Source organism: Oncorhynchus nerka, linkage group LG11, assembly GCF_034236695.1.
Source record: "Oncorhynchus nerka isolate Pitt River linkage group LG11, Oner_Uvic_2.0, whole genome shotgun sequence".
NCBI lineage: Eukaryota > Metazoa > Chordata > Actinopteri > Salmoniformes > Salmonidae > Oncorhynchus > Oncorhynchus nerka.
Window position 1 is genome coordinate 62,436,627 of NC_088406.1, and position 72,089 is coordinate 62,508,715.

The 72,089-nt window shown below is 43.7% G+C and overlaps 3 protein-coding genes and 1 non-coding gene across 6 annotated transcripts; 1 reads left to right on the forward strand and 3 right to left on the reverse strand.

Moving 5' to 3' along the window:
• The first annotated feature begins 257 nt into the window (after positions 1–257).
• LOC115137293 (ankyrin repeat domain-containing protein 49) lies at positions 258–11,300 on the forward strand. Its single transcript, XM_029673534.2, is given in 4 exon segments — positions 258–313; positions 8,418–8,526; positions 8,529–8,671; positions 10,023–11,300. Coding segments are annotated over 3 exon segments (675 nt in total). The 5' UTR covers positions 258–313; positions 8,418–8,462; the 3' UTR covers positions 10,491–11,300.
• A 19,892-nt stretch (positions 11,301–31,192) lies between these two features.
• LOC115137295 (uncharacterized) lies at positions 31,193–46,056 on the reverse strand. Of its 3 annotated transcripts, none has more exons than XM_029673537.2 (9): positions 45,921–46,056; positions 39,542–39,645; positions 39,122–39,200; positions 38,138–38,339; positions 37,489–37,560; positions 35,944–36,992; positions 34,719–35,545; positions 33,966–34,190; positions 31,193–33,884 (listed from the first exon to the last, which is right to left on the reverse strand). In XM_029673537.2, exons 1-9 carry the CDS (start codon positions 46,013–46,015, stop codon positions 33,631–33,633), a joined length of 2,907 nt encoding a protein of 968 aa, XP_029529397.1. In that variant the 5' UTR covers positions 46,016–46,056; the 3' UTR covers positions 31,193–33,630. The 3 variants fall into 3 exon arrangements, with proteins under 3 accessions (XP_029529397.1, XP_029529398.1, XP_029529396.1); XM_029673538.2 differs by having other exon boundaries at positions 33,981–34,190; positions 38,138–38,342; XM_029673536.2 differs by having other exon boundaries at positions 38,138–38,342.
• trnaa-ugc (transfer RNA alanine (anticodon UGC)) lies at positions 41,740–41,812 on the reverse strand. The gene has a single exon. It is a non-coding gene; the product is annotated as a tRNA-Ala (tRNA).
• Positions 46,057–55,380: 9,324 nt separating the features above from the next.
• LOC115137297 (uncharacterized) lies at positions 55,381–70,692 on the reverse strand. Its single transcript, XM_029673540.2, has 3 exons — positions 70,269–70,692; positions 63,644–63,958; positions 55,381–58,336 (listed from the first exon to the last, which is right to left on the reverse strand). The coding sequence occupies exons 1-3, from the start codon at positions 70,380–70,382 to the stop codon at positions 58,154–58,156; spliced, it is 612 nt and encodes a 203-aa protein (XP_029529400.1). The 5' UTR covers positions 70,383–70,692; the 3' UTR covers positions 55,381–58,153.
• Positions 70,693–72,089: the final 1,397 nt, after the last annotated feature.

Sequence of the window (72,089 nt, forward strand, 5' to 3'; positions counted from 1 at the left end):
GTGATGAATGAAAAAGCACATATCTAAAAAAATATTATATATTATAATATGAATGTCATTGTTGGGGCTTCTGTCTGGCTTTAAAACTTGCGCAGCGCAAATACTCGATAGACGACATGGAACATCACCACAGTTGTGTTTCTACTTCCTACCACGTGCTACGAAGTGGTTATGGGAAATGTAGTTTTATATGTTAAAAATCGCTCTGCACAGCCACGCTAGATGCAACAAATACTGACGACATATCCCAGAGAAACCCGGAAAAGGGGTAAAGTGCTGTTCGAGGAGGGTTTTGTTGAAAGCTACTACCACAGTAAGTCAAGTCGTATTTGTAAGGTATTAAGCTTTTTTTTTTGGTATAGCAACTTTCGAATATCAGAGTAGTCATCTACAAGCTATCACTGTCCATTCGAGGCTCTAAATGTTGTAGCTCATGCTTTCTTCTCGACTACTAACGTTAACGGTCTTGCTCTCTTGTTAAACTAACAAGGAACGATACTTACTGCTATTATTACGACCATGCTTTGAATTAAAATCATTGGGTGATAAGTAAATTCACTCTGGAGTGCGCTTTGACCGTTCGTAAATTTAGAGCTTTATGAGATTGTCCGTGTCGGAGCGGACACTGGCCGAGGAGTAGAGTTGATCCGAGCATTCTGACCTCACAACCGCACTCAAGCTAACGTTCGCTAGCTTGTTAGCTATAGTACTTCCAGACACAAACAAGAGAACAACTCACTCTGACCATTTTACTCGCTCAAGCAGAACTGGTTAGGCAGTGTTCATGTTATCTAGAGCGTTGGTGGCTGTAACTGTGCTGCTGGCAATCACTGAGTTTTTTTTCATGCCGCATTTGTAAATTCATTAGTTATTTTGCGCTCTGGCATACTCCGATGCACGGTTGTCAGGTGTAACTGATATTTGTAGTGCAATGACTACTCAAAACCCGCCCAAAAGACAAAATGTCGCAAACAGACTTGGCAGCTCTGCTTCTTGCTCCTATGCAACTTTGTAGTATTTAGTTTACATTATTAGCCCAGAAGGTTTTTTGTGTTCTTACATACAGCTGGAAGTACCTTTTGGAAATCAGTGCGGCGGTAACTCAACAGCATTATGACCAGGAATACAACTTTCCCAAATTGGATCCTTTGTTCGTACCCCCCAGGAAAATTGAACTTATCCCAGAGGCTACCCCAAGACGCTGCAAGTGGAGAAGAGGTATTTGGAGTGGACTTGAAGCCTGACTCAGGAGGCATGCACACAGTCCACTGATTCTGAGTATATTACTGTCTAATGTTCAGTCTCTGGATAATAAAGTAGACAAGCTCAGGGCGAGGATCTCCTTCCAGAGAGGCATCAGGGACTGTAATATACTTTGTTTCACGGAATCATGGCTCTCACTGGATATACTGTCCCATCCATACATCCAGCTGGGTTCTCAGTACAGTACGCAGACAGGAATAAAGAACTATCAGAGAGGAAGGGCGGGAGTGTATATTTCATGAATAACTACCCATGGTGTGATAACATACAGAAACCCAAGTCCTTTTGTTCACCCGACCTAGAATACATCACAATCAAATGGCGACCATATACCTCCCAAGAGAATTCTCTTTGATTATAGTCACAGCTGTGTATATTCCCCCTCAAGCCGATACCACAACGGCCCTCAAGGAACTACACTGGACATTATGCAAACTGGAAGCCATGTATCCTGAGGCTGCATTCATTGTAACTGGGGATCTTAACAAACTAAATTTGAGGGAAATGCTACCGAAGTTCTATCAACACATTGACTGTAGTACTCGCTCTGGTAAAACACTCGATCACCGTGGACGCCGACGCCTTGCTCCTGGACAAGTTAAACACCTTCCACACCGCTTTGAGAATAACCGTGCCACCGACACGGCCTGCTCTCGTTCTTACGAGGTACGACATTTAAGCATGTTAACCCTCCCAAGGCTGCTGGCCAGGACGGCAACCCCAGCCATGTTCTCAGAGCATGCTCACACCAGCTGGCTGGAGTATTAAGGGACATATTCAATCTCTCCCTATCTTAGGTGCTGTCCCCACTTGCTTCAAGATGTCCACCATTGTTCCTATCTTTCCCATCTGGTCAAGAGGAATACCTATGTAAGAATGCTGTTCATTGAATAAAGCTCAGCCTTCAACACCATAGTACCCTCCAAGCTCATTATTAACCTCGGGGGGCCTGGGTTTGAACCCTGCCCTGTGCAACTGGGTCCTGGAGTTCCTGATAGGCCGCCCCCAGGTGGTGAAGGTAGGAAACAACATCTTCACTTCGCTTATCCTCAACACAGTGACCCCACAAGGGTGTGTGCTCAGATCCCTCCTGTACTCCCTGTTCAACCATGACTGCGTGGCCACGCACGCCTCCAACTCAAGTATCAAATTTACAGATGACACACGGTAGTAAGCCTGGTTACCAACGATGACGAGACAGCCTACAAGGAGGTTAGGGCCCTGGCGGAGTGGTGACAGGAAAATAACCACAATGTCAACAAAACGAAGGAGCTGATCGTGGACTTGAGGAAACAGCAGAGGGAGCACACCCCTATCCACATCGACAGGACCACAGTGAAGAAGGTGGAAAGCTTTAAGTTCCTCATCGTACAGATCACTGACAATCTGAAATGGTCCACTCACGCAGACAGTGTGGTGACAAAGGCGCAACAGCACCTGTTCAACTTCAGCAGGCTGAAGAACTTTGGCTTGGCCCCTAAGACCATCAAACTTTTACAGATGCACAATTGAGAGCATCCTGTCTGGCTGTGTCACCGCCTGGTACGGAAACTGCACCGCCTGCAACCACAGGGCTCTCCAGAGGATGGTGCAGTCTGCCCAATGCATCACCGGGGGCACACTGCCTTCCCTCCAGGACACCTACAGCACCCGATGTCACAGGAAGGCCAAAATGATAATCAAGGACATAAACCACCCCAGCCAAGGCCTGTTCACCCTGCTAGAAGGCAAGGTCAGTACAGGTGCATCAAAGATTGGACTGAGAGACTGAAAAACAGCTTCTATCTCAAGGCCATTAGACTGTTAAATAGCCATCACTAGCCGGCTACCACCCGGCTACTCAACCCTGCACCTTAGAGGCTGCTACCCCATATATTATAGACATGGAATCAATGGCCACTTTAATAACGGAACAATAGTCACTATAATAATGTTTACATACTGCTTTACTCATCTCATATGTATATACTGTGTTCTATTCTACTGTATTTGTCAATGCCACTCCGACATTGCTCTTCCTAATATTTATATATTTCTTAATTCCATTCTTTTACTTCTAGATTTGTTTGTATTTTTGTGAATTGTTAGATATTACTGAACTGTTGGAGCTAGGAACTTAAGTATTTCTCTATACCCGCTATAACATCTGCAAAAAATGTGTACGTGACCAATAAAATTTGATTTGAAAGGCATGAAAAATAGCTTTTTTTTTGTGCTCCCAAAGTTTTTATCCAGTGCTTTGTCGCCATTTTTTATGCGTATCAGTTCTAGCGTGTTAATGTTTTATGTGAAAAAAATAGGTGTCTCCATAATGACAATCTAAATGGCATACCGACAACTGGTAAGAAGTTGTCACGACGTGCGCGCTTGCTGCTCTGTCTCCTTTCACTCAAGTGACTCAGCCAATAGTGGGCTCAGCTGCCTGCTGCAGTGCTCTCACGCACAGCCCTCCCCACCACTCACTCACTCAGCAACTCACTGCCTGATAGCAGCAGGTCTCAGTGAAATATCTATATATTTTAAGAGAAATGCCATTTCGGCCGCGCTGCACCTTAGAAGTAGCCCCAAAACCCGCGTCCAATACATTTTCACCCGCGACATAGTTTTCAAAGTTGCCCAAATATGGGAAAACTGCTGACGTGGCAAGCCTGCTCGAACGAGAGTGCTCTGATATCCGAGTAGACACGTCTAATCCTTCTGGCTAGCTTCACATGGGGATTCATGATTTAGACCCTAAAACAACATAATCCGATAGGCCAGGCTTTTTGACATAATATGCTTTCATTTCCATTTAACTTAATTTGGGAAAAACTCGACTAGACTACCCTGAATATGTTATTGGTACATTTCCATGATAACATCATATAGGGACAAATTACCCAAACATGGCCTAGGCTATATATTTAGTGTCTGTCTCGCTCTCACTCAGTAATCATGTTGTTAATGCTGAATGACTATCTTTTCTTCCCATCTCTCAATGCAACATTTCCATGACTATAATGGTCTATCCCTAACATCAAAAGGGGACGAATGACTTTGAATGAATTGGGTGATTTCGCACCAGCATAGTGTGAAAATATTTTTTTGTATCTCAGTGTTCTGGCAATTCTCACGTAGTAACTTCTTAGGAGGAAGGATGTTTGACATGCTTTTTAAACTGGTATCACATTTTGGGAAATCATGATAAAACTGTCCATTTTAGGCCCTTTTTTAATCCTATGCCTCCTGTAGTAAGACCCCCCATGACAGCGTTTCTCAAACTCTGGGCCTCAAGGGGTGCACGTTTGGGTGTTTGCCCTAACACTACACAGCTGATTCAAATGATCAAAGCTTGATGATTAGTTTATTTAATTTAAATGTTATTATTATTATAGTTTATTATTATTAATCAGCTGTGCTAGGGCCAAAAACAAAACGTGCAACCCCTTGCTCTATGATCTGTGAAACCGTTGATGAGACGGACAGCATTTTGGTGTCATCATACCCCTTAGTGTTCTCTCAAATATGGATTATGTCTAGATTCTGAAATACAAATATTCAGAAATGGGTTCAACATTATAAATATGAATATCTAAAAACGACCCTACTTTGGCCTATTTTTCGACAATGTTAGATTCTAAATATCAGAGTACGAACTTGACGGACACTATGAAAGCTTAAACCAAGTTTATTCAGCCCAAAGGATCTAACAGTTGAACAGACAAAAACATGGCTCCACCAGTGGTGATGTATATACACTGCTCAAAAAAATGAAGGGAACACTTAAACAACACAATGTAACTCCACGTCAATCACACTTCTGTGAAATCAAACTGTCCACTTAGGAAGCAACACTGATTGACAATACCTTTCACATGCTGTTGTGCAAATGGAGTAGACAACAGGTGGAAATTATAGGCAATTAGCAAGACACCCCCAATAAAGGAGTGCTTCTGCAGGTGGTGACCACAGACCACTTCTCAGTTCCTATGCTTCCTGGCTGATGTTTTGGTCACTTTTGAATGCTGGCGGTGCTTTCACTCTAGTGGTAGCATGAGACGGAGTCTACAACCCACACAAGTGGCTCAGGTAGTGCAGCTCACCCAGGATGGCACATCAATGCGAGCTGTGGCAAGAAGGTTTGCTGTGTCTGTCAGCGTAGTGTCCAAAGCATGGAGGTGCTACCAGGAGACAGGCCAGTACATCAGGAGACGTGGAGGAGGCCGTAGGAGGGCAACAACCCAGCAGCAGGACCGCTACCTCCGCCTTTGTGCAAGGAGGAGCACTGCCAGAGCCCTGCAAAATGACCTCCAGCAGGCCACAAATGTGCATGTGTCTGTTTCTGACCGTTTGAGCAGACTCCATGAGGGTGGTATGAGGGCCCGACGTCCACAGGTTGGGGTTGTGCTTACAGCCCAACACCGTGCAGGACGTTTGGCATTTGCCAGAGAACACCAAGATTGGTAAATTCGCCACTGGCGCCCTGTGCTCTTCACAGATGAAAGCAGGTTCACACTGAGCACATGTGACAGACGTCACAGTCTGGAGACGCCGTGGAGAACTTTCTGCTGCCTGCAACATCCTCCAGCATGACCAGTTTGGCGGTGGGTCAGTCATGGTGTGGGGTGTCATTTCTTTGGGGGGCAGCACAGCCCTCCATGTGCTCGCCAGAGGTAGCCTGACTGCCATTAGGTGCCGAGATGAGATCCTCAAACCCCTTGTGAGACCATATACTGGTGCGGTTGGCCCTGGGTTCCTCCTAATGCAAGACAATGCTAGACCTCATGTGGCTGCAGTGTGTCAGCAGTTCCTGCAAGAGGAAGGCATTGATGCTATGGACTGGCCCGCCCGTTCCCCAGACCTGAATCCAATTGAGCACATCTGGGACATCATGTCTCGCTCCATCCACCAACGCCACGTTGCACCACAGACTGTCCAGGAGTTGGCGGATGCTTTAGTCCAGGTCTGGGAGGAGATCCCTCAGGAGACCATCCGCCTCCTCATCAGGAGCATGCCCAGGCGTTGTAGGGAGGTCATACAGGCATGTGGAGGCCACACACACTACTGAGCCTCATTTTGACTTGTTTTAAGGACATTACATCAAAGTTGGATCAGCCTGTAGTGTGGTTTTCCACTTTAATTTTGAGTGTGACTCCAAATCCAGACCTCCATGGGTTGATAAATTTGATTTCCAAAGTATTTAATAAGAGTATTCATTCATTCAGATCTAGGATGTGTTAGTGTTCCCTTTATTTTTTGAGCAGTGTATATATATTGGGGTGGAATCTCCTCTCTAAACATTACATCTCTGTTGCTAGGCAGGAAAATAACTGTCAATAAACTGTTCCTTCTCCCATAACGTGACCTGACCTTGACCCTAGTGTGTGGTGGTTGCTCATAAATTGATCATACCTTCAGTTTTAGCAGAGAGCCCACTCTGGAAATGTGATGTACTTGTAGAGTATATTGTTCCAAACAATGTCTTCAAATTTAACAAAATCAAACGGGTAGTTTTGAAATATTACTATTAATATTTTTAATGTTGTAAACATTAATTTAATTTCAGAATAAAGACATACTCCATATTTTAGAGCATACTATACGGAATATCATGACGTCAAAATGTTGTCTGTATCATGTACAGTTGACAGATCATAGGTCTTTACAGGAGCCAAGTTTAGGTCTAAAAAGGGCTACTTTCATCATGATAAAAAAAAGTTTGATACAAATTGCCAGGGACCTATTATCACGATACTTATGTGCCGACACTATATATTACGATTCTCACAATTCTATACACTATATATTGCGATTCAATACTGTGATTTCTATTGCAATTAGATGTTCCAAACATATTGCTCACCATATGTCAGCTCCCGAGGGACAAGAGAAAATTAGAAAATTAGTTTTGATCAGTCAAATTGGCTCCCTTATTAAAAAGATGGAGAATAAGTTACGAAGGTACAGCTAACTAGCTCAAAAATAATATTGTGATATTGTAAAAACAATATAATACGATATCGTCAAAAATAATATCCCTCAATGAAACTCGATTTTTATATATATTTATTTTCTTCCCGAAAATTGTCAGACCTCCTTCCTTCCCAATGAAGTTTCTATGTGAGAATTGCCGGGAACAACCGGAGATATCAAAAATATTTTAGGCTACGCTGGCATGAAATTTCCCACGAGGACCATATCTTCTTTTGTTGTAGCTGTTGGTCTTTCTCACAGTACCATAATTAAGTTGTTGATTTGTTTTTAGTATATTGATGTATTGTCTCCTCTCTCTCATTCTCTCTCACACACACACACACACACACACCTTCAGTAATCTTGGTCTAAAATCATAATTATGTCAAGCGCAGAATTCTCTCTCTAAGTTGTTGTATCTCCTCTCTTTCCTCTCTTGATCTTTTTCTCTCTCACACTACTTCAGTAATCAGTTGTTAATGCTTAATGCTTAATGACTGTACAATCTTCTCTCTCCACTTCCCATCTCTCAATGCAACATTTCCATGATTACAGGGGCCTATCCCTAACATCGAAAGGGGACAAATTACTTGAATATGGTGATTCCACACCAGGGTAGTCTCTAAAAAATATTTTTGGCAACTCCGATTGTTCTGGTAATTCTCACATAGTAACTTAATTGGAAGTAACTTAATTTGAAGTTTTGTTTCACAAACTATTTTGGGGGGAAATCATGATGAAAGTGGCCATTTTAGGCCCTTTTTAGACATGTACATGCCTCCTGTAATACTCTATGATCTGTGAACCGTACATAATACAGACATCTTGGAGTCATTATCCTCCTTATCGTGTCATTATCCTCCTTATCGTGTCGTTATCCTCCTTATCGTGTCATTATCCTCCTTATCATGTCAAATATCGAGTATGTCCACATTCTGAAATACCATTTTTTTTCACATTCATTTATCTTTTATTTCCGCTCGTGAAACAGGGGACCAACACTTTACATGTTACGGTTTTATATTTTTGTTCAGTATATAGTGTTGGTCAGTCAAATCGCATCCCTTAATAAAAAGTAGCTGTCGGTCTTTCTCGCAGTAGCCTACGTTTAAATATTGATGTATTGTTCTCTCTCTCTCTCCTAAGTGAATTAAGTTGTTGATAATTAATATCAATTACCCAATATCTCCTCTCTATGTCAGCAGATTCTGAGTAGACTGTGAGTGTGCATGGGTAGTTAGTACAGTATGGAGGAGTTCCCAGAGAGCTTTAACCAGCTGGAACTGCTGAAGACCCACGACCACCTGATCCCCGCGGAGCATGCAGCCTCTGGCCGGGAGACGAAGGAGAGGAAGAGGAGGAGGGGGAAAGGAGTGAAGAGTGGTATCAGCAGAAGGAGGAGAAGCTGAAAGACCGACCGGAGGAGCTAATGCTGTGGGCGGCAGAGAATAACAGAGTGAGTGTGACATGCAAACTACACACACCTTCTCACTAGGGCTGGGAATTGCCAGGGAACTTACGATACAATGTTGTCATGATACTTAGGTGCCGATTTATATGTATTGCGATGTGAAGAAGTGGTCGGGGGGGGGGGGTCGATACAGTTAAATATCGGTATATTATTTTGGCGATATAAGGTTTTGGCAATATCGCAGTATAATTTTTGCGCTAGTTGGCTGTACCGACACCAAAACTCTAGTATTTTTCCTTCATAGCTTCTTCTCCATCTTCTTTTTAAATAGGGAAACAGTCTGTTTTCCTGATCAAAACTTGTTTTCTCACGCCTCTCTCTTGTCCCTCTGCTGCAGACACTATGGCACACTGAAGCGAAACGTTTTGCAAAGGAAAACCTTTTTTTTAATAACTAAAGCAAGTTCAGGTAGTCCCTCCCAGTTTTTGTCAAAACATTATTTATTTTTTTATGTGTTGTGAATACGACACAGCACTTACTTTCGCTCCCATGTCCTGGACTAACTTCCTGGCTCTTTGGTCTTGTCAAGGGATGTGTCCAAGATCAAGGGAAGGGACATGTAGACGTAAAGTCACTATAATGTAGGGTAGTTGAGTATGGATGAATTTGAACTTATTGATTTGCAATTTACCCAGAGAGACTTGTGAACGTGAAAAGCTTTTTTATTAAAAGCGTACAACAAGTTTTGGTGTTGAACCTACCATCCTGGAGCTGGTCATCCAGGGCCAAATTGTTGTGAAATTGACGTCTCGTCAAACATCTTTCTGTTGCAAATCCGGTGCTCAAAGTTGACCTATTTTGCTTACCACAGCCTATCATGAGACGTCCATGTCTTCGTCACTGGAAGAGTTTGATATCATGGGCCAATATATCTAGAAATGTTTGTTCAAATCAACAGTGAATGAGCTGTGAGAGTATAATGAATGCGTCTCCGTTTAGACGTCTGATCACTGCTTAAGATTGGAACAGCACAGAAAGCCTCTGATTACTGTGTGTGTCCTTGTGTGTGGGTGAGTGTCATGATGTGTCTCACTGGTATCAAGTGTTAGTGAGATTTTAATAAATGGAAGGAAGGGGGGGAAGAAAGATAATCCCCTAGAGCTCTTGTTTGTTCCCTCTGTCAAACCCGTGCAGAAATAACTTTACATCTCCATCTCGCTCTGTGGATCCAGAGGCAATAACAGGGGCCAGTGTGGGGTTTTATCTCTCTATTTTTCTGGCCTTGCTTTTAGATTATTCATGAAATGCATCTGCCTTTCGGCTGTTTCATGACATGTTGAAGAGTTCCATAAAGGTCAGTTAAAATGCAAATATTCTCTCTCTCTGCCACTTTAAGCTGCCAACGGTGAAGCGGCTGCTCTCGGTCGACCCCTTGCTTGCGCATTGCCAGGACGAGGACGGCTATACTCCGTTGCACCGTGCGGCCTACGGAGGTCACGCCGCCACGGCCTCTACCCTGTTGGCAGCGGGCACCGAAGTTAACTCCCGCACTGCCGACGGCTGGACGCCCCTACACAGTGCCTGTCGCTGGGGCCAAGTTGCCACTGCGTCCCTCCTGTTGCGCCAAGGGGCGGAGTTGAACGCCCAGACCAACGGCGGCCTCACAGCGCTCCATCTAGCTGCCTCCCACCCTGGACCGGGCTCCGCCCACACACTGGAGTTCCTCCTATCGCAGCGCCACATCAAGGCGGAGCTTCAGAGCAATAGCAGGGAGACTGCTAGTGAAATCGCACGCCGAAGTGGACCGCATCACTTCCTGTTTGAGATGGTTGAGGACTGTAACAGTGTGCGGTCTCCCCGGTGACCCTACCCCCACACACACACACACACACACACACACGTACATCAGCTCTTCTTTACCTCTACCCAGGGGCCTTCATGGAAGACAAGACCGTGTTCCAAGAAGTGTCTTATGAACAGTCACGTACACCACCACAGTCTTTCTTTGCAGTCCTGGGAGGAAACCTCAATTCTCAATATGATGACAGTTTATCTCATATATTCTCTGTACGCTTTATTTGTCTTGAGTCCCAAATGGCAACATATTCTGTACATAGTGCACTACTTTTGGGTCCTGGTCAAAACTAGTGCACTGTGTAAGGGAATAGGGTGCCATTTGGGATGCGGACCCTAATAGCCGGGTACTTGGAATGGGTTGAAAATAAGTGGTCCAATTAGCATCCTCAGATACTATGGGTGATTTTTAGCATGGAAACCCACATGGTCAGACTGTACTTTGGATTCGTTTATCTTGTGATTGGGTGAAGGTGATCCAATTGCTGACTTAAATTATTTTATTTTTTAAATAATGCCTGTCATTACAGACGTAGGCTCAAATGGGTTTCAGCGGTGGGATGACTAATATTGTGAAATGAAGCAGATCAGTCTGGGTTCCAGGCTAAATTGTGTGTGCTGGAGTAATGTTTCTCATTGGTCTCTGACCATTGGGGGTGTATTCATCTCATTTATTGAATTGATTGTTGAGCGTTGTGGCCATTTTAGATGTGTCATGATTTATTCAAATTATTTGCTAATTCTACAGCTAATTTGTTAGTCATCCAAGTGTCATCCGTGCTCGCTGTAGAAATAAAAATCTAATCAGTCTAAATCTTTAGCGACGTTTCCCTTAATGCCTTTGAATGTCCCATCTCCCTTTACAAATAATGGCCGCCATTTTGATAGCGCTTACCAAACACAACCTGAGGATATTATTCAGAACCGCGTTCATTTCCAAATGTTTGTTTTGCCCTCTGGGATGTCCATGGGAAGATGTCTGAAGTGTGTCTATGCCCAGCTTCAAACTCGCTTGGGGTAAAGTGCTCTGCCATGTTTTTGTAACTTCTGGTTGTTTTTGATCAAATCACCTTGATTTTTGCGCTAAAATGGGTTGTCAGACCTGTCACTATCCAGCCGTGCTACAAAGGACAGAAGTATGGTCATCAAAAGGTCACTAGAGGTAAGCAGAAGGAGAGTCGATGCTCCGGCGCTGACGCTTCCCCCTATGTACAGAGCTAGGATCAGCTTCCCCTTCCTCTATCCTAACTTACCCATTATTGGGGTAAATGCGAAATTGACCCAAGGTCAGTGTGTAGGGGCAACTTCACCCTACTCTGAGGGTCAACTTTGAGTGTGACAGTTTTACTTCTAATTACTAAGATACCATATTAGGCTACCCACAAAACGTTAAAGCACAACTGAATCTAATAACCAACTTCTCAGAGTAAAAATGTTAAAAACAGCCTATGTAGCATCAATATTAGTCAAACATTTGTTTGTGCCAAAATTGACTGAAGTGTAAGTAGGATAATTTTGGTCATATAAACCAGTATATTCCAAAACAGAGTTTTGTGAGATTTGTGTAATGGAGTTTGTCATGACTTACATGAGGGTTGGGCTTGGATTACAATGATGCCCACTTTCTCACTAACACAAGATGGTAGAATTGTCATGCCCAGAGAAACGGCTGTGCTGACTGCGCTCTATCCAATCATAGCAGCCAAAACCTAGAGACATTGGGCTTGTTCGACATTTGCAGACGACAGTGCAAGCAACTGCCGACTGATCTACAAATCATTTAGCAGCATAAATAACTACTCATTATTATTTGTAGATCAGTCACCACAATGCATCATGGATTTGATGCTCTCGAGCACGGCTATTGAGACAGCCTTGCCCATTACGCTGCGCCACAGACCTGTTTACATAAGACAACACGGCGCCAGTGTTATGTTGTTGAAAGAACATTTGGCCTCTAAGCCCTTTTATGGGGTGGCCAATTGCGGATGTTTTTGATAGTGATCACTCGAGTCTGCCACATTTTTGGGCAAAATGAGAATTGAGATGATGCACTGTCACTTGTCAAAATTCCATTTGCGAGCGTCTTGTGTCCCGCCGTGACCTGTTTTGTGACCTGATTCGCTATCAATGTCAGACACACACTGGATAGTGAGAAAGTTGTAAAAAAACAAAACGGCAAAGAAGCGCACACACCGCTTCTCGCAAGTGACTTTATAAGCTTATTTAGCTAACGTGGCCCGGCAGCTTAATGTGCATGCTAGCTACTACTAGCTTCATTGACAAATAAACTGTATGCAGGGCACCGACTAGTTTTTCATGCACATTTTCTTACTTGAGAAGTAGTGCACCAAACAACTTAGCTAGATGTAAAATTGTGCTATTAAGACATTGGCAAAAATGTCAATTTATTACAGGTTTCTTGATTTATCTTGACTATTTGGAGGAAGTGAGTGACCGTTGTTGCTACGGTGACTCGGGAGGGACAAAACACAAACATACCACACCGCCAAGACCCAAATCTCATGTATTCATAATGAGCACCAGAAAAACACACGCAGAGTCATTGTGTTCAGTCAGTCTCCCTTTAAGCAGCATGTCTTCAAACCCAAAACCTTTCCACTGCTCCATCAATGTCTGTGAGACGAGGCTGATTTTTATTTATGCAAATGTTGTTCAATCGCAAGATAATTGTTCTGTATTTTTTATTTTTTTTGTACATAATTGTACATGCCGTGCACAAAGTAGCAAGTAAAGAAGATCTGAGTGACTTACCTGTTGTCATGGGAACTGGGAGAGTCTGCTGTTCTGCGGTACATAGGTGGGCGCAGCCATGTTAAAATACTCACACTCTCCTGTTTCCTCCCACACACGCACACACCCAAACCTAGCCCTTGGGTGTTTATGTAAAAAGGATTGTTTGTACCTACAGTCCATTAGCCTTTCAAATGCCTGGGCACTAGGGGGATAGGGACTGAAAATGGATTTGGAATCGAGCAGTTGCAGTCTAACGGACCCTGGGTCATATTAATTAGGGCACACTGTACCAAAATGTTTTGCAATAGAAAACTAGTGTTTCTTGTTGGACAAGTTAAGATAGTAGATCCCTATTTTTGTCAGTTTTCTTCCATTTTGGGCCTAGTGTATACAACCCTGTTGCTGTTGAAGTAAGGCTTCTCAGATAGCCATTGTGTGACACCTGTGTGTTTCTGTGTGAGAGCAGAGAAGTTGTCCCTAGATGCTGATCTTGGGTCAGTTAAAAAAAAAAAAAAAATCCCCACAAATGGTTAAGGTTAGGGGGGGGGGGGTGGGGTGGGGGGGCTTATCCTATTTCTGTACCTAATAGGATACTTCACCTTGTAGCGAGAGCAGATGGACTAACAGCCCTAATACACTTCTCATGTTTGGCCAAGAGATGCAACTGAAATGCTAAACAGTAGAAGCTCTGCAACTTCTTCAAGGTGCTCATTCAGAAAGCAACCGCTGAATATGCATGTTAAAACCGAAACACTTGAAAAGATGACAAATTGAGCTTGACTGTTGTTTAATGTCTGAACATTTTGCTGCTCAATGACAAGTTGTCGTGCATGCTCTCTGTGGAAAAACAAATACATCTTTTGTTCAAATCTCTGTTTATTCAATCTTCATAGTGCATCAACCTCGTCTGGTTCCTTCACTGACTGAGACCGATATGCTTTGACCGTGAGATGCAAGAGATCCTTCTGTTCTCAAAGGAGTAGCACATCAAAACTGGACAGATTTTTATCCCTTTTTAAAGTTCTACTCTTCTAATGTAGCAGATCCAAAACTACGCTAGTAGAACGTTTGCCCTGTGTGCCAAATGGCACCTTTTTTTTCTTTTCTTTTAGTGCATTACTTTTGACAAGCCATATGGTGCTCTGTGCACTAAAAGTGAATAGTGCACTACAAAAGTCCACTAAAAGGGAATAGGGTGCCATTTGGGGCAAACCCTTAGCCACGACATGCAAAGGAAGCAGTCAAGCTGTGTTTGTTGAAGTCATCGCAAAGGTTTCCTAAGTAAAGGATCAAAGCTTGACTAAACCACCGAGCCCATGGAAGGTTGCAAGGATACTAATGGGCACTAGCTAGATCTGTTTGGCATAAGTTGTATCTCGAAATCAAACATAAAAACCCTACACACACAGATTCCTAATGTCCTTGAGTGATAAAGCATCATGTAGATCCTTGACTTCAAACAGGCTGCGGGAGGCTTTGAAGAGTAATCATAGGAGGACCACTAACTGCAGTGCGGCAGCCGTAGCCCTTTCAACTCTTCAGACCCGCACTTCCATTCAGTGGGGAAAAGAAAAGTGTGTCCTTTAATGTTATATACTCCTGGCTCAGTGGCTGTCACCCAGGGCAATAGAGGAAATTGCTCTGAACCCTGTATTCTTATTTTCTCAAAGCCATCTTTCTCCTTGTGGTGTCCATGGTGACAGGTGGGATTATTGTGGAATGTCAGGGGAGCGGATGATGACACGGTTTCCCTTGAATGAAAAGACTGGGTCTGTGTGAGAATATACATGTTTTTTTTGTGGTGGTAGTTCAGCTTCAATATTGCAGATTGTGTGTTCTATCAATGTAATTGTCAAAAAATTTCCAATCCCCATTATTATTATTTTTTTTACTTATTTCCTTTATTTTCCCCCAAGCCTACCACCCCTCCCCAAATGTATTACAATTAAAAAACATACCTTATTTACGTATTCAGACCCTGAATGAGACTCAAATTTGATTTCAGATGCATCCTGTTTCCATTGATCATCCTTGATGTTTCTTCAACTTGATTGGAGCTCACCCGTGGTAAATTCAATTGATTGGACATGATTTGGAAAGGCACACACCTGTCTATATAAGGTCCCACAGTTGACAGGGCATATTAGCTCAAAAACCAAGCCATGAGGTCGAAGGAATTGTCCTTAGATCTGGGGAACTGTACCAAAAACATATCTGCAGCATTGAAGGTCCCCAAGAACACAGTGGCCTTAAATGGAATAAGTTTGGAACCACCAAGACTTCCTAGAGCTGGCCGCCCGGCAAAAGCAAGTGGGGGAGAAGGGCCTTGGTCAGGGAGGTGACCAAGAACCCGATGGTCACTCTGACAGAGCTCCAGTTCCTCTGTGGAGATGGGAGAACCTTCCAGAAGGATGACCATCTCTGCAGCAATCCACCAATCAGGTCTTTATCATAGAGTGGCCAGACGGAAGCCACTCCTCAGTAAAAGGCACATGACAGCCCACTTGGAGTTTGCTAAAATGCACCCAAAGCGCACTCAGACCATGAGAAGCAAGATTCTCTGGTCTGATGAAACCAAGATTGAACTCTTTGGCCTGAATGCCAAGCGTAACATCTAGAAGAAACCCGGCACCATCCCTACAGTGAAACGTGGTGGCAGCATCAGATCACTTTGCGTGTGCTGCACAATAGTAAGTGACTCACAAGGCTCCGGTCTTGTTATTGTGTGCTTGTAAACAAACACCACGTGAACGGGGGACTTACCGGTAAGCTTCATAATGAAAAATGTCACATATCACACAAATTATGTAACGTATCACAGAAGTTGACTGCAGGTATTTACTTAAAAAGTAGCTACAAATAATCAAATTTATTAAAAAAACATCAAATTGTTGACGGTATTGAAGAATCATCCTGTGGCTATTTCCAAATACCCCGATTATATGGTAGTACCGCCCAAGCCAAGCGAGAACTTGTATTTCAACTTGTGTGTGTGCCCTTCCGTTGCTGTGGTTTGGATAAGGACTTTGAAGGGTGTCAAGGGACATAGGCCAACTGGCGTTACCATGGAGACAGATCTCATGAAATTAGAGTTGGGAAAGGTAGAACATGGTAGAGGACCACAATGGAACATTGATCCTATCAGTAGGCAAGTGGCTGCAGGGCAAAACACGGGACATGGGCACTCTGTGCCATACATTCAATCATACACAATCATGTAGATCATAATGCATACGATTACATGCAGACAAGGGGGACCTGATCCTAGATTCACACTCCTACTCTGAAACACTATATTATTATGGGCCCTGATATGAATCTGTGCACTTTCAGAAATGCAATCTAAAATCTGACCTGGGGCCATGTGATCTAATGATCACACGCTGCTACTACTCTCAATGCATAGTCACTTTAATAATTCAACCTACCCCGCACATTGACTCTGTACCGGTACCCCCTATATATAGCCTCGCTATTGTTGTTTTACTGCTGCTCTTTAATTATTTGTTACTTTTGTTTATACATTTTTTTTTTTTGTGGTATTTTTTGTAAAATGTTATTGTTGGTTAAGGGATTGTAAAGTAAGCATTTCACTGTTGTATTCGGCGCATGTGACCAAATAAAATTTGATATGATACTTTTTTGTATGCGTCATTTCAGCAAGCGATGAATGCCTGCTTTTAAGACACGTACTGGGATTTAGCAGAGCGGTATGAAAGATGTGCTAGTCATTGATGCCACTCTATTCACATGAATTCAAGAGCCATTCATGAAAGAACTGAGTTTCAACACAGCTTAGTGTGATGCTATTTGAAGAGTGAAGTGAACGTAAGATAGAGATAATTGTGTACATTAACTGCCCAGTTGTATACAATGGCAGTAAGTTTCTTATCAATTGCTTAAAACCTCTTATGGATCTGCAACTTTTTGCCTAAAATGACATACCCAAATCTAACTGCCTGTAGCAAGGATATGCATATTCTTGGTACCATTTTTTTTTTTAAATTATACCTTTTTTTATTTAACAAGGCAAGTCAAGTTATGATTTTAAATTTTTCTTATTTTCAATGACGGCCTAGAAACAGTGGGTTAACTACCTTGTTCAGATGCAGAACGATTTTTACCTTGTCAGCTCGGGGATTCAATCTTGCAACCTTTCGGTTACTAGTCCAATGCGCTAACCACTAGGCTACCTGAAAGGAAACACTTTGAAGTTTGTGGAAATGTAAAAGGAATGTAGGAGAATTTAACACATTTATTCTGGTAAAAGGATAATATAGAGAAAAAAACCAACTGTTCTTTTGTATTTTGTTTTGTACCATCTTTGAAATAAAAGAGAAAGGCCATAATGTATTATTCTAGCCCAGGCACCATTTAGGCTTTGGTCACTAGATGCATTGTTTTAGTGATTCAGTGAAATCTTGCTTATCTATTCAAAATGTTGTGTCAAGACTGCCCAAATGTGCCTAATTTTGTTTATTCACACATTTTCAAGTTCATAATTGCGCACTCTCCTCAAACGATAGCATTATATTCTTTCACTCTAATAGCTACTGTAAATTGGATAGTGCAGTTAGATTAACAAGAATGTAAGCTTTCTGCCCATATCAGATATGTTTATGTCCTGGGATTTGTTTTTGTTTCTTACAACCTCTTGCTAAGGAACAATGTAGCCAATTTTTCAGAACAGTTGACCTCTGGCTGCGTTTACAGAGGCCAGTTCTGATCTTTTTCAGCAGATCAGCTCTTTTGCCAATAATTGGGGAAAAAGATCAGAAATCAAATAAAATTGTATTTGTCACATGCGCCAAATACAACACGTGTAGGTAGACCTTACAGTGAAATGCTTAATTACAAGTCCTTAAGAAAAAGGTAGCCCTTTGATTAGCTGTTCAGGAGTCTTATGGCTTGGGGGTAGAAGCTGTTAAGAAGCCTTTTGGACCTCGACTTGGCATAGAGGTCCTGGATGGCAGGAATCTTGGCCTCGGTGATATACTGGGCTGTTCCCACTACCCTCTGTAGTGCCTTGCGGTCGGAGGGCGAGCTGTTGCCATACCAGGCAGTGATGTTGCAGCTGTAAAACCTTTTGAGGATTTGAGGACCCATGCCAAATCTTTTCAGTCTCCTGAGGGGGAATAGGGTTTGTCCTCTTCACGACTGTCTTCGTGTGTTTGGACCATGACAGTTTGTTGGTGATGTTGACACCAAGGAACTTGAAGCTCTCAACCTGCTCCACTGCAGCCCCGTCGAACAGAATGGGGGCTTGCTCGGTCCTCCTTTTCCTGTAGTTCACAATCATCTCCTTTTGTCTTGATCATGTTGAGGGAGAGGTTGTTGTCCTGGCACTATACGGTCAGGTCTCTGACCTACTCCCTATAGGCTGTGTCATCGTTGTTGGTGATCAGACCTATCACTGTTGTGTCATCTGAAAATGTAATGATTGTGTTGGAGTTGTGCCTGGCCATGCAGTCATGAGTGAACAGGGAGTACAGGAGGGGACTGAGCACGCACCCCTGAGGGGCCCCTGTGCTGAGGATCAGTGTGTTGGATGTGTTGTTACCTACCCTTACCACCTGGGGGTGGCCCGTCAGGAAGTCCAGGATACAGTTGCAGAGGGAGGTGTTTAAGTTCAAGGGTCCTTAGCTTAGTGATGAGCTTTGAGGGCACTGTGGTGTTGAACGCTGAGCTGTAGTCAATGAATAGTGTTCTCAAATAGGTGGTCCTTTTGTCCAGGTGGGAAGGGCAGTGTTGAGTGAAATAGAGATTGCATCATCTGTTGGGGCGGTATGCAAATTGAAGTGGGTCTAGGGTTTCTGGGATAATGGTGTTGATGCGAGCCATGACCAGCCTTTCAATTGGGCTTCCTGTGTAAACGCAGCCTGTTTCAAAACAGCCAATGCATTTTTTAAATGACACATTTATCCCCCTTGCAAAACAGCATAGCCTTATTCATTGATGATACATCTATGCAAAAATGTACCTCCTCTCTCTCCCTCTCTCGACATGGACAGTATTTTGCCTACCCCTTAGAGTGATAATGGCTGCAATTGACTGCCTATTTTATTTATTTACCAGGAAAAATATAGCTTTATAGATAAAACCAAACAGAATTTGAGATTCCTCGGTAAGAGTGCTGTGCTTAACCTCAACAGCGCTGGAGTCCTGACCTCACACAAACACATTTCACATGCTCCACTCGCACCTGATACACACCTCTCTGCCAGAGTGTTCACACACTCACTCCACTCTCACAGAACACTCACACACTCCACTCTCCCCAAACACACTCACACACTCCCACTCTATAATTTGCCCTCCCACTCTATTGTATCACACCCTCCGGACCTACACTTTTCACTCTCCTCACACATACTCCTGCTCCTCTTCCACATAGCAAAGAGACAGAGAGTGCTACTCCGTCCTGCCTCACACACCCCGCTGTGTCTCAGCTCAGGGAATAATGATGATAACCTAACCGGCACTGATGGTAATGCTTTTACGAGACATGACCACACAAGACTTTCACCATAATTTGCAAATAAATTCATAAAAAATCCTACGATGTGATTTTCTGGATTTTTTTTCTCATTTTGTCTGTCATAGTTGAAGTGTACCTATGATGAAAATTACAGGCCTCTCATCTTTTGAAGTGGGAGAACTTGCACAATTGGTGGCTGACTAAATACTTTTTTGCCCCACTACATGCCCACAATAAGATTATCGGGGATAGTCAGATTTAATATAATAGTTTGTTTTAAACTGTTTACATGCTTTGCAAAAAGAACGATTTCCCTAATAATCCTGTTTACATGGACACATCTGAAATCAGGCTACCTGATGAATGCAGATAAACTCCTTTCAAAAAAAAAAACTTTCTACCACAGTGACCATGTTATTTTGCTATGCCTGTTTGATTCTGAGTTCGGGCATATGACGTTTGTTTGTGAAAACTATTTGGAAGATGCACTTGTTCAGTTTTGCCGAACTCAACGTCGAGGGAGACTTGCACAGCTGGATGCCGATTTTAAGCTGTTTACATGTTCTAATAGTTAAAAAGATTGCTCAGAAAACCAGGTGTTTTAATAGGCCTATGCGTACTTCGATTTTGACCGTACGCCGATTAAGATAAGCAGATTAAAGTGTTTACATGACTTGCCGTGCTCTGCCTTAATATCTAATTATTAAAGTGCATGTAAACGTATTTGCTGATTAGTCACTTAACCTTTTAATCAGTATGGCAGCAGGTGAAGCATCACAGACCCAGCTCCCCACCTCCAACTCTCCATACTCCCAGGATGCGTTCCAAATACCACCCTATAGTGCACTACTTTTGACCGGGGTCCATAGGGGAACTATATAGGCAATACGGCACCATTTGGGAAACACACCCAGACTTGAAGACAAATCCCCGCTAGGCTAGACACAGAATCTTGGTTTCTATTTCTATGACACACTGCCCTCTAGGGGGTAGTACTAGCAGAGAGCCTCAGAGATACACTCCACCACTTCTCAGTTAAACGGTGCTCAGGTGAATCAATCTCTCGTAATGAATGTATGTCCCTGAGGTAAATACTGTATGGAAAGATAATCCACTTATCATACATGCAGCAGACCTGAGATGGAATATATGCTGCATCCAAAATGGCACCCTATTCCCTTTACAGTGCACTACTTTGGCAACATAGTTGGAGGGATAGTTGGGAGGCTGGGTAGATGGAAGAGTAGTGTACTGTAAATGGAATAGGGTGCCATTTGGGACACAACCAGTCCGACGTTTGTTTGGGAAACTGTTTGCCAATTATGGTAAACTCTCTCGGAAACATTCAGAGCACTTTTCTCATCACAAACTCAACCACAACAAGTCTCAGGAACCAAATGAAATGTGCCTGGGAATGGTAAGCATGCACAGCGGGCTACTACACACTGACGGCTAAACGCATCGCTTTTCTTCCTGCAAAATTAATGAAAAACATGGATCACCAGGTTGATCTAGAAGTGACAAGTTTCAGTTGTAAAATGCAAGAATTGTCATGCTTGTCAGTGATAGCCAATCTTGAAATTGTTACTCTTTGACAGATGTAACATTTTCCTGGAGGTTATATTTGGATGCCGCATCCTATGCATATTCTAATATTATTTCGAATGGCTTTTCCTCAAGAAATTGACTCGGTTCGTTCATAGTCGTTATCCAACTTTGATTGTCCATATACACTGAGTGTACAACACATTAGGAACACCTGCTCTTTCCAGGACATAGACTGACCAGGTGAAAGCTATGGTCCCTTATTGATGTCATCATTTTGAATTCCACTTCAATCAGTGTAGATGAATGGGAGGACACAGGTTAAAGATTTTTAAGCCTTGAGACATGGATTGTATATGTGTGCCATTCAGAGGGAGAATGGGCAAGACAAGAGATTGAAGTACCTTTTGAATGGGATATTGTAGGTGTCAGGTGTACCAGTTTGAGTGGTCCAGAACTGGGGGGGGGGGGGGGGGTTCCTATTGTTTTGTACACTCAGTGTAAGTCAGGGATGGGCAACTGGCGGCGGCCCTCGGAAGGCCCGGTAAAACAGCAAATGTCCCTCTCTGCCATAAGGCAAAATGAGTAGAATTGCATGAAATGAGTTATAAAATTGCAAAATCCTCTCTCCACCCCATAGCAAAATGTGTAGAATTGCAGCAAAATAATAAGCCACATTTTCGGAGCACACAATATAGCTCAGTATTTTATTAATTTATTTGATACAATTCTTATTGCTCATCTTTATCAAGGTTGTCAATAATTTCGGATCCCACTGTACAATATACCACACCCCCATTCCATGAATTAAACTTTGACCTACCAGCACCATCACCCACTGTCACGGGACACAATCACCAACTTACCACCAAGGAGGCTCAACTTCAACCCGGTGTAAGTTGTGCCAAGAGACCACTTTTTTTTGGGACAAACTACTTTTTCAAAACAGTTTCGTTTACATGACTTCTGGTTATTTCCAAGGATGCACAACATCCTGAAATACATGTAGATATCTTTGTTAGAAGAAATACTATATTTCCCTTGATGTAGTGATGCTGAATGTAAAACACAGCTTACCACACTCTCTCTTAATGAGTTAGGTTTCTTTTCTATCGCCACCCAACAGAGCGATGCACAACTCAGGGAGTCCAACCAATACACAGACTCCCAATGTTGTTTCCCAAAGCTAGTTATAGTGTTTTACGTGAGGGTGTGTGTCTACCTTGTAGGCCGTCATTTGTAAAGTAGAATTTGTTCTTAACTGACTTGCCTTGTTAAATAATCATGTCCATGGAAGGAGAGGATGCCACTTGAAAGTATTGAGATGTACCCCATGTGAGACGTTGTATTGGAACCTACCCACTAGAGGGCAGTGAGAACTCAGAAGTGTGTGCATGACCGCAGCACACAAAACGGATGCCTCTTTTCTCATAGTGAGCATGGTCAATTTGGATATAATTGCACACTTGCCAAACTACATAGCCCGGCGCATCTGCAGTGATTTCCTGCTGATGTGAGTTTGAGAAATGCTGAAGTTAAAGCCCTATTATTGTGGGGATGACAGCTGGGTGGCCTAGAAGACTGGGTTTGTGGGTGGGAGTATGGATGGATGGATGAATGGGTACATAGGGGAATGTCTGGAGGCTACATGTTGGGGTGGATGAGGATGGGTGGCTGGGGAATGAAAGACTGGGTGTGTGGGTGGGAGTATGGATGGATGGATGGATGGATACATAGGGGAATGTCTGGAGGCTACATGGTGGGGTGGATGAGGATGGGTGGCTGGGGAATGAAAGACTGGGTGTGTGGGTGGGAGTATGGATGGATGGATGGATGGATGGGTACATAGGGGAATGTCTGGAGGCTACATGGTGGGGTGGATGAGGATGGGTGGCTGGGGAATGAAAGACTGGAGGTGTGGGAGGCTGAGTAGCAACATAAATAGGAGGCTGGATGGCTAGGGAATGGAAGGCTGATGGATGTTTGGAGGCTGGGTGGCAACAGATTGATGGATTTTTTTATTTTTTTATTTATTTCACCTTTATTTAACCAGGTAGGCTAGTTGAGAACAAGTTCTCATTTGCAACTGCGACCTGGCCAAGATAAAGCATAGCAGTGTGAACAGACAACACAGAGTTACACATGGAGTAAACAATTAACAAGTCAATAACACAGTAGAAAAAAAGGGGCAGTCTATATACAATGTGTGCAAAAGGCATGAGGAGGTAGGCATGTTGGGAGGCGGGGTAGATGGAAGGCTGGAGACTGAGGAGTGAGAGTCTAAGGGGGATGGGGGTCTAATATATTTGGCCCCTCTGCTAGAAGACTGGGAGGCTGGGTGGGGGGGGGGGGGGGTAGAGACCTGTGATCTGAGTCTGGGGATATGTACAGAATGGGGCCTAGGGGGCAAGCAATGGTGTAGCACTATCTTGTAGGTTCCAGCTCACAATTCTATGAATTTATTTTGGTAATCTGTTATTTTAAACATTGACACATTGAATTAACAAGAATCCGATGCATTGCACCATCACACTTAAGTTGACACTAACATTCAGGGTTTGTCCCTAGATTACTTATATAAAGGAAGGGCAACTTTGATGGAGGTGGGGGCCACCATTTTTTTTACTCATTGTGAGGGGCCACAGTTTCTCGCAGGTCTGCATATCCACATCAGTCCTTTTTGTTTTGTTGCAATTCTATATACAGTGGGGCAAAAAGTATTTAGTCAGCCACCAATTGTGCAAGTTCTCCCACTTAAAAAGATGAGAGAGGCCTGTAATTTTCATCATAGGTACACTTAAACTATGACAGACAAAATGAGATTTTTTTTTCTAGAAAATCACATCGTAGGATTGTTTATGAATTTATTTGCAAATTATGGTGGAAAATAAGTATTTGGTCAATAACAAAAGTTTATCTCAATACCTTGTTATATACCCTTTGTTGGCAATGACAGAGGTCAAACGTTTTCTGTTTTCACACACTGTTGCTGGTATTTTGGCCCATTCCTCCATGCAGATCTCCTCTAGAGCAGTGACATTTTGGGGCTGTTGCTGGGCAACACGGACTTTCAACTCCCTCCAAAGATTTTCTATGGGGTTGAGATCTGGAGACTGGCTAGGCCACTCCAGGACCTTGAAATGCTTCTTACGAAGCCACTCCTTCGTTGCCCGGGCGGTGTGTTTGGGATCATTGTCATGCTGAAATGTGATTTTCTGGATTTTTTTTTCTCATTTTGTCTGTCCTAGTTGAAGTGTACCTATGATGAAAATTACAGGCCTCATCTTTTTAAGTGGGAAAACTTGCACAATTGGAGGCTGACTAAATACTTTCTTGCCCCACTGTATATTGCTATGGGGTGTAGAGAAAAAGTTGCAGTATTTGACAAGAAATAAAAATCATCTAAAAAAAGTAGGGGTCAAAATGATTGACACCCCTAAAGATTTTTTATAAATAAAGTAGTCAAAAGTGTAGTATTTGTTCCCATATTCCTAGCATGCAATGATTACATCAAGCTTGTGACCAGAAACTTGTTGGATGCATTTGCCGTTTTGTTTTGGTTGTGTTTCAGATAATTTTGTGCCCAATAGAAATGAATGGTAAATAATGTATTGTCATTCTTATTGTAAATAAGAATATATGTTTCTAAACACTTCTACAATGTGGGTGCTATCATGATTATGGATAATCTTGATTGAATCGTGAATGATAATGAGTGAGGGAAATTAGTGTCAAATATCATAGAAGTGGCTCCAAAATGATACTGCATTATTTACCATTAATTTCTATTGGGCACAAAAAAATCTGAAACGGCTACCTAAACTGTAAATGCATCCAACAAGTTTGTATAAAATAATATAATATCCCCCCCAAAAAATGTACAATACAACATACAGGGGCTACACCCCTGCTTGCTTGTTTTAAGTTTGTATACACGAGGCATGATTGTGTGCTTCTACATCTGCATTGCTTGCTGCTTGGGGTTTTAGGCTGGGTTTCTGTATAGCACTTTGTGACACCTGTTGATGTAAAAAGGGCTTTATAAATACATTTGATTGGTGTCTGCTCTGTAACAATAAAAATGCACTAACTTGAATTCATAAGCATGACCCTTTGCACTGACCAAAAATATAAATGCAACATGTAATATGTTTCATGAGCTGAAATAAAAGATCCCAGAAATGTTCCATACGCACAAAAAGCTTATTTCTCTCATTTTGTGCACAAATTTGTTTACATCCCTGATAGTGAGCATTTCTCCTTTGCCAAGATAATCCATCTACCTGACAGGTGTGGCATATCAGGAAGCTGATTAAACAGCATGATCATTACACAGGTGCACCTTGTGCTAAGGACAATAAACAGCCACTCAAATGTGCAGTTTTGTCACACAACACAATGCCACAGATATCTCAAGTTGAGGGAGCGTGCAGTTGGCATGCTGACTGCGGGAATGTAAACCAGGGCTGTTGCCAGAGATTTTGTTAATTTCTCTACCATAAACTTCCTCCAACATCATTTTAGAGAATTTGGTAGTAAGTCCAACTGATCTCACGACCGCTGACCACGTGTACGGCGTCCTGTGGGTGAAGGGTTTGCTGATGTCAACGTTGTGAACCAAGTGTCCCATGGTGGGGTTATGGTATGGACAGGCAAAGGTTACGATAGCATTTTGAATGCACATAGATACTGTGACGAGATCCTGAGGCCCATTGTCGTGCCATTCATCCGTCGCCATAACCTCGTGTTTCAGCATAATAATGCACGGCCCCATGTCTCAAGGATCTGTACACAATTCCTGGAAGCTGAAAATGTCAGAGTTCTTCCATGGCCTGCATACTCACGAGACATGTCACCGATTGAGCATGTTTGGGATGCTCTGGATTGACGTGTACAAATGCGTGTTCCAGTTCCGACCAATATCCAGCAACTTTGCACAGCCATTGAAGAGGAGTGGGACAACATTCCACAGGACACAGTCAACAGCCTGATCAACTCTATGCGAAGGAGATGTGTCGCGCTGCATGAGGCAAATGGTGGTCACACCAGATACTGACTGGTTTTCTGATCCACACACCTACCTATTTTTTAAAGTATCTGTGACCAACATGCATATTTATTTTGTATTTTATTTAACCTTTATTTAACTAGGCAAATCATGCATATTTATTTTGTATTTTATTTAACCTTTATTTAACTTGATTTAACTAGGCAAATCAGTTATGAACAAATGATTATTTACAATGACGGCCTACACCGGATGACGCTGGGCCAATTGTGCGCCACCCTATGGGACTCCCAATCACGGCCGGTTGTGATACAGCCTGGAATCAAACTAGGGTCTGTAGTGACACCTGTAGCACTGAGATGCAGTGCCATAGATCTCTGCGCCACTTGGGAGCATATCTGTATTCCCGGTCATGTGAAATCCATAGGGCCTAATTAATTTATTTCAGTTGACTGATTTCCTTGTCTGAACTGTAACTCAGTAAAATCTTTGAAAATTGTTTCATGTTGTGTTTTTAGATTTTTGTACAGTATACTTTGGGTTAGATCAGGGATTCCCAAACTCAGGCCTCGGGACACCAAGGGAACCACATTTAGTTTTTTCAAATCAACTAATCATCAAGCTTTGATCATTTGAATCAGCTGTGTAGTCAACATAGAGAACCTAACTTACTATTTATCTAACTTACCAAACTCGATTTTTGTTTTCCTCATGTAAGTTAGCTGAACAAGATCCCTTTTATTTGCTATTTACAAAGTTCTGCTGTTCCCCCTTGTCTCACGGAGTGTTTGTTCCCTGGGTCCCTTTTTGTTCATGGATGATGATAGGGTACATGAAAAGGCTTAACTCTGGGTGCCGAACATGGAGCTCCTAGCTACATAATTGGAACGGGATGTGTGATGCTCCATATCCGTTACAGCTTGGCTAGCGTACATTTTAGAAAGGGATTTTCCAATTAACCTGTTCTTGTCAATACTTTTCTTCCGATTTGAGAACGAAGAAAGTATCTTATACATGTCTGTGTACAGTTGCTGGGAGGGTCTCAAAAAACCTGAGAAATTCAGAAAGATATGAATTACTCGTTTTCTATCAAGTGGGAAATGCTTCTTAAGTTCCTCAGCGTTCACATCACCGAGGACTTGTCATGGACCAACACCACCACCACAGCGTCAATCTTTGTTTTGGTCGCACAGCACTGTGTGGCGTGCCGTCATCTACACATAGAAACAACTTGTTACGGCAAAGATGTTGGGAAATGCAAGATGTCTGGCAGCTAAAATGACGAGGGAACTCCTCACTCGGTTCAAAACGTGGATTTAATATCGTTCAGACATTTCATGTTTTTGGAGAACCACCTGCAACTGGACAGACATTTCTAAGATACACTTTTCTTCTGAATCTAGAAAGAAGAAAGTATCGCCAAGAACAGGTAATTGAAAAATTCCTCAAATGCACGCTAGCCAAGCTGTAACGGGTATGGAGCATCACACATCCCATTCCTATTCTGTAGCTAGGAGCTAGCTGCTTTGCCTCACTGCAGAGTACGCTCTAGACCAGGTCTGATATCGTCCCCCTGGAGAAAGGCAGCCTTTGGGGAGTGTGGCACAACAATCAGGGGAGTAAAACTCAAAATTGTCAGGCCTCCCGAGTGGCGCAGCGGTCTAAAGGCAGCTAACTTACATGAGGAAAACAAAAATCGAGTTTGATAAGTTAGATAAGTAGTAAGTTAGCTTCTCTATGTTGACTACACAGCTGATTCAAATGATCAAAGCTTGATGAGTAGTTGATTATTTGAAAACACTAAATGTGCTCCCCTTGGTGGCCTGAGTTTGGGAATCCCTGATCTAACCCAAAGTATAGAGGCGTCACTGCAGGCGACAGGGTAGCCTAGTGGTTAGAGCGTTGGACTAGTAACCGGAAGGTTGCAAGTTCAAATCCCCGAGCTGACAAGGTACAAATCTGTCGTTCTGCCCCTGAACGGGCAGTTATCCCACTGTTCCTAGGCCGTCATTGAAAATAAGAATTTGTTCTTAACTGACTTACCTAGTTAAATAAAGGTCAAATAAAAATAAAAAAGACCCGGGTTCAATCCTAGGCTGTATCACAACTGGCCGTGATCGGTAGTCCTGTTGGGCGGCGCACAAATGGCCCTGCGTTGTCCGGGTTAAGGGAGGGTTTGGCCAGAGTGGTGGGCTTTACTTGGCTCATCGCGCTCAGCGATGAGCCTGCAGGCTGACCTCGGTCGGCAGGGGAATGGTGTTTCCTCCGACACATTGGTGCGGCTGATTTTCCCGGGTTAAGCTGACGGGTGTTTAGAAGCACGGTTTGCCGTTTCGGGGGACGCATGATTCGATCTTCGTCTCCCGAGCCCGTTGGGGAGTTGTAACGATGAGGCAACATTTGAAATTGGGAAGAAAAAGGGGGTAAAAACAAATAAAAAGACCTTGCTGCAAGTGAGTTTTCTGATTGATTTATTGGCAGTGATGCTCTCAAACTGAACAAAGATTTGAGGGGCCAGGACACTGCTCTCCGTGCAGCCAAGATAGCAATGGTAATATCTCTGCTTTGTGTGTTTTCCGCATGTATTTGCCTGCTGATCATATTATTAAAGTCTTCGTTTTTCCCCATTCTGTCTCTGTTCACAGTCCATGTTGAGGCCCAAGCCATGTTTTGTTTTTTGGCACCCTAGTTTAAATGATCTAGATAAAGTAGTTTTTTTTTTGGGGGGTGACTGCACATAATGATCATTACAAAAACACAGATGTTCTACATCAATCTGTAAGCTCTTTGTGGGAGTTGTAGCTGTTGTATGACTAAGTAAATACTAGAACAAAAACTGTAGCATCCTGTAGCAGCATATTCCATATAGATTCCATCTCAAAGTCAACGTAGAACAAGATACAGTAGTAAACACCAGGGGGTGAGTGTCGAGTGAAAGGATGTTCGACTGGCACTGCATAGTTGTAGTAATTTTAAATGTACAGGACGAGTGTTAGTACAGTAGGCTAATTTTATTTTTTAAATGTAGTCAATTGTTACACAGATACGGGTTGTGTGCCTGTTTGAGTGTAGTCATGCCAGTGTTATGTAGCAGTAGATGCAGGCCACTTGATTATGGATAGTAGGGTGCATAAAACGTCATATATTCGTAACAAAGGGCAATATTTCAGAAGGTACAATAGAAATGACGGTTAGAAAATGTGTAAAAGCAGTGGTGGTCACATCTACTGAAAATATGTTTGTTTCTAACTTCAAGTATGTGCAGTAATCAAGTGACAAGTTGACTTAAGCTGGTAAATTTGTAGTAATGTTGGTATTATTTTTTTTTAGCTTTGGAGCTCTTACAGAAATTTGAGAGACCGAAAGAAGTCAAGATTCCGTGGAACGTCATAAGCACTCATTACAAGGGAAGATTCCATAGAATGTCATGACCACTTGCAATTGAGGGTAAGGGACTAAATAAAGGAAATGGGGTTAGGTTAAGCCAGTTGAACAGCCTTTCTTAAACGATTAGGCTGTGTTCAAACAGGCAGCCCAATTCTGATCTTTTTCCCCACTAATTAGTCTTTTGACCAATTACATCAGATCATCAAAAGACCAATTAGCGGGGGGAGGAATCAGAATTGGGCTGCCTTTCTGAACAGCCTGCTAGGCTCTGTACAAACTGCAATGGCTGAGAAGAATCAAACCCCTCCCTTGGATCTTTTCCTCCAATGCTTTTGAGGAGGTGAGGAGAGAAGACACAAGGAATGGAGGAAATATTAATTCTGCCTTTTCTCAATTGGGTAACACATTTAAAAACGACATACTACTTATTTTATCTATAGCATTTCTAGCACAACTAGGATACATTTCTTTTTACTACCTTACATATACATTTTACCCCCATAAATAGCATTTTCCTGATGACGAGAATGAGTCTAGCGAAGTAGGAGTTTCAAGCCTGCTGCTCTATAACAGGTCTTGGATTGAATCCTGGGGGCGTATTCATTACGGAAACAGTTGACCGTTTAAGAACCAAACGGAAGAAAACAGAGCAAAACAAGAGTTTATATTGGTCAAATTCAGGTTAGGTCCCTCCCTATTCCATTAGGTTTTCTTTCATTTAGGAAATGTTTTTCAACAGAATCGGAATAATGTATACACCCCCAGGCCTCAATCTTGTTCTGAGGGAAGCTCAGCCTCATGGGCAGATCTAATGTAATTGGTTGGATGAAAGCTCAGTGGGCAGCAACTTAGGAGTTTATGGGTAAAAACATATAAGAAAAAGAAAAGGCCTTACAGGTGGCAGGAGCGACCTGCAAGATTGCCAGTCATTATCCACGTTGCAACTTTTGTTTACAACCTTACCTAACTTTCTTAACTAATAATATTTATAAATCTGACTGTATACGTTTCAAAGGGCTCCATTCAATCCATATCGCGGAAATTCAGCTTTGTAGCACGATAGACAATTAAAGGCAATGTTCCCAGTTTGAAATATGAGTTAAAAAAAAAAAAGACTGGGGGGGACCTGATCCTTGCTCAGCACTCAAGATGCTTTATGAATGCAGGTCTAGTTATGTTTGATTCCAGGGCAACACTCCCATCTGGTGGTCTAGTTAGTGAACTGTATGGTGTGGACAAATAAAGCACTTAACATTTTGGAATATGTCCCAATTATCTCTTCTTCTCAATGTGTGCGTGCACCTGTTCACTTTCCTTCATGATTAAACTAAATATTGTGTAAACACTCACTAGCCCATTCATCCACCAATTCAATGTATTTAGATTTGTGGTAAGTAGTAAACAAGTGTACAATTCAGGAGAAAAAATATATTATTGGAACGCACTCATTGTTAGTACATTGAAAGATTCATATTTCAGAAATATGACTTGAACTTGTCATCAGACTCATATAAAACATAACACAAACAAACCAAGCCATTGTGTAGTTTTTACCCCTTTATGTGTTTCTGTGAATATTTACAAAACCATAGGCCTATGTACAATACCAACTCGCAAATGAACAAATAAAAGCTACGGATAGCACAAACTAACCAGTTTACGTAATTATCTTTTTTTTATGTACACTCAAACTGGCAAGATGATAGCGTGAAACAATGTAAGATTATATGTGATTAGTTGAATTTATTTAACATATCTGTCGAGAGAGGTTGTGTGGTTTTATTCCAATAAGACAAGATGTGGGGTTACTTGGCGCTCTGATTAACCTACAAAGAAACCTAGCTCTGGTCCGGGGCGTTAGTGCGACTTGCTGAAGCTGAGAATGCTCCTGCCGTGATTCAACCCGACCGCGCTTCGCCGGCAATGCACTTTTTAAAAGGCAATGTTCCCGCGTTCGTGGAGACCGCGTGCATGGTAAACTCTGCACGTGTTGGCTTAATCGGAAATTACCTTTCACATGTCAAGCGCGCTATAACGCAAATCTACCAATGATCGGATTGAATGCCGGCCTAAGAGTCAGCAAGCCACACTAACACCCTGGACTAGAGCTACAAGCAGCCCATCATCTAACTGCAATGAACCATAGAGACTAGAGTAGTTAAAAAAAGACTGCTACACTGGTCAATCTGAAAAGACAAAACGATCAACAAACGACGCAACAATGCACGTAAAAAAGAAAAGAAAAAGATATATAATGTGGCATAGTATTCAGCTATGCTCACTCTTGTGAACCCCCCCCCAAAAATCACTTAGTAACATAGAAGTAGCATAGAACACACCCAAGTTAAATACGGAACTCTGCACGTCGCAGAAGAATGGCCCGACGGGACAGGCTAATGCGCCCTTTTAAACCGCTTTTAAGAAAACGCATGTGCAACAGGATCAAAATAAAAGAATGATGCCAACAGCAAGAATATACTTGGTATATTTTAGGCAAAAGCAGTATTCAACTGCTGTCTTGTAGTGTCAATTTTGAAGGGAGCAGAAAAGCACCATGCTGACTATAGTGTCTTAGGTAGTCCAAAAAGAAACTTCACAACACATTGATGGTGGCGTCCCCCCCCCCCCCCCCCACTCTAACCCAGGGTCTCTCTATAGCTCCGCTCCTGGGGTGCAGGCTTTTGCTCCGGCCCAGCACTAACACACCTGTTTTAAGTAATGAACTAACCATGGTCTTTCAGTCAGGTCTAGTTTGATCAGGTGAGTTAGTGCTGGGCTGGAACGAAAGCATGCACTCTCCAGGACTGGGTGTTGGGAGACCCTATAACATCTTCTCAGCACTAGAAATACACACACACACACTACAGCCTCAAACTCTAACCGTGTCAAGCTTTCTTGTGTTCAGAAACGTCCCTACAACACCCATGAAATACTGGAGTCCAGAAAATCTGAATAGAACAATATGTGGTGTGTTATCATCGTTAACATTGTTCCATCTCGTTTTGGAGAGCAAACAAAATGAACATGTCCATATACACTGTATAGTATACAGGTTGTGGCAACTCCTACACAGTCACTCCCTCTCTCACTCGCTTTGTCTCAGAGGACTATATATATATATAAGGGTATCAAAAGCTAGGTTTCCATCCAATTGGCGACAGATATTCAAAAATCTGCATCAAAACAATATGTGCATTTTCCCCACCAGAAATGTTTCCATCAAACCGACTGTGCGTGATGACGTAGTGCACAAAAAAATACCTTTAGCTGTTCAATTCCTGTGTACCGAATAAAATAAAAAGTTAAATGGGTTTCCCTCAAATTTTCAACTCTGCGGATGGGTTTCTCACAAAAAGTGTTGTTATATTGTGATGAGTCTGCCCAGTCTGTTATTGGAAAATCGCGCAGGCGCATGTATAGCCTACATGATGAGAATATTATGGCCAAAAGAGCGAGATTATTTTTATTTCACCAGAATAAGACCCTGGATATTTCTCGTAAAGTAGCATCAAGCTCATCACCTTGCAACCATTGATATGATGGTTTTTATATCAATATTTGCACATAAAAGCATGTCCACCGACATTTCTCGTGTACTTTCTCGTGTACTTCACTTTACACACACAAAAAGATCCCACCGTGTCTAACGTGTTTGGAAAGTTTATCGAAACATTTTCTGTCGTGACATTTTTGACCCGACATGGACTTTTCTGCCACGAAAAGGATGGAAACCTGCTTAATGAGATGTAGGCTACGTTCCGATACCCACATTAGCGTACCACTTCGAACACACGGCCACTACATGCCTCCTTAAGCGTCAACTCTGTTGCACTACAGAGTTGCCCATCAGCACTGCTGTGACGTTACGGAGTTGACCACTCCTCTGATTTGGCTTCCTTCATTCTATGTAGTACGCAAGTGTGGATACTGTGGAGCTGTTGTCGTGTCCGTCCATCAGTCTGTCCGTCCGTCTTCTCAGCACACCATGATTGGCGTCCCGTCGTCCTCGCGCCGCTGGTTCTTCTTGAGCAGCTGGATGCGGTTGTGACAGTAGAATTTGATGGCCCGCCAGTCTCGCCGGTTGGTGACCAGCAGAGGGCAGCTCTGAAGGCAGCGCTCGCAGTCGGCCTTGGCGGGCACGCGCAGCTCGGCGATGTTGGAGGTCAGGTGCTCCTCCACGGCGGCGCGCTCCGCGTCTGACCACGGGCGCTTGAGGACGCCGCGTTTGCCTGTGCGGGGAGAGTGTGGGTTAGTACACACAGGGGTGGATCTGTGTAGACATGTCTTTTGGAGTGTGAACACACACACACCTGATTTGGGCCCACCTGAGCCTCTCCTGCGGCCGGGGAGTGAGGGGGAGAGGGGCAATGCGGAGGAGGGCGTGACCTTGAGTTTCCTGGCACGCGGCGTCCTGCCGTTGGTCCTGCCCTTCCTCACCATCAGCAGGCTGGGAGGGGCCACCTCGCCCTTCTCCTTCCCCCCTTCGCCGTCAGAGTCGCCGTCCGAGTACGAGTCGGCCGAGTTGCCTGACATCACTGTAGGGGGAGAAAGAGAAGGGTCAAATACATGTACATGTTTCTCAACTTTAACTACAACGCTGGTCCTCATCATACTAAAGGGCAGTCCAAAATGAACAATCATTGTGAGATGACTCTAAACTGTTTAACCCCCTAGAGTCGATTGGCGCATTGCTGCGTCAATGGAAGTAACATAATGAACAAATCCCCATCAAAATGTCCGTTTAAGCTAGAGAGAACTTTTTCATCCGCCGATTTCGCACTTCCGCACTTTCTGCGGTGAAAGGTGGCAGAGCCAGAGTGGTGACCAGAGTGAGTCAGACCATGAGACATGCGGAAAATCGGTCTTCTCAAGAAAACGTCCGATCAGTTTGACCGACCGCTAACCTTTCTCTAACGGTCATCATGCTTTGTTCCATCCGTTCCATTATATCAAGCAGGTTGAATCGAGCTCACTTAATACACAGTAAAGGAGAGAAAAATAACTCCACTTCTAGCTTGACTAGTCAGGTCTGACGTATATGTCAATCCTCAGTGTCTCCTTACCGTCAAGCTCCAGACAGATGTGGTGGAGGCTCATCCCCCGGAACAGCACGCCGTCTCTCTCCCCGCACAGCACCACGCGCCCCACTCTACCCATCAGCCCCGGGTCCTGGCCAATCCCGCCGCAGCTCTGCGTCACGTGGTACTCGCGCTCCAGGAAGTGTTCCAGGCGCTCTATGGCGTTCCCGCCCGGCTGTCCTAGCTCCTCCCCCTCGCCGAGCAATAGCAGCTGCGTCAAGATGGCGACCTGGCGCCGGACGCGCGTCTGGGTGAGGGCGCGGGGGTTCCGGGTGCCGCTGGAGCGGGCCAGACTCCGGAGGAGGTCGGTGCCCCGGAGGGGGGTGGCTGGAGAGTGGTACGGCCGGGCGAAAACGTACGGGTTCTGGGGATCGACGCCGACATCTTGCCTGGTCTGGAGGAGGAGTTCCAGACACGGCTCGCAGTGCGGTGGCAGGATAAGAGGCTGGACTCTTCCTCGTTTGCCCTGGACACCTACTCGAGGCAAATGCGGAAGCACGAGACGCTCAAAGGGCGAAAGCGATGCCTCCAGGGGTGTGAGGGCGGGCGGGGCGCCGGGGGGCACCGGCACGGGGCACTGGGGGGTGACACGGGCGCGGTATTCGGCTATGACCAGTTTGGAGACCTCGCACTCGCGGCGACGGTTGTAGAGGATGAGCAGGGCGAGGGAGGAGTGGCACAGGAGGCGCCAGGCCTCGGCGGATTGGAGCTGGCGGGACAGGGAGAGGAAGGCAGAGTGCTGGAGCCTGCGGAGGTAGAGAACCAGGGAAGACAGGGAGGAGAGGAGGGGCAGCATGTGGAGACGGCCCGAACTGAGGGAGGGAGAGGGAGGGAAGAAGAGAAAGAGAGAGGGAAGAGAGATTAGTTTCAATTGCAGGTGTCAGTTATTCATTTATTCAACGCACAATTACAACAGGGAAAAATGTTTTCAAAGTATCTACTATCCTCATTACCTTTATTATAACGATAACATCACATTAGCAGTTTGAAGTTACTTTTATGTCGGTCTCAGTTGATTTGATTTTAGTAATCTAATTTGAGCATGCTAAAAGCATTCCCACTGTTTTACATCCTCCAATGCAGAAGCTAAGTTGCAGTTCAGTTTGCTGATACATCAACTATTTATCACTATCCATTTGATGAGGTGAATTTGTCATTTAGGTGAACTAGTCCTTTAACGGAGTACCAACCCCCCCCCCATAGCACTCACCTCAACAACTCCTTCTCCTTCTCCTCGGCCCCACTGTCGTCTTCCATCATTCCGCTCTCCTCCTCTCCTTCATTTTCATCCTCTTTAGGCAGCCGCTCCACCTCTTTGGGCGTCTGCTGAAAGACGTGGGGACAAGCCGCCTCTGCCTCTTCTTTGGGCCTCGCCACCGCCACTTCCACCAGGTCATTCTCCTCTTCCTCCTCCTCTTTTTCCTTCTTCACTTTGCGCAGTCCCGCCTTTCTGGGCGGGGTCACAGCCACCGGAGGCGGGCTTCTCTTCAGAACGGACACGGCCACGGCACTGCGTCCTCGGGGCGGTGTCAACACCAGGGGGGAGGAGTTTCTCCCGACGGCAGAGGAAGGGGACTGGGCGGTGGTGGCGGAGGGACGTTGAGGAGACAGGGAGAGCGCGGCGGCTGCGGCGCCCCCCTGTGGTGGCTTGTGGGAATTTTGCTCCGCTCCTGACGCCGCCGATGATGACCGAGGTTGCTGCTCGGACTGAGCGTGGTGTGCGGCGTGTGCGGCCGCCAGGTGGGGCATAAATCGCTCGATAAGCGCGGCGCGGATCTCGGGCTGGTTGGGGTGGTGTTTGTCCAGGTGGCGCCCCAGTGAGCGGAAGTGACGCCCGCAGTAAGCGCAGCTCAGCTTCTGCGGGGGCACGCCCATGCCAACCCCCCTGGCGATGTTAATACTGATGTTCGCCGTCGTGTTGGGCCCCAATGGAGCAGGGGATTTGAACAGAGAAGGGCGAGAAGAGGTGGAGGAGGAGGGAGGAGGGGGGGAGAAAGTGAGGGGGCGGTATGAAGTGGAGAGGGGAGGGCGGCCCGGGGACGTCCTGTGAGGGGTGGTCCTCTTTTTGGAGGGGGTGGTGGTCCGGCGGCGTTTGCGGCGGCGAGGTGTGCGTCTCTGACTCCCGTCCTCGTCCCCCTCATTCTGGGGATCCGAGTCGCTGGCATTGGAGTGGGAGAGGGGGGAGGAAGAGGGGGAAAGGGGCCAGGAAGGGGTGAGGTAGTCCTGGGCTGAGAGAGAGGGGGGCACGGACTCTTCCTCCTGGGAGCGAGAGATGAGTAGTGTTTGAGCCAGTTGTGTGAGTAGAGTACAGACAAGTGACATAAGACAGACTGTTTAGAGCAGTGGTTCTCAACCCTGGTCCTGGGGAACCAAAGGGGTGCCCATTTTTGTTTTTCCTTAGCACTGCACACACACCTGATTCAAAGCTTGAAGCATTGATGATGAGTTGATCATTTGAATCAGCTTTGTAGTACTAAGGTAAAAAACTAAAAGGTGCACCCCTTTGGGTCCCCAGGACCAGGGTTGAGAACCACTGGTTTAGAGTGTCTGTCAACGGTGGGTGTGTGAATGAGGAGTGTCCATTTAGAGCGCTGAGTGAGCAACACTAGTATGTTACAACACTTAGAATCCTATAAGGAAAGTGAGTTGAGGGTATAGCAGACAGGCGTATGGAACGTAGACATACAAAGCACGTACATGAGTATAGTACTTAAGTGTTGTACAAACATAGTAGGCAACGGGTGTCTTTTCTAACCTTTTTGATACTGTTGTTCTCGGGGTCGGAGAGACACTCATATCTCCCTGGAGACACCGTACCACGGAAACCCTGGAGGAATATAGGCTCCATTAGCATTCATTGTTATCACCCAGTGCTGTCAATCAGACGGTCAAACGAATAACAGTAGTGCTCCAAAAAGCACTAGATACTATAATCAGTCAGATACAGTAGTCAGCCAAGGTGAAAATTCCCAGATACCCATGTATTATGGCCCAACAAAAATTACTCAACAATTTCTGTGAGCAAAAGAGGATTATTTAACCAGAGTAAAAGTAAACAGCGCAGAAATGTGTTGCACATGATCCAATCGCTAGTTTCAGTACTTACAACTTGCCTCGGATAACACAAATCAAGGATATTGTGGCATACTGTCGATTTCAAAATGTAACTATTTTGTCGTTATTTGGCTCACTACACGTGAAATGTAAGTTGTTCATTGAAAACACTATTCACCAAATAGAAAGATGGGTAAACTGCATTTGACTTCAACTATATCCCAGGTTATATCTGTAGCAGCCATCGCTATGGCTACAGTTACTTAGGCTCTAACAGGTACATCGTCATGGTTACTCACCATGGCAACAGTTACTTCGGCTCTCACAGGTATGTCGCCATGGTTACTCACCATAGTGTTGTCTCCCCACTCGGTCAGGCTGTAGTCAACGGTGATCTCCTCTCCTTTGGTGATGTCTCGGATCGCTATGACGACCAGGCGCACCTGGCTCCCACAGTGTACCTCGCGGATGCGGCAGTTTGGAGGAGGGGGGTACATCACCGCCGCCCCCCTGCCCCCGCTGGATCCCTCCTCACCCAGCTCTGAAGACCCACTGCTGAAAGGGGGAGGGAGGAAGAGAGGTGGGGGGAGAGATAGGGAGGGAGAGAGAGAAGGGGTTGGAGGGAGCTAGATCAGCACAAGTGGACCTATGCGTACAAAATCAGCAAAAATAGCAGCTAACACACACACTTTCAATTACACACTGCAACACACACACAGCTACCCCACGCAAAACAATACAAAACATTAGGAACACCTGCTCTTTCCATGAGACTGACCAGGTGACAGCGTTGATCCCATATTGGATGTCACTTCAAATCCACTTCAATCAGAACGGATGAAGGGGAGGAGACAGGTTAAAGAATGATTTTTAAGCCTTGAGACAATTGAGACATGGATTGTGTATGTCTGCCATTCAGAGGGAGAATGGGCAAGATGAAAGATTGCCTTTGAACGGGGTATGGTAGTAGGTGCCAGGCGCACCGGTTTGTGTCAAGAGCTGCAATGCTGCTGGGTTTTTCACTCAACAGTTTCCTGTGTGTATGAAGAATGATCCACCACCCAAAAGGACATCCAGCCAACTTGACACAACTGTGGGAAGCATTGGAGTCAACATGGGCGAGCATCCCTTTCGACACTTTCGACACCTTGTACGGCCGGTCAACTCAGTATTAGGAAGGTGCCCTTAATGTTTTGTATTCTACATAACAAAAAACACACACACACACACACAACTATACGCACATAAAAAAATACAAACGTCATCAAATAAAAAACATATCATAAAAAATAACACCATGAAATTAAATCCCCCACACACACAATCACACTCACCAGATCTGAGCAGGGTCATTGATGTAACATGGTCCATCCAGTGTTGGTCGTTTGTTCTCTGCAGCCTCCTTACCATCACCTGAGAGAAGAGTACAACAGGATTACACACGAGCACACACGCGAATGCACACAGACACACATGCACGACTGCACACACACACACAGACACGTACGAAAGAACACACACACAAGGTCATCAACCTTTCCCCCACCTGAACGCATATGCACGTCACACACCAGTCGCACACGAACACAGTCGCACACACGAACACAAACACACATTTATATATGTCAGCACGCACACACAACCCCCCCTCTTCCACCCATAACACACACAATCATGGATGCATACACTACACAACTATTACACGCACACTGACGTGTCAACACAAGAATCATCAATATAGGACAAACACACACCTGGACAGTAGCTGTGTTCGGAGCTGTCCTCCTCATCCTCTGTGACAAAGACTCGGTCGCACACTTTCACCGGCGTTCCCTTCCTTTTCCTCCCACAACCGCGTCTGTGGAACACACACAGGGAGAGAGAGAGATTCTATCAATTTCATCAATGCCCCAGGAGGACCAATCTTCACATCAATCAAGTAGGAAAAGCAATCAATACACTGATCACCAATTTATTTTACTAGGCAAGTCAGTTAAGAACAATATTTTATTTTCAATGACGGCCTAGGAACAGTGGGTTAACTGCCTTGTTCAGGGGCAGAACGACAGATTTGTACCTTGTCAGCTCGGGGATTCAAACGTGCAACCTTTCGGTTACTAGTCCAACGCTCTAACCACTAGGCTAACCTGCCGCCCCACCAATAGGAAGCCAGTCTCAATTTCTGTATCCAACTACTAATAACCAATAACAACTGAATCATTGATAAAACAATTTTGGATTGACTTAAACTATTTATTGGAAAATTGCAATTACTTTGGTTTATTTGGGGAAAAAGCTGAATGCTGACTGGGTAGAATTGGATCAAATTCTTACTAGGTAAATTGGTGTTGAAGGGACATTTGTGAATCACAAGCCACAATACAAGACACTGATCCAAGGTCTGTGTTGAGTTTCACTCCACTGCCAGGGATTCAGGATACAGGGATGGTAAACTGATCCAAGATCTGTGACTGCGGTGCAGAGTCTAGCCATAGCGTAAAGCCACTTGTAAGAGCAGTGGATACACTAGGAGCTGATCTGAGCTAATCTTTCTTTGCCTCAATCCTAGCTGTAACCATTCAAATACAAGCACTAGAAACTGGCTTTGGATCAGTGTGATTTAGGGCAGTTTGTCCACACACACACACACACACACACACACACACACACACACACACACACACACACACACTGTTTTCTGTAATTCTTTCTATTTTCTCCTTACATGACATTGGAGGCTCTTAAAACTAGGCCAAATGAAGACAGTGCCTTGGTTTCTCAAGTGTTCATTACTGCGTGTGTGTTTGTGTGTGAGCGAGGGAGAGAGAGACTCTTTGAGCAGAGATATCAACCAGATTCGCTGTCTTTGTATTGATCTGCCCCTCGCTCTCCATCTGGACTCGTGATAACGTGTGTGTGTGTGTGCGCGCCTGCACTTTCTTGTGTGCACACACACTCCCGTGTGTGTGTGTGTGTCTGCATGGTCACTCATGTAAACTTGGGCCTAGTTGCTCTTTCTTAAAGTAACAGCCTTCTTTTGAATGCATTTCACCCATTCCCCATTGTGCGAGTTAATTAACATTATCTAGAATGGTCTGTAATGGTAGAGCTATAAGAGGCATTAGCAACAACTGATTTACATACAGTACAGTGGTTTATAGTGTGTGTGTGTGTGTAGTACAGTACCACAGCCTTTCTAGCCTGGTAAATACCTCCACTTAGATTACATACACTACATGACCAACAGTATGTGGACACCAAAATATTGGGCATTAATATGGAGTTGGTCCCCCCTTTGCTGCTGTAACAGCCTCCACCTTTCTGAGAAGGCTTTCCAGTAGATGTCAGAACATCACTGCGGGGATTTGCTTCCATTCAGCCACAAGAGCATTAGTGAAGTCAGGCACTGATGTTGGGCGATTAGGCCTGGCTCGCAGTCAGCGTTCCAATTCATCCCAGAGGTGTTCGATGGAGTTGAGGTCAGGGTTCTATGCAGGCCAGTCAAGTTGTTCCACACCGATCTCGACAAGCCATTTCTGTATGGACCTTGCTTTGTGCACAGGGGCATTGTCATGCTGAAACAGCCTTCCCCAAACTGTTGCCACACAGTTGGAAGCACATAATTGTCTAGAATGTCATTGTATGCTGTAGCATTAAGATTTCCCTTCACTGGAACTAAGGGGCCTAGCCTGAACCATGAAAAACAGCCCCAGACCATTATTTATCCTACACCAAACTTTACAGTTGGCACTGCATTGGGGCAGGTAGCGTTCTCCCGGCATCCGCCAAACCCAGATTTGTCTGTCGAACTGCCAGATGGTGAAGTGTGATCCACCACTTCAGAGAACTCGTTCCCACTGCCCAATTTACATTTTTTTTCTAATTGTAGTCATTTAGAAGACGCTCTTATCTAGTAGTGAGTGCATACATTTTCATACTTTTTTTCATACTGCTCCCCAAGTGGGAATCAAACCCACAACTCTGGCGTTGCAAGCGCCATGCTCTACCGACTGAGCCACACGGGAGCTTTACACCACTCCAGCCGACACTTGGCATTGCGCATGGTGATCTTAGGCTTGTGTGTGGCTGCTTGGCCAAGGAAACCCTTTCATGAATCACCTGGCGAACAGTTCTTGTGCTGATGTTGCTTCCAGAGGCAGTTTGGAACTCGGTAGTGAGTGTTTTTACACACTTCAGCGTTCGGCGTACCCGTCCTATGAGCTTGTGTGGCCTACCACTTCGCGGCGGTGACGTTGTTTCTCCTAGACCTTTCCACTTCACAATGACAGCATTTACAGTTGACCAGAGCTGCTCCAGCAGGACAGAAATTTGACGAACTGACTTGTTGGAAAGGTGGCATCCTACGACGGGGAGCCACATTGAAAGTCACTGAGCTCTTCAGTAAAGCCATTCTACTGCCAATGTTTGTCTATGGAGACTGCATAGTTGTGTGCTCGATTTTATACACCCGTCAGCAACGGGTGTGGCTGAAATAACCGAAACCACTAATTGTGTATGTATATATACATACATATATATACACACATACATACATACATATGAAATACACTATATAAACATATATATACATATATGAAATACACTATATATATATATATATATATATATATATTAGTGTATTTCCTAACCAATTTGTTCCAATGGAATTTTGCTTATTTCACCTTGATGGCTTTATGTGTCTTCAAATACAGCAGGTGGGACAAGTGTAAAATGTTCTACTACTATGTGTGTTTGTGAATTCTACATGAATCAATGCACTACGACCACACGTTATATAGTGCGCTACTTTTGACCAGGGACCAGTTATGACCACGTCATATCGCCAGTCTCTAGGATTTATCATGACATGTTCACGTAAGCCCAACCAGGTTGAGGAAGTAAGTCCACAGGAGTGTCTCTCTTGGTGATATTCCATTGTGTGTGTGTGTGTGTGTGTGTGGTCTATTCTAGTACTGTCTAATCAGATGTCTCTTCTCCATTCCATCTGTCCTTCACTCTATCACTCCCTTTCTCTTCCTCCCATTGATTCTCTCCATTCCCCTATCCCTGCACATCTCTCCCTCTCCTCTCTCCCACAAACAAACACACTCTCACACACACAGCCCTCTGCCTTTGCCAACCCACATACACAAATACACAAACAAGTCCTCACTCAAGACCAACACACACACACACACACACACACACACATTCTCTCTTCAGCCAAGCTCACATGCACGCACACACACCCCTCCCCCCTCTCTAAAGCTCACATGCTCTCACACACACACACACACACACACGCTCAAGCGCACACACACTCACTGTCTCTCTCCCTCCCTCCCTCTCTCTCAAATATCCAAACCCACAGTCTCATGTTCCCCTCTCTCTCACACACACACACACACACACACTCCTAGACTCTTTTCTCTCTCTAACACACACACACACTCCTAGACTCTTTTCTCTCTCTAACACACACACACACACACACACACACTCAATCTCCAGAAAACATGCACCATCTCTTTCTCCCATGCATGCACATACATTTTAATACATACACATCCTCTCACACACTACACTAGTCTCCATAAGGCACGCATGCACACTCACACGCAATCCTCTTCGCACACTCTCGCTCCTCCATGGATAACATTCTCTCTACACGCACACTCCCACCCCTCACACACACACACACACACACACACACACACACACACACACACACAGTCCTTCCCTCTTTCATAAACAAAGTAGATGCATAAACACTCTCCTTTCCTCTGTCTCTTACACACAAGCAAACACACTGCCCTTGTCTAAGTCTCTCTCTCTCACACACACACACACACACACACACACACACACACACACACACACACACACACACACACACACACACAAACCTTGCCTCTGTATCCCCCTTTCACACACACCCTTCCCTTTTTCTCTCTGCCTGCAGAACACACACACACACACCCTCCCCCTTCTCCCTCTGCCTCCAGAACAAACACACACAGACACACACATTCTCTCTCACACACATACACAGACTTTTTTTTTCTCCAAGACACACAGACACTCATTCTCCCTCCCTTCTCTGTTTCAAAAACGCACGCACGCACAAACACACACACACTTCCTCACCCTCTCTCCCTCACACACCATCCCCTTCTCTTTCCCTCTCACACACACCCTCCCTCTTCTTGCTCTCTCCCCTTTAAACACACACACTCTCCCTCTCCCTCTGTGTGTGTAACACCCCCCCTCTCTCTCTCTCTCTGTGTAACACACACACCCTCCCCCTCTCTCTGTAACACACACACACCCTCCCCTTCTCTCTTCGTCACAAACACACTCTATCCCTCCATTTCTTAAAGACAGACACACACACTTTTCTTCACCAGTCTTCACTGTCAGTTTGTAATAACTAACCAAAACTAAAATCTCTCACACACAAAATATGATACCAGAAAATATTAGTCTCTTACCATCCTAAAATATTGTTTCTACTTTGAAGACAACACACTACTGGAAAGTCAGAAACACAATTCTCACTCACACACACACAATATTCCCCTTTGCTTTATCCCTTCTACAAACACACACACACCCACATTTCTTGGTTACACATAAACACACTAGTCCCTCACACACACACACACCACTCCTCTCTCTCCCTCACACACACCCTCCCCCACTAAGCAACACACTATTCCCTCCCCTTCCCTGTACCTCTCTCACACACTTCCCCTCTATCTCTCCCTCACACACAAACTCCCCCTTTATTACACAAATATGCTCACCCTCACGTACACACACGTCCTTCAGTCTCTCTCACAGCCCTCTCCTCGCACTCTCTCTCCCTAAAAACACACCTTATTTATTTTTCCTCACACTCTCCTCTCTCTCACACAATCTCTGAAAAATACACCTTTCTTCCTCTCCCCTACACACACATTTATTCAATTTCTCCTCTTGCTCTCTCACACACACATGAATACACACACCCTCACTCTCTTACACACACACACACACACACACACAACTTCTCCCCTCCTTTCTCTCTCACTCACACACACACATACACTCTCATACACACATGCCACCCCCTCTAGCACACACACCACACACTCCCCCTTCTCTCACACACACTGTGCTCATTCCACTCACACACTCTTGTTCTCTTTGTCACACAGTCTCTCCACACAACACGCACCCCCTCCCTCTCTCACACACACACATACTGTCTCTGTCACGCACACACTCTCCCTCTCTCCAACACACACACACTCATCTCCCTCTCTCTAGCACACACCCCTCCCCCTCTCACACACACATACTGTCTCTGTCACGCACACACACTCTCCAACACACACACTCCTCCCCCTTGCTCTCACACACACACTCCCTCCCCCCTCTCTAACACACACACACACACACACACACACAGTGCTCGTTCCTTTCTCTCACACTCTCTCTTCTCCCTGTGTGTGTGAGAGCTCGCTCTTCTCACACACACACACACACACACACACACACACACACACACACACACACACACACACACACAGAGAGGCTCTGGTAGCATATATAACAAGTCACCATAGCAAAAACGAACAAATATATTATATTGGGTTTACTTTTGTTTGTTAAGAGTATCTACTAGTACCGTTTGATAACTCGTTGGTTGGCTAGTAATTCACATACAATTCACATTTGAGAAAAATTTGTTAGATAACTACACAAGTGCAGAAGTTGCTAAATTAGCTAGCTAGCTCGTACAGTTCTCGCACACACGTACAAGCGGGCGCGGAAACACACACACACACACACACACACACACCTATCAAGCTGCTTTGTGAAGTGGGTAGCAACAAATGAATTATAGTCTAATGAACATTATACTATAATTTATACGGGTTTCTCACACTCTCGCACAGAATAAGTTAATAACGAATGTATTACAACTTTAATTTGAGCCTACAATATAGCGTTAGATCAACACACACGCACACACACACACACACACACATACATACACATACACCATCTCGCTCGCTCGCGCTGTCACACAGTCACTTCAGAAAAATACCTATGGCTACTAATTAACTAACTGACTAAAACCCTCACCCCCGAGGCGTCGGCGCCGGTTTGGTTCCCTCTCCGTCGCTGTCCAGTGTCGGTGGCTCCCGGTAGTCGAAGAGCGAGAGTACGGTCTCCGCCATGTTTAGCAATCAACTAGTCTTCTCCGTCCCTCTCTCGCTCTCCGGCTCTCTCCACTAGCTCACCCGAAGGTTATTCTAGCCACTCCCATTGCTTCAGAGCGGAGGGATGGGAAAAAAATAAAAAATAAAACAACAAGCTACTAAACGATATGTTTAGCTCGTATATAACAAAAACAAAAAAGAACATCCATACATTGTGGTAATGGTAGGGTCGTTTTAAAGGGAATATGCTTAGAAGGCTTATTCTTTGGAAGTGCGGTAAAGATTCAACCCTACAGATATACGCATTGGACTCGTCTGAGGAGAGACCATGAAAAAAATAGTTGATGCCTAAATGCCTACCCGTTTCTAGGAGAATAATTGATTAGCTTGGTAACTGACTGTAACTGGAAGAAGGGGAAACAATGTCTGTCTTTGTCTCTTTCTGGATTTACCTGCGAATTTAAAGACGTTTTCTTGCAAGGAGAGTAATGTTTTACCCTTGCGAGAACTCTCAATATTTCATCAGAGTTGACTTTGAATTAAACTGCTGAGGCAACTTTATTGTGCTCATTAGCGCCACCTAGTTTATTACCCAACAGCAACGTAATTTACCAGCACCACTATTCTATCTACAGTTTGAGTTATTCTGGTACAATCAGTGGCGAAACAAAACAAAAAAATTGTGATGCATGGTTAAATATAGGTTAAATAATTAAATAATAATAATATTAAATGGTAGCAAAGCCACTACAAAACACTAAACAATACATTAATTGCAGCATAACGGTGACAAACGGTGCCCACAAACTGGCCTACATAAAGCTGTCCCAACAGCAGAGTACCAACACCTTACCACTGCTACACCTGGCTATCAGTGGAGCCTTGTCTGGCAACGAAACAGTTCATTCAGCCTCATTTACTGCCTTTAAAAAAAACATATATGATATGGCTGACTTTCTTAAACAAATGTGGTTTCTACTGACAATTGAGATGTACAAACTATGGCATAAGGGGACGACAAGTGGATAAGAGGCAATCTGTCATTTCGATTAAGACATTAATGAGCGAGCCAGGACAGACGTTAGTCAATAGACTATTTGTTCAGCACTTTTGAAATATACAGCTACAGAATTCAGAACATGGGCCATTCTTACAGTGTTCTCCATGTACACAAGTCAGAACCGTAGGATAAATAAAGGGGGCATATAAGCAGACAATGAAAGCTCTTACAATATTTGATGATTACATTTATCAAAAACAGGTTATAGGCTACATGTGCACAACCAAATCAGAACAGTAGGAGAAATTAAGAAGTGAAAATATAATTTTTTGGGGGGGTGAGGCACATGGGCTACTAACAGCTTACTACACAACATACACTTAGTATTACTTTCTTAGCTACAATGTACATATCTCCCTGGCATATATTACATAATTTATGCAGCAGCATACAATACATTTTGGATTCACCTTGTTGTGCTGTGCTCACTTGAACAGGAAGGTCATCAAACTTTGTCATCAAAGTCTGCCAATCTCTGTATTTATGGTGCTTTTAAGACAGCACAACAAGAATATAAAGAAGAATAAATATATTTTTTAAATCATAATGACATCAGTGATCTTCAGGTCGTAGCTCTAGAAAGAGGCCCGAGTTCCGAATGTACAATTCCGAGTTGGATTAGTTCAAAGCGTATTTTCCCAGGCGTAGCTCGCTTTTCCCGAGTTCCCAGTTGTTTTGAACTCACTGAAGTCAGATTTTTCCGAGTTAACAGTTGTTTTGAGCGCGGCACAAATCATGCTTGATTGACAGCATGGCCAATGTTGAATGTTTATAATTTTAAACTAGGAAAAGAGACCCTTAATCTTAGACTTTGTCCACTGATTTCAGATTTTTTTCCCAGATTTTTTGCGATTTCCAACTTGTTATGTAATGTTTATGTCCAATGGCCGATGAGCACCGATACGTTTTATCTATAATTTATCTTTATTATTTATCTTCATATGACAAGGATTAAAATGCATTTGCCGGTAGATTGTTGACTTGATTCATGATGATGACTGCTAGCTAAGAATTTGAAAGTATGATGATGAGGTGATCAGTCCAATCAAAGCTACTGTAGGTATAACGGGATTTGACGTCATTTTATCTGTGGCCAATGAGATTGAGCCTTCTTGAATGAACACTTCTAATGTAACTCAAATCAAATCAAAGTTTATTTGTCACATGCGCTGAATACAACATGAAATACTTACGTACAGGCTCTAACCAATAGTGCAAAAAAGGTATTAGGTGAACAATGGGTAGGTAAAGAAATAAAACAAAAGTAAAAAAACAGGCTATATACAGTAGTTAGGCTATAAAAGTAGCGAGGCTACATACAGACACTGGTTAGTCAGGCTGATTTGAGGTTGTATGTACATGTAGATATGGTTAAAGTGACTATGCATATATGATGAACAGAGAGAAGCAGTAGCGTAAAAGAGGGGTTGGCGGGTGGTGGGTGGGACACAATGCAGATAGCCCGGTTAGCCAATGTGCGGGAGCACTGGTTGGTCGGCCCAATTGAGGTAGTATGTATATGAATGTATAGTGAAAGTGACTATGCATATATGATGAATTGAGAGTAGCAGCAGTGTAAAAAGAGGGGTGGGGGCACACAATACAAATAGTCCTGGTAGCCATTTGATTACCTGTTCAGGAGTCTTATGTCTTGGGGGTAAAAACTGTTGAGAAGCCTTTTTGTCCTAGACTTGGCACTCCGGTACCGCTTGTCATGCGGTAATAGAGAGAACAGTCTATGGCTGAGTAGAGAGAACAGTCTATAACAATTTTTAGGGCCTTCCTCTGACACCGCCTGGTGTAGAGGTCCTGGATGGCAGGCAGCTTAGCCCCAGTGATGTACTTGGCCGTACGCACTACCCACTGTAGTGCCTTGCGGTCAGAGGCCAAGCAATTGCCGTACCAGGCAGTGATGCTCTCGATGTTGCAGCTGTAGAACATTTTGAGGATCTCAGGACCCATGCCAAATCTTTTTAGTTTCCTGAGGGGGAATAGGCTTTGTCGTGCCCTCTTCACGACTGTCTTCGTGAGTTTGGACCATTCTAGTTTGTTGTTGATGTGGACACCAAGGAACTTGAAGCTCTCAACCTGCTCCACTACAACCCTGTCGATCAGAATGGGGGCGTGCTCGGTGCTGCTTTTCCTGTAGTCCACAATCATCTCCTTAGTCTTGGTTACGTTGAGGGATAGGTTGTTATTCTGGTACCACCTGGCTAGGTCTCTAACCTCCTCCCTATAGGCTGTCTCGTCATTGTCGGTGATCAGGCCTACCACTGTTGTGTTGTCTGCAAACTCAATGATGGTGTTGGAGTCGTGCCTGGCCATGCAGTCAGGGGTGAACAGGCGGTACAGGAGGGGACTGTCAGGAAGTCCAGGATCCAGTTGCAGAGGGAGGTGTTTAGTCCCAGGATCCTTAGCTTAGTGATGAGCTTTGAGGGTACTATGGTGTTGAACGCTGAGCTGTAGTCAATGAACAGCATTCTCACATAAGTGTTCCTTTTGTCCAGGTGGAAAAGGGCAGTGTGGAGTGCAATAGAGATTGCATAATCTGTGGATCTGTTTGGGCGGAATGCAAATTGGAGTGGGTCTAGGGTTTCTGGGATAATGGTGTTCATGTGAGCCATTACCAACCTTTTCAAAGCACTTCATGGCTACGGACCTGAGTGCTAAGGGTCTGTAGTCATTTAGGAAAGTTGCCTTTGTGTTCTTGGGCACAGGGACTATGGTGGTTTGCTTGAAACATGTTGGCATCACAGACTTAATCAGGGACATGTTGAAAATGTCAGTGAAGACACCTGCCAGTTGGTCAGCACATGCCCGAAGCACACGTCCTGGTAACGCATCTGGCCCCGCAGCCTCGTGTTTGTTTACCTGTTTATAGGTCTTACTCACGTCGGCTACAGAGAGTGTGATCACACAGTCGTCTGGAACAGCTGATGCTCTCATGCATGCCTCAGTGTTGCTTGCCTCGAAGCGAGCATAGAAGTGATTTCTATGGCAGCACCCAAAAAGGGCTTGAATTTTTAAGGTCTACCCTTAGACTTGGCGGTGACGTAGTGTCCCCATGAGTGACAGAACACTGAGCCAATCACGGCCCGGCGCTCTGTATTTTCTGCTGGCTTGCCCGACTACCACAGAAAGCACTGAGCTAGGCTTAAACACCTGCATTTTGGAGCTACCTTACTCAAGAAAACAAAAAAGAGACCATGTTTGTATGCGGCTATAATAGCGCAATGATATACAGTGGGGCAAAAAAGTATTTAGTCAGCCACCAATTGTGCAAGTTCTTCCACTTAAAAAGATGAGAGAGGCCTTTAATTTTCATCATAGGTACACTTCAACTATGACAGACAAAATGAGGGAAAAAAATCCAGAAAATCACATTGTATGATTTTTAATGAATTTATTTGCAAATTATGGTGGAAAATAAGTATTTGGTCAATAACAAAAGTTTATCTCAATACTTGGTTATATACCCTTTGTTGGCAATGACAGAGGTCAAACATTTTCTGTAAGTCTTCACAAAGTTTTCACACGCTGTTGCTGGTATTTTGGCCCATTCCTCCATGCAGATCTCCTCTAGAGCAGTGATATTTTGGGGCTGTTGCTGGGCAACACGGACTTTCAACTCCCTCCAAAGATTTTCTATGGGGTTGAGATCTGGAGACTGGCTAGGCCACTCCAGGACCTTGAAATGCTTCTTACGAAGCCACTCCTTCGTTGCCCGGGCGGTGTGTTTGGGATCATTGTCACGCTGAAAGACCCAGCCACGTTTCATCTTCAATGCCCTTGCTGATGGAAGGAGGTTTTCACTCAAAATCTCACGATACATGGCCCCATTCATTCTTTCCTTTACACGGATCAGTCGTCCTGGTCCCTTTGCAGAAAAACAGTCCCAAAGCATGATGTTTCCACCCCCATGCTTCACAGTAGTTATGCTGTTCTTTGGATGCAACTCAGCATTCTTTGTCCTCCAAACACGACGAGTTGAGTTTTTACCAAAAAGTTATATTTTGGTTTCATCTGACCATATGACATTCTCCCAATCTTCTTCTGGATCATCCAAATGCTCTCTAGCAAACTTCAGACGGGCCTGGACATGTACTGGCTTTAGCAGGGGGACACGTCTGGCACTGCAGGATTTGAGCCCCTGGCGGCGTAGTGTGTTACTGATGGTAGGCTTTGTTACTTTGGTCCCAGCTCTCTGCAGGTCATTCACTAGGTCCCCCCGTGTGGTTCTGGGATTTTTGCTCACCGTTCTTGTGATCATTTTGACCCCACGGGGTGAGATCTTGCGTGGAGCCCCAGATCGAGGGAGATTATCAGTGGTCTTGTATGTCTTCCAATTCCTAATAATTGCTCCTACAGTTGATTTCTTCAAACCAAGTTGCTTACCTATTGCAGATTCAGTCTTCCCAGCCTGGTGCAGGTCTACAATTTTGTTTCTAGTGTCCTTTGACAGCTCTTTGGTCTTGGCCATAGTGGAGTTTGGAGTGTGACTCTTTGAAGTAGTGGACAGGTGTCTTTTATACTGATAACAAGTTGAAACAGGTGCCATTAATACAGGTAACGAGTGGAGGACAGAGGAGCCTCTTAAAGAAGAAGTTACAGGTCTGTCTGTGAGAGCCAGACATCTTGCTTGTTTGTAGGTGACCAAATACTTATTTTCCACCATAATTTGCAAATAAATTCATAAAAGATCCTACAATGTGATTTTCTGGATATTCTTTCCTCATTTTGTCTGTCATAGTTGAAGTGTACCTATGATGAAAATTACAGGCCTCTCTCATCTTTTTAAGTGGGAGAACTTGCACAATTGGTGGCTGACAATACTCTTTTGCCCCACTGTATATACACTGCTCAAAAAATAAAGGGAACACTAAAACAACACATCCTAGATCTGAATGAATGAAATATTTTTATTACATTATTTTGTCTTTACATAGTTGAATGTGCTGACAACAAAATCACACAAAAATGATCAATGGAAATCAAATTTATCAACCCATGGAGGTCTGGATTTGGAGTCACACTCAAAATTAAAGTGGAAAACCACACTATAGGCTGATCCAACTTTGATGTAATGTCCTTAAAACAAGTAAAAATGAGGCTCAGTAGTGTGTGTGGCCTCCACGTGCCTGTATGACCTCCCTACAACGCCTGGGCATGCTCCTGATGAGGTGTTGCATTAGGAGGAACCCAGGGCCAACCGCACCAGCATATGGTCTCACAAGGGGTCTGAGGATCTCATCTTGGTACCTAATGGCAGTCAGGCTACCTCTGGTGAGCACATGGAGGGCTGTGCGGCCCCCCAAAGAAATGCCAGCCCACACCATGACTGACCCACCGCCAAACCGGTCATGCTGGAGGATGTTGCAGGGAGCAGAACGTTCTCCACGGCGTCTCCAGACTGTCACGTCTGTCACATGTGCTCAGTGTGAACCTGCTTTCATCTGTGAAGAGCACAGGGCGCCAGTGGCGAATTTGCCAATCTTGGTGTTCTCTGGCAAATGCCAAACGTCCTGCACTGTGTTGGGCTGTAAGCACAACCCCCACCTGTGGATGTCGGGCCCTCATACCACTCTCATGGAGTCTGTTTCTGACCGTTTGAGCAGACACATGCACATTTGTGACCTGCTGGAGGTCATTTTGCAGGGCTCTGGCAGTGCTCCTCCTGCTCCTCCTTGCACAAAGGCGGAGGTAGCGGTCCTGCTGCTGGGTTGTTGCCCTCCTACGGCCTCCTCCACGTCTCCTGATGTACTGGCCTGTCTCCTGGTAGCGCCTCCATGCTCTGGACACTACGCTGACAGACACAACAAATCTTCTTGCCACAGCTCGCATTGATGTGCCATCCTGGATGAGCTGCACTACCTGAGCCACCTGTGTGGGTTGTAGACTCCGTCTCATGCTACCACTAGTGTGAAAGCACCGCCAGCATTCAAAAGTGACCAAAACTTCAGCCAGGAAGCATAAGAACTGAGAAGTGGTCTGTAGTCACCACCTGCAGAACCACTCCTTTATTGGGGGTGTCTTGCTAATTGCCTATAATTTCCACCTGTTGTCTATTCCATTTGCACAACAGCATGTGACATTTATTGTCAATCAGTGTTGCTTCCTAAGTGGACAGTTTGATTTCACAGACGTGTGATTGAGTTGGAGTTACATTGTGTTGTTTAAGTGTTCCCTATATTTTTTTGAGCAGTGTATTTTTTACATCAGTTTGAAAACTGATATGTAACACGTATTAATGCCAAAATAGCATGCAAAAAAAGGCAACCTCCTCCAAAAAATACAACTTGTTTTTTTTAATTGCTTAAAAGCCCCACCTGCCCTGAATGACGGGTTGCCACTGGAAGAAGATGGACATAGGCTCACGTAAGTGAATGGGTGAATTCAGGTCTCTAAAAAGTTGCAAGTCAAACCGACCACTTTATATTTGTCAGGTTGGATTGACATCTAATATATTTCATTTGTGAGCATTAGTGTGTGTAGCCTACTGTAAGTTGAAAATATTCACTGTGTGCTCTCAATCACGTGCACATACACACACGTCAAACAATACTCACACACAAAAACCTTTATCATAGAAGAGTAGGCTAACATAATTTTCCTTCAAAAGGCACCAGCACATTTTGTTGCGCCGTAACACACACAAACACACACTAACATATTTCCCTGACATACAGTACAGACATATATTGTTGCTCTGTAAACACACACACGGATACACACACACACACGGATACACCCCCCCCCCCCCACACACACACACAAACACGCCATTTGCAGAGCTCCTCTCTCACACACACACACCCCTCCCCCTCTATCTCTGTCAGACACACACAAATACACACACAGACACACTCATTCTCCCTCCTACGCAAGCGCACAGACAGACACACACACACACACACACACACACACACACACACACACACACACACACACACACACACACACACACACACAGCCAGACAGACACACACACACATTTCCCTCTCTCGCCTTTCACACACACAGCTCTCTCATACACCCATCCCCCCTTTCTTTCTCACACACACATGTCCTTTCTCTCTCTCTCTCTCTCACTCTCACTCACTCACTCGCTCACTCACTCACTCACGCACTCACTCGCACGCACACACACACACACACACACACACACACACACACACACACACACACACACACACACACTTGCACACACTCTTGCACACACACACACACACACACTCTTGCACACACACACACACACACACACACACACACACACACACTCTCGCACACACACACTCTCGCACACACACGCTCCCTCCCTCCCTCTCCTGCTTGAGCTCTTTCTCTCTCTCTCTCTCTCTCTCTCTCTCACTCACTCACTCACTCACACACACACACACACACACACACACACACACACATAGGCACACACACAGGCATGCACATACACAGGCACGCACACACACATACACAAACACAAAGGCACACATACACACACACATAAAGGCACACACACACACACACACACACACAAAGGCACACACACACACGCAGAGGCACACACACACATAGGCACACACACACAGAGGCACACACACATGCACACATTCTCTCTCCTGCTTGCTCTCCCTCTCACACACAAACACACGCAGACACATGCATGCGCGCACACATTTTCTCTCCTGCTTGCTCTCACTCCCTCCCTCCCTTCCTCACACACACACACACACACACACACACACACACACACACACACACATTTCTCTCTTGCTCGCTTGCACTCTCTCCTCCTCTCTCTTTGCCTCTGCCTCTCACCCCCCCTCCCCCTCTTCCACAGGCATCCTGGCTGCCACTCCTTCTCTAACAACCACACACACACACACAGACACACACACACACTCACATTCCCCCTACTATCTGTGCACACAAACACACTCTCTCTTCTCTCTCTCTCTCTCTCTCTCTCTCTCTCTCACTCACTCACACACAAACACACACACACACACACACCACCTATTTTACCCAAATATACATCCTGTCTTTCCTTTACAGTTAAACATCAACACACACATACATACACAAACCCAAATGTAACCCAGACTTTTTTTCTTACATGAACCTCTCCATCGCCCTCCTGCTCCAAAGTCATTAATGCGCGCACACACACACAAATCCACACACACACACACACACACAAATCCACACACACACACACAAATACACACACACACACAAATACACACACACACACACACACTACTCATCACGTGCATCGAGGATGTTCTTAAGCCATCCAGTCCTTAAGCCAAACAGATCCAAGAGACAGTTCAACATATAATCTACATACATTTATTTCAACCTCTCTGCGTATCTCAAAGTCATACATTAATAATAAATATGGTTTCTATATCTTCCCACACCACACCAGAGTTTCTATGAAACACAACAAAAGAAAATCAGCAACAGGAAATGTTAGTACATTAGTTTGGAGTGTTTTAACAAAGTATCCACCAGTCCTATGTCTAACTACTGTCTCTCACTCTCATCAATGTGCCTAACCAACTGATACAGGGTTAGATCTGTTTGCATCCTCCCACTGGTTAAAATTAGGTTTGGGGATAAGGTAATCTGATCCTAGATCTGTGGTTAGGGGCAACTGGCACTATACCAAGAGGTCATGGAAAAGGGTTAGTTGCTCCAGCAACCGTGCATATTTAAGTCAGCGTAAAAATGGAGGAGACTTTGCTACAGTGCATCTGAGTCTACAAAGGTAATAAAAACAATCCAGTCTGGCAATTTCATTTTTTTCCCTTAAAAGTCACACACACAAGAACAGGGATGGCCATACCTCCTCTTGGAGAGCTATTGTGTGCAGGCCTTTGCTGCAACCCTGCACTAACACACCTATTCTACTGATCAGCTGCGAACATGTTTAAACAACATCCCTCCTCCCACCCCTCCCAATTTGCCGGTTACGCACTGATATCATAAGGGTCGGTTTCAATGGGGGTCATATAGTAATGATTGGGTTATAAAAAATGTATAATAATATATATATATATAATAATATATCTATTTTTCTGTGTTATACAGGTTCAGAACTGGATTAGCAGAGTCTGGTGTTAGAGCAGGGTCGGAGCAAAAGCCTGCATTCCCAGTGGTTCTCTAGTAGGAGCTGCACAGTTGGGATGTTTTGTTTTGGTTCCTCTACTCGCCACTAGAGGGCAGGGCACAGAGGGCAGGGCACAGCTAAACTCATCACATCACTTCAAGGCACATTCTGTGAGATTACCATCCAGCAGTAAGTAATGGAATGTTCTGGGACTAAATTTCCCCTGGGTACAGATCTAGGATCAGCTTACCCTCCCCAATCCTAACCTTAACCATTAGTGGGAAAAATGCAGAACTGACCCAAGATCTGCTTTAAAGGGAAAGTACACTTAATGAAATAGCCTACCCTTTCTCATACCTTGTCATAACCCCAAAATGACCTATGTCACATTGTTTGTGGTCTCTAAATAGATAGGAAGTCATTCAAGACTATTGGGATGCATCTTAAATGTGAAACAATTTGTGGTATTAAGATTTCCATCTAATGCATGATGCCGGCCCACAAGGATCAGAAATTGGTATCACATAAACCGCTGTCTTGAACCGGAAATCTACACTCCATTATCAAAGTGGATCCTGTAGCTGTCACCAACATTACATCTCATTTGTGGGATTGTTTTGGGATCCTGAGACCAGTTTATCAGAACATTTCATCCAGATCCAAAGGATCCCGTGTATAAAATCATTTTTCCCTCTTCAGAATTGAAGTTTTAAGGCAATGCCAAACCAAATCTCTTACAATAACCACACTAAATGTTATAATCAAGATCACGCTGATATTAATGATCACATTAGATTTGGAAGGAATATTGCCATTCAGTTAACATGAAGGGAGAACAGCCCACTTGGCACAGATGTCAGTTGGATGTCTATTCCACGTTGGTTCAACGAAATGACGTGAAGTCAACGTCGATTCAACCAGTGTGTGTCAAGTGGGAGGAGACTAAATGAAATGTTCTGAAACACTGGCCGTAGTATGTCTGGAGTAGGCAAAAGGAAGGTCATGGTAGAATCCTTTGACTCTAGGCAGCAAAACCAGACAGAGAACACATCTTGATACCAGGTGTAAACAGCAGAAATTCTTCAGTCAATCCTTAACTCATATTTTGCTGCATCAAACCCTGTTGAATTACAAAGATGATTTTTTAAAATAGAATGTCAAGCTCTTGAATCTGAGATTTTAAAGGGATTAAATCAAGTGGTGAACAGTCTATGTAACTCATTCATTCTATGTTCGTCAAAGGTCAAATAGAAGTTGCTTATATTTGTCCTATTCAAAGGTCAAATAGAAGTTGCTTATGTTTGTCCTGTATACGTGTGAGGTGTGAAATGGAAATGTGTTTCTTTGTATATCCCACTCCCCTTGAGACACGGCCAGGTTTCAGCCATTATTGATGGAGACCCTGGAGCACTTAGGGTTAAGCGCCTTGCTCGAGCGCAGATCAACAGATTTCCTTCCACCTTGTCAGCTCGGGGATTCGAACTCACAGCCTTTCAGTTACTGGCCTAATGCTCTAACCACTAGGCTACCGGACACCCAGTGTCCTGTGTTTGTTAGCAGCAAGTGGAGCTACAGCGCTAGTATGTCTCGAATGACCAAAATTGCTTCAAAATCAACACTTATGTCACACATTCTTGTGTCCATGTCCCCACTGTGTATATTTATTAACTTTAACATATACTCTTCTCCCTCTTTTCACAGAATCTTTATACTTCCCCTGGCTGTTGTCACTCTTTTCATTCTCTTCATTCCATCTCTCTCAGCCTTTCTGACTCCTGCATCCCTCCTCTTTTTCTTCTTCCACTTCACATCCTTCAAAACTCATCCTCTCAATCTGTTGACCTCTCTCTCTTTCTTTACATCCGTACCTCTTTCTATATCTCTTTCTCTCTCTCTCTCTCCTCACCTCACCCCATCCCTCTCTTTCTTTGTCTTCCCTTCTCTCTCCTTCCTCACTCACAGGCTACCTCTCCCAATCTCTACTATCTCATCTCCGGGTCCTCTTCCCACTTGCCCTCCCCCTCGTTCTGCGCTCCTTGGGGGCGGCTCCGTCGGGGTGCAGGGCCTTCAGGGTCTTGGAGGCGGCGAGCGTCCAGTGCTCCAGCTCGTTGAAGATGCGGTAGATCCAGAGCTTTAGCGCAAACGGGCTGCCGTTCACCGGACCATCTATCTACTCACGAGAGGGGGTGTAGAAGAAGAGAAAGGGAGGGGGAGAGAGAGAGGGTCAGGGAGGGACAGTCAGAGACAGAGAGTGAGAGCAGACAGAGTGAGTGAGTGAGTGAGTGAGTGAGTGAGTGAGTGAGTGAGTGAGTGAGTGAGTGAGTGAGTGAGTGAGTGAGTGAGAGAGTGAGAGAGAGAGAGAGAGAGAGAGAGAGAGAGAGAGAGAGATGTGTGTGTTAGGACAGTGTTTCCCAATCTGTTCCCCGGAGATCCAGAGGGTTGTATATTTTTGTTCTAGCACACCCGGTTCGACTGGTGGACTAATCAATACCTGGTCAAACCCGGGGCGTGCCTCAGGAATAGATTAGGAAACACTGTACTAGAACATACGGCGGTGTATGAAATTATTGACACCCTTGATAAAGATGAGAGAACATGACTGTATAAAATAAATTATTAAAATACTGAGCTATATTGTATCTTTAAAAAAAATGGGAAAATAGATTATTTATAATAATATATTTGCTCAGAGACAGATTTTGTTTATCATGTAATATTTCTTTTCAAAAAGGTAGGAGTTAAAATTATTGACACCTCTGTTCTCAATACCTCACCTTGTGACCATAAATAACAGCACTGAAACTTCTTCTAAAATGTTTTATGAGTTGGAAAAAACATAGGGATCATAGATCATTCCTCATTGACATTCTTCGTCTGCACTTATAAACTGCCCTCTTCTATTCAAACCACAGGTTTTCAATGATATAGCAAGATGGCGCCGACAGACATGGCACCTCTGCTTCTTGCTCCAAAACAACTTTGTAATATATATATTTTTTTACATTACATTATTAGCCCAGAATGCTTTTTGTGTTATTACATACGGCCAGAAATAACTTTTGGATATCAGAGCGGCGGTAACTCACCAGCATTACGACCAGGAATACAACTTTCCCGAATTGGATCCTTTGTTCGTACCCCCCAGGGCAATTGAACTTATCCCAGAGGCTGCTCCAAGACGCCGCCGGTGGAGAAGAGGTATTTGGAGTAGACTTCTAGAACTGACTCAGGAGGCGTGCACACCATCCAACGCTTGTGAGTATATTACTTGCTAATGTTCAGTCTCTGGACAATAAAGTAGACAAGCTCAGGGCGAGGATCTCCTTCCAGAGAGACATCAGGAACTGTAACATGCTCTGTTTTACGGAATCATGGCTCTCTCGGGATATACTGTCTCCGTTCATACAGCCAGCTGGGTTCTCAGTACATTGCACAGACAGGAATAAAGAAGTAGGGTGGTGGTGTATGTTTCATGATTAACTTCTCACGGTGTGAATGTGATAACATTCAGAAACTCAAGTCCTTTTGTTCACCCGACCAAGAATACCTCACAATCAAATGCCGACTGTAAACCTCCCATGAGAATTATCTTTGGTTATAGTCACAGACGTGTATGTTCCCCCTCAAGCCGATACCACAACGGCCCTCAAGGAACTACACTGGACTTTATTCAAACTGGAAACCACATATCCTGAGGCCCCATTTCTAGTACTTGGGGATTTTAACAAATCAAATTTGAGGAAAACACTACCGAAGTTCTATCAACACATTGACAGTAGTACTCACTCTGGTAAAACCACTGTTAATCCCCCTTTCAGAATGCCTACAAGGCCCTCCCCCGCACTCCCTTCGGTAAATCAGATCACGACTCCATTTTGCTCCTCCATTCCTATAGGCAGAAACTCAAACAGGAAGTACTTCAAGATTGTTTGATCACGCGGACTGGAATAAATTCAGGGTAGCCTCTGAGAATAACATTGACATATAGATGGACGCGGTGACTGAGTTCATCAAGAAGTGTATAGGGGATATTGTTCCCACTGTGACTATTAAAACCTACCCAAACCAGAAACCGTGGAAAAATGGCAGCATTTGCACAAAACTGAAAGCTCAAACCACCGCATTTAAGCATGGCCAGGTGACTGGGAATATGGTTGAATACAAACAGTGTAGTTATTCCCTTCGTAAGGCAATCAAACAGGGAAAACGTCAGTAGAGAGACAAAGTGGAGTTGCAATTCAACTTCTCAGACATGAGACATATGTGGCAGGGTCTACAGACAATCACGGATTACATAGGGAAAATCAGCACGTCATGGACACCAAATGTCTTGCTCCCGGACAAGCTAAACACCTTCGCCCGCTTTGAGAATAACACAGTGCCACCAACACAGCCCGCTCCCAAGGACTGTGGGCTCTCATTCTCCGTGGCCAACAAGAGTAAGACATTGAAGTGTGTTAACTCTCGCAAGGCTGCTGGCCCAGACAGCATCACTAGCTGCGTCCTCAGAGCATGCACAGACCAGCTGGCTGGAGTGTTTATGGACATATTCAATCTCTCCCTATCCCAGTCTGATGTCCCCACTTGCTTCAAGATGTCCACTATTGTTCCTGTACCCAATAAAGCAAAGGTAACTGAACTGAATTACTATCACCCCGTAGCACTCACTTCTATCCTCATGAAGTGCCTTGAGAGGCTAGTGATCATATCACCTCTACCTTACCTGACACCCTAGGCCCACTTCAATTTGCTTATCGCCCCAATAGATCTACAGATTGCCATCACACTGCCCTATCCCATCTGGAAAAGGAATCATTATGTAAGAATTCTGTTAATTGACTATAGCTCAGCCATCAACACCATAGTACCCTCCAAGCTCATCATTAAGCTAAGTGCTTGGGTCTGAACCCCGCCCTGAACAACTGGGTATGGACTTCCTGACTGGCCGCCCCCAGATGGTGAAGGTAGGAAACAACACCTCCACTTCACTGATCCTCAACACTGGGGCCCCACAAGGGTGCATGCTCAGCCCCCTCCTGTACACCCTGTTCAGCCATGACGGCATGGCCACCCAAGCCTCCAACTCAATCATTAGGTTTTCAGTAAACACAACAGCATTAGGCCTGATTACCAACAATGACATGAGAGCCGACAGGGAGGAGGTGAGGGCCCTGGTGGAGCGGTGCCAGGAAAACAACCTCTCCCTCAACGTCAACAAAATGAAGGAGCTGATCATGGACTTCAGGAAACAGCAGAGGGAGCACCCCCCTATCCACATCGACAGGGAGAAGGTGGAAAGCTTCAAGTTCCTCGGCGTACACATCACTGACAATCTGAAATGGTCCAGTGTGGTGAAGAAGGTGCCACCACCTGGTACGGCAACTGCACCGCCCGCAACCACAGGGCTCTCCAGAGGGTGGTGCAGTCTGCCCAACGCATCACCGGTGGCATACTGCCTGCCCTCCAGGACACCTACTTCACCTGATGTCACAGAAAGGCCAAAACGATCATCAAGAACATCCACCACCTGAGCCACAGCCTGTTCACACTGCTATCATCCAGAAGTTCAAGTCAGTACAGGTGCATCAAAGCTGGGACAGAGAGACTGAAAAACAGCTTCTATCTCAAGGCCATCAAACTGTTAAAAAGCCATGACTAGCCAGCTACCACCCGGTTACTCAACCCTGCACCTTAGAGGCTAAAGTTGGATTTGATTTGGGTTTCCGGTCTGGAGACTGAGATGGCCATTAGAATAATGTTGATTTTATGGCCAATTGAACCATTTATTTGTGGTTTTTGATGTGCACTTGGGGTTATTTTCTTGCTGCAAGATCCACTTGCGGCAAAGTTTTAGCCTCCTGGCAGAGGCAACCAAGTTTTTGGCTAAAATGCCTTGGTACTGTGTAAAGATCATGATGCCGTTGACCTTAACAAGGACCCCAGGACCAGTGGAAGCAAAATAGCCTCAGAACATGAAAGATACACAACCATATTTTACAGTAGGTATGGGATTCTTTTCTGCTCATGCATTCTCATTTCGATGCCAACCCCATCACTGGTGTGCGTGGCCAAAGAGCTCTACAAATGTCCAACAAATTGCCACTTGGATTAGAGCACAGGTGCTTTGGTCAGATTACATGAGAATTAGGTCTTTGGCCACGCACACCAGTGCTGCAAGTGGATTTTCCAGGAAGACAATAACCCCAAGCACACATCAAAATCACATTGACTCGGTACCGGTACTCCCTTTATATAGCCTCGTTATTGTTATTTTATTGTTACTCTTTTTTAATTGTTTTATTTAGTAAATCATTTCTTAACTCTTATTTTTCTTGAAACTGCATCATTGGTTAAGGGCTTGTAAGTAAGCATTTTACGGTAAGGTCTACCTACTCCTGTTGTATTTATCATATGTGGCAAATAAAATGTGATTTGATTTGAAAATCCACAAGGAATTGGTTAATTAGCCATAGGAAATCAAAGATCTGGAAGGATTCTGTATGGAGGTATGGTTTAAGATCCCTCCCAATGTGTTCTCCAGCTCATTTTTTTTTTTTTTTTAGAAAAAGGTTAAGTGCTGTTATCGTCATAAGGTGAGGTATTGAAAAAGGGGTGTAAATAATTTGGACCCCTTTTTGAGAGAATTTTTAAAAACCTGTTCAACAAAATGTATTTTCCCAAGCAATTGTATTAGTATAAAATAATATAATTTCCCAATTTTGTGGAGCATACAATATAGCTCAGTGTTCGAATTACTTATTTTATACAGCCATTATTGCTCATCTTTATTAAGGGTGTCAATCATTTCGGACCCCACTGCATTTATACAGTACATGTAAACAACTGATTTGACCTAACCCTATATAAATAATGAATAACAATCTATGATTAATAAACTATGTAATATAATCGGTTTGTTTATACTAGAAAGGACAGTCCTTACATAAACAGTTTTATAAGCTTATCATAAGTTGTTAACAAAAGCCTCATTTCTTCCTCTCCTCCTTGAACTCATCACTGATCTGAAATATTAGGGATATCTGAAAGCAAAATGTTTCCACCAGTCTTATCTGTCGTCTATACGTGGCCCTGGTTTACACTAAAAAGGGACATTAATATTGCCCGCTACCTCGCTCTCCAACCAAGGTACATGAATTGAGGAAGTGAAGAGGAAATTCAGAAACTCTTGGAAGAGTGTCAGTTGATAAAATGCCTTGTTATTGTTAAAACCAACATGTTTTGTCCCATAGCCTTCATCAGAGTCTACACTACATTATGTTCACCACACCAGCTGTCAGATCAAGGATGACTTCCAAGTAGGATTTTACAGTTATTTTACAAGTATTGAAATGAGGCCTGCTGGGTCTACTGAGGGTTTCCAGTAGGTACTGTATATTAACCATTAGTGGGGCAAATTCAAAACTGACCCCAGATCAGTGTCTAGGGGCAACTTTACCATACACCGGTAATTCTGTACCTCAGTATTGTTCGGATCAGGAGTGAAGGCCGCAGTGCCAGCTCCGTCCGCCAGGAGGAGCCGTGTGCTCTCTAGCAGGTGCCCCAGCCGGTCCCTCACTGTTTTCTTCTGGCTCTCGTATTCGGTCCTGTTCCTGTCGTTTCCCACCCCCTCTTCCCGGCCAATGGCATGCTCCAGGAGGTTCCGGCACTGTTGCAGGGCGGAGTAGAGGCGCCACAACATGTCATTCGGCGAGAGCTGGGAGGAGAGCGGTGGCACGGTCACCAGGCGGTCCCCGCCGCTGGTGAGTTCCTCGGCGAACGTCTCCTTTTTTCTCTGAAGTGGGGATTGAGGAGGAGGGATGGAGAGAGTGTGGAGGTGGAGAGGAAGAAGAGGATGATAGGCGTGTAAAGAAAAAACACATTAGCAGCGTTTAAAAGTACATTTCCATGACAGTGAGTGGAGAAAAACTCATGTTTTAGTGCACAACCAAACTGTTACGGGGCAAGGCAATCAACCACACATGATCAAAGTCAGGTATAACCCAACGATTAGTGCACAACCAAACTCAATGTGCTAATGCAACTCAAAGGCAGCACTGCTAATCCGGTTCTCTAAAAGAGACGAGACATACACGACCAAAGGTATACTGCTTAAGTGCCACGACCATATTTTGTTCATCAAATATAAAGTACTAATCATAGCCTCAACAAATTTGGAAAGTGTTTCAAAGACACCACTTTTTTTGTATTTTGCAATACCACCATGGACACCACGTTTAACTGCTCCGTAGGCTGAGGTTGTCAGAATATGGACACCGTAGTAAATGGAAGCTGTGGCCATGAGAAATGTATATATGCATTAAGTCACTCATTCCGAGTTAGCATTTAAACCAAACTGCTTGTGCAATGGTTGACGAAGTACAAAAGAGCTGACCTAAAGGACTGTGGCAGTAAAGAACCTGTTTGCGCATTTTCCAATGGTAATCTAGCAATTTTCCCTGATGAGCAACAACTGGCAAATGTTTGAACCCTATTGTGGTTTGGATAACATCTGCCCTGGCCCCATTGGAGCAGAGGTTAGTGGTTCAACTGGATAGCTGGTTCAACTACCAGAACCAACATTCCCCAACTTCACTCAAGGGGGACTTACAGGCAGGATGTGTGACATCATAGGTGTCGAGTCTGTGTGAGAGAGAGCGAGAGAGAGTGAGGTTGGAAGTTATTATATTCTATTGCATCTATATCAGAGTATAGTGAGAGAGCTGTGACTCCATTGAGTACCTGGCCCCCGGTCACGACATTATACCAAGGTGCTAACATTCTGACCACCGTGAAAATGATTCTGTGCCTGTGCGTTAGAATGATTACCGTGTAACATTGATCAGGCAGCTCTGCTTATGCAAAAGCAATGGTCAAGTAGATGTAAATGTGTATATATGTTTGTAATAGGCAGCTAGAGAGGAAACAGTGGAGTGAGCTATGAACTTTGAGGGATAGGCCTATATTGTATAGGCCTGTCTAGAGGGAGAGGCAAAGGTACGGCAAACCAGAGACAGCAAGCTCTTCACTGTCATGATCTATTACAATACATTATTACGAGTAATGACTGTGTGGTGATCGATAAGTTGAAAACCATTAGTATATTTGTGGGCTGTATCGTGAATAAATGCACATAAACCGCAAATGTATACAGTGGGGCAAAAAATTATTTAGTCAGCCAACAATTGTGCAAGTTCTCCCACTTAAAAACATGAGAGAGGCCTGTAATTTATCATAGGTACACTTCAACTATGACAGACAAAATGAGATTTTTTCCCCCAGAAAATCACATTGTAGGATTTTTTATGAATTTATTTGCAAATTATGGTGGAAAATAAGTATTTGGTCAATAACAAAAGTTTATCTCAATACTTTGTTATATACCCTTTGTTGGCAATGACCGAGGTCAAACGTTTTCTGTAAGTCTTCACAAGGTTTTCACACACTGTTGCTGGTATTTTGGCCCATTCCTCCATGCAGATCTCTTCTAGAGCAGTGATGTTTTGGGGCTGTTGCTGGGCAACATAGACTTTCAACTCCCTCCAAAGATTTTCTATGGGCTTGAGATCTGGAGACTGGCTAGGCCACTCCAGGACCTTGAAATGCTTCTTACGAAGCCACTCCTTCGTTGCCCGGGCGGTGTGTTTGGGATCATTGTCATGCTGAAAGACCCAGCCACGTTTCATCTTCAATACCCTTGCTGATGGAAGGAGGTTTTCACTCAAAATCTCACGATACATGGCCCCATTCATTCTTTCCTTTACACGGATCAGTCGTCCTGGTCCCTTTGCAGAAAAACAGCCCCAAAGCATGATGTTTCCACCCCCATGCTTCACAGTAGGTATGGTGTTCTTTGGCTGCAACTCAGCATTCTTTGTCCTCCATACACGACGAGTTGAGTTTTTACCAAAAAGTTATATTTTGGTTTCATCTGACCATATGACATTCTCCCAATCTTCTTCTGGATCATCCAAATGCTCTCTAGCAAACTTCAGACGGGCCTGGACATGTACTGGCTTAAGCAGGGGGACACGTCTGGCCCTGCAGGATTTGAGGATAGAGGAGCCTCTTAAAGAAGAAGTTACAGGTCTGTGAGAGCCAGAAATCTTGCTTGTTTGTAGGTGACCAAATACTTATTTTCCACCATAATTTGCAAATCAATTCCTAAAAAATCCTACAATGTGATTTTCTGGATTTTTTTTCTCATTTTGTCTGTCATAGTTGAAGTGTACCTATGATGAAAATTACAGGCCTCTCTCATCTTTTTAAGTGGGAGAATTTGCACAATTGCCCCACTGTATATGTTGAGTAAAATATAAAAACATTTATATTTCTTTGTTATTTACTTTCAGTTTCAGTGTTAGGGACAGAAATAATCCTATGTGTGGGAGGCTAGGAGACATGTATGTGTTGTATAGTTTTGTGTTTTTTGGGATATCATTTCTTGCACTGTGAGGAAGTAATGCATAAGGGCCAATTCCATGGTAACGTAATTACGCTTTGACTCTGATTTTTCTCTTAAAAATGTATACCAAACCAAAACCATTGATTTTAAAGTTGAACAAACCATTTGATTCTATGCACAAGGACTAGTTTGAACAATTTACACAGAAAAGTTCACAAAATTACATTTGCTGGAAGAACTGTGCAGATGCAAAGTTTGGTAACAGAATTACAATAAAGTTTCCCTCTGGTGTTTAAGCACATTTTCCAAAAACGATCGTTTAATATTAAGTTGAAAATATTTCTGCAGAAATAATGGGGTGTCAGCTACGACATGACACTTTTGAGTTTGAAAAAACATATATTTTGGATATTGAACTACAGTACGTGAAATAGATTTACCTTCGGTAACAGAATTACATCATGGGTCCCTGATCTGTGGTGTACAGAAAGGCATAATTATGCATATGAATATCATTCCCTTCATGGTGATGTATCCTGAATAGCTACACAGGTAGAAATATGCAATATTCTTATTTTGCATATTTGGTTATTATTCTACAATATTGAACATTATACTGTACTCTACTCTAGTGTACTCCACTGTACTGAACTCTACTGTGCTGTACTGTGATGTCCAAACTTTTTAAACATAGACGTCTATGATTGGTTCAGATTTGGTCCAGCCATGGAAGTCCGGTGTTGGTGGGTGCTCAGTGGATGAGGATACTTGTTACTGTAAATGGAAAGAGGGTAGGGGGTTGGTGTCATGGTAGGTCTCAGGAGAGTGACATTAACTGGAGAGAGAGAGATACCACAGTGTGCCATCACAGCAGCAAGATTTGTGACCTGTTGCCACAAGAAAAGGGCAACCAGTGAAGAACAAACACCATTGTAAATACAACCCATATTCATGTTTATTTATTTTCCCTTTTGTACTTTAACCATTTGCACATCGTTACAACACTGTATATATACATAATATGACATTTTAAATGTCTTTATTCTTTTGGAACTTCTGTGAGTGTAATGTTTACTGTTCATTTTTATTGTTTATTTCACTTTTGTTTATTATCTACTTCACTTGCTTTGGCAATGTTAACATATGTTTCCCATATCAATAAAGCCCCTTGAATTGAATTGGATTGAGAGAGAGAGGCAGAGACGGAGAGCAGCAGAGAGGAAGCGTGAGAGGGAGGGGTTGTCTAGTCTTGCTTTGACCACCAGATGACAGAAAAAGGAAAAAAACAAAACAGTTACGAGCTAAACATAGCAGTATACCAGTGGAAGGGAGGACAGTAGCAGGTGACCCAACTGTGGCTTGTGACTACTCTGATATTCCATTGTCGCCATTTCAATTGCAGTAATTCCATTACTACAATTTGGTAACAGAACTATAAGTTTTAATCAACTAATAATTCATGAACAAACTTGATCTGAATAAGAAAACTATAATGAATTGGTAGGTCTACCTTTACATGTTACTTCTGTGAACTTTCACTATCCTCCCTCCTCATGAGGGAGAGAAATTAGAAAATATCTTCAAGATATGTGGTTTTGGTAATGGAATTACAAGGCACACGACAATGTTTCTTAAACTTACCAAAATAATTTCTCCAAAACTAAATAGAAAAGTGTTGATATTAGTTGGCAGGGGTCTTTACTTCTGCACTGTTGTGTTTTGGTGTATCTATATATTTTTAAGATGTTAGATGCTGTCTAAGACCCCTTTTCCATCTGTTTTCCATTTGACATGCTCCTATGAACTTTACATGTTGGTGTTCATGGGTCCGTTAAAATGGAAATGCCCTAAGGTGATGAGTCAGGTCATAGGTTAGGTTAGGTTTAAAGGTAGACTCAGCGAGATGACGTAGATGCACGAAGTGAACAGTAGTAGTGGGAACATTTTTGCGACAATCAGGAGCGTTGAAGCGCGAGGCTAAACTTTTCTGCTGTTTTGGTCCGGTAGCTACCACGTTGTAGCGCAAATATGATGTGTGACTGTGTATGAGCAAAGTCTTGCATCATGCTCATCTCAGTGGGCACGTTCGAGCTGATCATTTTTGTCAAGTTGGTGACAACTTGTCTGACTTGCGCCTACCTGTCGACTGCATGAACTTTACAAAAACCATGTGGTCAAAGGGCATGAAGTTTTGACTGCAGACTCCAACTTCATCCTGTAGCCACCTCCTGCATTGTGAAGGCTCTATTGTCAACCAATCATTAGGGTGTTCTTGTTTGACCCATGTGACCAAAAAAAAAGAACCAATTTGCCATGATTTCTGTGTACAGTGGATATATAAAATAAATGTGATATTTGAGGCTCTCTCACTCTCTACTTTATTGTACAATGTGTACCCACACAATATTATATTATGATTTCAGTTTGTGTGATATGGGGGTTAGATATATGTTTATTTCAAAATTATAAAGAAAACATTTTATAATCAATGGCAACACTGTCATGTTGATTTGAGCCTTGCTGTTGGAAAAACACATTAGTGTCCTATTTTCATTTGTCGCAGATGCACCTCCCCTGCCTTACTCCTCGACTTGCATCTACTATCGGGTGCTTTAGCCTTACAACTCAAACACGCTCAATATGGTGCTGTTTGTGGCAATGTCATCTTGCTGAGTCTACCTTTCAGTTATAAAGTCAATCTCAATGTGAACCATCCGATTCAAAAGCTTGAAACCACTGTAAAAAAAAGATTGAAAACCCCATTCGATTTTTGCCTCCCATTTTATTTTTTAACTGAACATATTTCATGAAGGTTTTTATTTTAGTTAGTTTTGCTGTCAAAGATAATAATTTCAGTAAAGTTGTAGTTTTTCAAACGGGTTTGTTCAATATTTTACTTCGGTAAAAGAAACGTGTATATATATATATAATATACAATATATGTTTCTTTTAAAAATACGTGTGAAACTATATATATATAATATATAATATATATATATATATATATATATATATATATATATATATATATATAGTTTCACACGTATTTTTTTTTTACTATAACCTTATCACACGTTTTTGTTTTGTTTTACTATAACCTTAGTAGAGACCTTATTGCCTAATAGGCTATTGGGGTGGTGATTCAAAAGCATTGTTTTATAGTTAGTCGGCTGATAGATAACGGTTACTTTCGTAACCGTTTCCCTTCCTCCCAGCAAAGAGCCCGAGTCCGCAGGTTGAGATGTGTGCGCGTTGGAGGTGGATTTATCTGGCTATTTGGCGGGAAATTAAGAATACTGTGATCATTCGCACCCCATCATTCACATAGTGCCATTCATTGAGTGAAAAAGCGATGCACGTGGAAAAACGTGCATGTCCGGACATCGACCTGTGCGCCAGAAAATCGCCTACCTCTGTCATTGTTTTTATATGGGGCGTGCATGACTATTCACATATTCACTCCCCCTCCCTATCCAGCTACACTCCTGGACCACCAGTCCTGGATCGGATGCCGCACACACAATCAACACATTTCCATATCCCAGTCTTCCATATCCCTTGCATAGGCTTGAATACTGGCCAAATGACATGTTTTGTCAAGTAACCAGTAGGCCTAATAACAGGTTAAAAATTGCGAAGCAAAATGCACTAGCCTGTCCAGACTTCACCCACTCTAGGCTGCACTCGAATACATACTTACATACAGTTCCAATAAGAGGGTGCATTCATGGTGCAACTGCTCAGCAACAGCAGCTGCCCTCGCAGTTCGAGACTGTTCCGAAATAGTCCCTCTTCTTGTCCGTGTCCCTGACATATTCAGTAAAGAAGCAACAGACAGGCACCGGACAGCGTTAACGTTTTTTTTTTTTTTTTTTACCTTCTCTTATGTCTACTAGTTTTCCTGTTTCATATTCCTTAAAGATAGACAGCCAACAGGAAGCGCGTCTCGGTCTTTCCTCACGCTGTAACCAAGCCACTTAATTAATGACCTTTCTGAAAACGAATTCCTACCCTAACTTCCACAACTTTACCCCCTTGTGTTACTATGTTACAGTATTAATGTCCTTGTCTAGTGCCACTCCTCCCCTTCCCTTGGGTGGTTTATGTCAGGCAGGCATGTGGAATTTAACGGGAGAACTAAAGCGGAGGCGTGTGAAGGGGAGGAGTCGCACGTTGGTGAACTATTATTTATACATGAAGAGTTTAAACGAATTAGCTTGACAGAATTACGAATCCATTCACCAGGACTAGCGATGTGTTGATTTTCTAGTCGTTACTAGGAAAGTCGGAAATGTCAGACTTGCTAATTGCGTTCTACCAGGTAGCAAGTATGAAATTTCCGATTTTCCTACTAGCACACCATTGTGGTATAGGCTATATCAGGGGAAAGTCCTCAAAGCCGCAGTTTACTGCATAAAAAAAAAATCAGCTGATTTGATGATCAAGTATAGTTTTATTATTAGGTTATTGTGTGGCTCTATAGTTATTGCTTGTCAATAACCGGAAAATGGGGTTATAACCAAATCATCGGCTAATATGCACCTAGAAATATGCCTAGAAAATAGCAACATTTCTAAACAGTTGAGTGCGCGTTTTTTTTTTACATTTCCCTAAATGTTCTATACTGTTGCACTTTCGGGATTAGTAACATTATTGAATATCGAGGGGGATAGAGGGAGCCTGTTGTATATACTGAATTATTAGAGAAATTACGAGGGCTAAAAGTTTACAAAAGGGTTGGTGTGGTATGTCTGTAAACATCTAAAATGCGTTGGCATTAATAGCCTACAGCCAGAAACAAACAAATAACTTTTAAATGAAAGACGATAAATAGTTTAGAATAATGTAACAGTTGATTATGTAATTTTGTTAGGACCAGTGTGAAATCAACTTTATATTATATTGAAGCCTTGGGTGTGAAATACAACACCTTGAGCTATATATGAGGTGTACTATTTCTGTGTAATTCAAAAGCTAAAATCACGCTAAACCAGTTCAATTGGAATTTTAGAGGATTAAATGTATTAACAAAAATGTCAGACGTTTTTCTTCCAAAATGTCAATGTATTTTTTGTTGTTGTCTAGATTGGCAACGTTCAGGTATGTTCCAAAGTGAAATACCACTCCGATACTCAGGGTGGCATAGTGTCCACTTCAAACAGTAAGCCATTTTGACTCTTACATGCGCTTTCCTTATTAGCGTCACGGCAGCAACTTTAGCGTACCAACAACAACATTGACTTCCGGTGTTTCGATTTGACCTTCAAAATCAAAGTCTGCAGTAAAACGCCATGTGTATGATACAAAATCAATCCGTTAATAACATTAGGTTTCTTATGTAAAACGTTTACTTCCAGTCTCGTTTACGTTTACTTCCAAAAAGCTGAATCATAAGAAGTGTTGCTGGACTTTTACTGTGGTCAAACAGCTTAAAATGGGGTGCCTGGACACTATACAGTTAAAATATAGCACTATGACATAGGACGCATACAGTATACTGTCATACCTTATAATGTAAAAG

Excerpts from the sequence above, each read along its gene's own strand:
- LOC115137295 (XM_029673536.2), bottom strand. The coding sequence starts at position 46,015 with ATGGCGGAGACCGTACTCTCGCTCTTCGACTACCGGGAGCCACCGACA. Across the intron at positions 38,343-39,121 it reads AATGACCCTGCTCAGATCTG|CAGTGGGTCTTCAGAGCTGG; the intron begins GTGAGTGTGATT and ends TCCCCCTTTCAG. Across the intron at positions 37,561-38,137 it reads AGTGGGGAGACAACACTATG|GGTTTCCGTGGTACGGTGTC; the intron begins GTGAGTAACCAT and ends ATATTCCTCCAG.
- LOC115137297 (XM_029673540.2), bottom strand. The coding sequence starts at position 70,382 with ATGTCAGGGACACGGACAAGAAGAGGGACTATTTCGGAACAGTCTCGA. Across the intron at positions 63,959-70,268 it reads CCCTCTTATTGGAACTGTAT|AGAAAAAAGGAGACGTTCGC; the intron begins GTAAGTATGTAT and ends TCCCCACTTCAG. Across the intron at positions 58,337-63,643 it reads CTGATCCGAACAATACTGAG|ATAGATGGTCCGGTGAACGG; the intron begins GTACAGAATTAC and ends TCTCGTGAGTAG.